The following is a 71884-nucleotide window of genomic DNA, read 5'->3' on the forward strand; positions in this document are numbered from 1 at the left end:
TAACTTCATCAGCAGATCTCAGATCAACTTGTTTTCTTTGCACTTTGAAAGGTATCATATGAGAAGCCAGTAATTTATTGGTGTTTTGAAAGCCGAGTTAATTACAGTTAATTCATTAATTAATTACATGATTGCTTAATTGTAGACTCACCGATCAGGTTTAAGCACTATTAAAATGCAGCAGGTGAGTTTACCTGTCTTCAACCTAAATGAAAGGAGTCAGAAGAAGAGTGAGGATGAAAGGGGAATCCACGGAGGTGGAGAAGGGTGCGGCTGCAGCATGAGCATGTGGAGGTATGTATTGTTCACTTTAACACTGTGATGTTGCGTACTGCACACGTAACCTTTATCATGTAATTGTACTGTATGCCAGATCCATGCTGAACAACACAATCTTGTCTTTCACTGTATTTCAGAGACTTGTACAGATGGATACTGAGGAAATCAGGGGGGAGGGGTGGCATTTGACAGTCAGTGCTTTGGAATTGCAAGGAAGTGACCATGATATACTTCTGTGTCTAATGTATACAAGTGTGTTAAGCGATTTGCAAATCACTGTGTGTATTGTTTTGCAAAAAGTGAGAAGCGGACATTGTGCTTATGGTGGTGCAGATCCGGGCAGATGTTTTGCTCCATGAGTGTTGAGTGTGAAGGTTTTGATAATTGTGTAATACTTTGGATTTTAGTGTTTATGCAATCGAAAAAAACTGTAGGTATAAGTTGAGCTTGTGATCAGTATCAAGGTTTATCAAATGTTAACAATATGTTTTTAGTTGTATAATATGCACATATACATATGAACAAATAGTTTAGGTTTCAACATGCCTGTATTAATCACTTGTCATCGGGGCAACTGTGGCTCAGGAGTAGGGTTGGGTACCGAGAACCGGTTCCAATATGGAACCGGTTCCATTACAACCGGTACCTACCCGGACCGAAATGCAACGGAGATTTCGGTGCTTCATTTCGGTGCCTGAGCCAATTGCAGACTGAGGTCTCCGCTCGTCCCGCCTCCTCACACTTCCGCTCCTTCCTTCACGGGAAGCGGCGGCTCCCGCCGGGCCCCCGGGTCCCAGTGGACAGACTCTTGTCCCTGCGCTGCCCGCGCCCCGCGTTCGTCAGGGCTCACGTTCAGGTGTGGGGGGGGGGGAGACCTCTCCCCGGCGCTGCCCCCCGCCGGGCGCATTTCCTCCGTGGCGGTGCGCCGCGGGCTCCGGGTCGGCTTGGAAAGGCTCGGGGCGGGAGGAACGAAGACCACGGCGAGACATGTTTCATAAAAGCGTCCGCATTTTAGGGGGACGAAGCCCCCCTGCAACAGCCCCAGCCGCGGAGACACGGGGGGGGTAAACTTTTGTTAACAGTTCGTATGTTATTCATAGTTTTAAGTTAAAAAGGGTTTTGTATTTATTTATATTTATAATCTACTTTAAACAGTTAATATATTTGGCAATAAAAAAAGCCTTTCTTAGTCAAGCATCGTTTTGTGCACTTTTTTGAAAAAAGTATCGGTTCCGGCACCGTTTAGGAACCGGTATCGTTTTAAAAGTATCGGTTAGGAACCGGTATCGGATAAAAACCAAACGATACCCATCCCTACTCAGGAGGGGGAACAGGAACAGAACAGAACACTAACCAAAGAGGCTGGTTTTGATCCCTGTCTCCTCCGCATGCCCAAGTGTCCTTTGATTTGATCCTGATGGCTGTGCCGGCAGTGTGTGAGTCATGTCTGATAAAAAAAAGTGCTGCACATAGATGCTGTGTGTGTGTGTGTGTGTTTGTCAAAACTGCATTGTAAAGTGCTTTGGCTGGTCATCAAAGCTCTATATAAACACAGACCATTTAGTTACAGTAGCAAAACAGAAAACAAGCAGAGGTTGTACTGATGAGCAGAGCCAAAGCTGCAGTTGAGCAGCAGATGGAAAAAGCCAGAAGTAATCTGCATATTCATTCTTGAATTCTAAAATAACTAACGGTATATATTAACATCAAAGACATCAAGCCATTAATGGGTTTTTTTTAACGGGAAAAAACTTCTACATATATATTTCTTTGGAGAGGAAGTTTTTCTGGAGTTAAATCGATGCCAGAAGTGAAACATTAGAATTGCAATTCCAACTTAATACTTTAGAGTATCCAAATATCATTCGCTGGGATTGGATCTTGGTTTGGTCTCTAACCCTAACCCTAAAAACACAGGATAATGTCCGAATGAGCTGATGTGAGAACCCAGTAGCAGATACTCCAAAGGATTCACCGCACCAGCACAGATGAGAAGAGAGCAAACCTGTCTCCCAAGACAATGCAACAGAAAATGAATTACAAGTGAATTACATTAAAATACAAGGGAATTATCTTTTTCTTGTTTAATTAGTCTATTGTTTTATGTAACCAATTTATGGTTCTCTTTAGATTGTCACCACAATTGCATGATGTTATGGAAAGATCCTGATCTGGTGTAATCCATAAAAAGTTTACTGATGTCAAAAAGCAACTATTCATTCACCTTAAACGAAACTACCATCATTCAATATCTTAAAAGTACTTTTTTGTTGCCTAAACCACAGACAGTAGCCTGATGTGACAATCACTGATTTTGCAGTTTAGTTGTTAATAAAGAGTTTTGTTTTAGTTTTTTACAATTTTACTATGTTGTCCTACAGGAGGGGTGTATTCTTATGTGATGGTGTTAAATGTGTCTGGCCTGCAGTTATTAATATCATCAGATATCTATGTAAATAATATTCAGACCTGGTCAAGAAATACCCTCTTGTCAGGACATTCATTTAACAAGTTCAACTTTTTACTTATTCTGCTTCATTACAGTTGAAATATACATAGGTTTGTATTGTCAGACACTTTTTGGGTAAAAGTTAAATTCTAAATTTCAAGAAGTACATTGGTAAGCTTACTGTGCAACAATTTGTCTGTCGGCTTGCTTGAGGCAATCTGCCGGGGAAAGCAGCAGAATAGCCTTGAGGGCAGATGGAGCTTGACAGAAAAAGTGTATATATAAAACCCCACTTCTTTCATTGAAAACTAGTTTCTTTCTCTTGGACTTCACAGATGTCTCTAGGTGTGTCGGCGCTTAGCTTCAACGCATCTTGCCATACAGCTCACCTCTGGGACTGACCCCAGGGGTGATGGGAGCTGAGTTTGGAGCTGGTCCTCTGTGACGAGAGCCTAAGGGCTGAATGCTTTCGCAGCTGGGCAACAATTTTTTTTCCCATGGCCAAATGCATCCCATTTCTATTGTCACTGTGATGATGTCACCACCAATTTATGCTTTACAATTAGGGAGAGTGAATCAGCTGGCCCCAAAAGCATATGATTGGGTCTATTTGGTTGTGTATCCATCCATCCATCCATTGTGTACACCACTTATCAGTCATGGGGGAAGCTGGAGCAAGCCCAGCTGACGTTGAGAAAGGCATGCCAGCTTAACATTACATTACATTACATTACATTTCATTTAGCTGATGCTTTTATCCAAAGCGACTTACAATAAGTGCATCAACCCCGAGGGAACAAACCCAGAACAACAAGAATCAAGACAGTACAATTTCTTCGAAATAAAGCAAAACTACAAAGTGCTATTGGTAAGTGCCAATAGCACTTACCAATTAACGTTTCATAGGGCAAAAATATAGCATATTCCATAATAAATAATTAAATTTATTTGCATAGTGCCAAATCATAACTATCATAACAAATCTTCCTAAGGCAGTTCACATAGCCAGGTCGACACCTTTCAAATTATAGAGTAACCCAACAGTAAGGACGCTATTGTCAACTGTGGGGAAGAAATTCCTGCATGAAATTCCTGCATTAAAATAATGTATCATGACAGTTTGGATTATTTGAAATGGTAATTTATTATCACACTAGCATTTAATTATCACGGCGAACAATTACGCTGCACTGAACTGTAAATAAAGTACAAAAAAGTTAAAATAACATAAAATTACGCTGCACTGAACTGTAAGTAAAGTACAAAAAAGTTAAAATAACGAAACCTGTAATTATTACTGTTAAAACGTGTTCTTTACTTCTTTAAGAGAAGACGAGCCAAACTCGGTTTGCTCAATCAAAGTATTTATTTAGAGAGCAATGAACAGGTTGAGCAAAGCAATGGGCTTCCAGTACATTAGATGTATCAGAGCGCCCTGAACATCCGGCGTCTGTCTATTTTATAACAGTAGTTGTTCGTTCCTCCTCCTCGGAAGTGCGCAGGCGTAATCCATCCTCCTGGCATTTGGTATACGGATAAACGCTGCTGCGACATAGGCATCAGTATCAGCAGAATCAATGACAACAGGTCAGAATGGTCAAAGCAATAGTTCTACATCGGTTGCTGGGTTGACAAGTTTGTACAGTGGGAGCCAACAGAGTAAACGATCTCTGCATCTACAGTTTGTGCAATGTCGGTCAGGTAGCTGCATATCAATTTTTGTAGACGCCCCTTGTTACTAACATTACAAAGCAGCGTGTTAAATGCTCTGGCAAAGGGAAATGGATCATCCAATTTCATGTAGGTGTTGGGGATACGTGCCTTACCCTGTGCCCGCAGGTCTCTCTCATCATCTCTGTGTGTGTGGGGGGTGTGTGTGTATGTCTCTGTTCCTCTTCACTTAAACTGATAATCACATGTATTTTTTAGTTATTATCCGATGATGACCGATCATGACTTCGGATCGCTCTGTCACTTTAACGCTGATGGTCCTGTACTGTGCGCGTCACGGAACGTCTCGTGTTGTTTGGAGCGGGGGACTACGTGCACACGGTGTTTAAACATGTGTTTCATGAGCTCAAACAAACACAAAGTAAACATCAGTCCTGTACTTGTCCTAATAACTTGTGATCAGTGCTGGTGTTTATTGTTAAAGTGTAAAGTGAGCGCGGGACAGAGGGAAGTGAGGCGGAAGCAGACACACACAGGGCGACTGGACTTTTAATGAGCGTCTGTTCTGATCCTGGAGCAGCGCTGGTTATAAATATTCAGCGGCAGCACATCGCTAAGACAATGAACGGAGCAGAAAACATGGATCGATCCTGTTATGTCTCTGTATCGATGCACAGTCGCCCACTTCCGCGAGTAAGGCGGCTGTCCCCGCAGCCGCTCAGCCTCGGCTTCCCTGCTCTGTAGCGCTACGCCGGATGTACATTGTCCTAAACTTTCTCGAGAAAGTTTCTCGAGATCTCGAGATAGTATCTCGAGATCTTTGTGTATAAAACTTTACATTTTTGCTCTCCCGGATGGTGGCCATCTTGGATTTTGGGGTCAACAGGATGTCTTAATGTCAAAATAATGTCAGAATCACAATCTTTATGGTCAATTTACCACAAAAAGTGTCCTCATACATCATTCTAGGTGCTCTGGTTAAAAAGTTAATTTCTGTATCAAAAATTACGTTTTCGCTCTACCAGATGGTGGCCATCTTTGATTTCGGGGTCAAGATGATGTCTCAATGGCAAAACAATGTCAGAATCACAATCCTTATAGTCAATTTGCCACAAAAAGTGTATTCATACATTATTCTAGGTGCTCTGGTAGAAAAGTAACTTTTACAAGATGGTGCCGGCTGCCATTTTAGCGAGGGACCTGGGGGCTAAATTTGTATAAATGGTGTATAGATGTCAAATCAGTCGTCAAAACACATTAGCCAGAGACATTAGCCTGGTCACGGAATTGAGGTTCCTGACTCTACTATATCTTAAATCCATGATGCTCCAGATCATTTCAAATCAAAACAATGCAACTTCATTGAGTTTGATTTGGAATGGGGAGAATGTTTCCTCTTTCCTTCCCACACTCTGTTCTTGGCTCTGCATCAGTTTTAATACCCGTCCAACACGCCTGCAGAGATCATGTGACCACTCACATGCACTGGATATGCACGTCCCCCTGGACACAGGTTGTTGGAATAACATCTGTAAAATAGTTGGTTCTGTAGATTGGAAGTTTATTAAAATTCAATTGTCCATTTTCTTCTTCATGATTCAAGGACCCTGGTGTTTCCTTCACTTCTGTTTGAGTTACAATGCAGAAGATGTTTTTTCCCATCACCGCAGAGAGGGGGCGCTGCAGCAGTCAACTGGAGTCTAGGCGAAGAAGAAGCAGCCGAAATGAGGCAGTTGTGTTTTGAAAGAGAGAAATTTAAAACTCGACGGTGTGAAACAGAAATGAATAAAAGAAACGAGAGCCAGAGGAACATGAGCTGAACGGAGCCGAACTTCAAGTAGGTCCATGGACATTTTCTCACTTACACGTCGTTTGAATCTGATAAAACCAAGTGAAGCTTAAGTTTTGAATCGATGCTCTAGATAAAGCTCTTCTTTAAATTCACCTCATACACTTTATTTTTTTTGTTTTACATCGTCACATTTAGCTTCAGTAAAGAAAAGCTCCAGTCACTGGGCTACATTGATGATGATGAATAAGAATATGACAGTATTTTGTTGATTCTAATGTACTGTGTGTGTACTTGTCTTGTTATACATGTATTTGTATGTTTTTCTACCATCAACCTGCAGATGAAAACTAGCTTGCTTCATTAAATCTGACCCATTATAGATCTCCAGCTCCAGACCAGAGTTTGTGACAGCGGCATTTCTAATAATCGTCTGGTTTTCAGCCTGCATCTCTTCAGGGAGGAACAGATGTTTCCTGGTTTCTGCAAAGGAGGGAGTCTGTGACGTAACTACAGAGCTAAAGTCACATTAATGAGAAAGGAGCAAAGTGCGAACAAATGGACACAATGTCAGAAAATGAAAATAGGGTTTAATAAATTCAAGTCAGCACAAGTTTGCTCAATAATTTGTGTGTGAGTATGACATCATCAAATAATTGCACATTTTGTTGTGATTATTATACCTTAAGTGTGACAGCATTATATGGTGTGACTTTGGTCATTCAATAAATGTGAAACATATTTAATATCAAAAAATAACTTTAGTTTACATTAAAGCTACCTCAGGGCACCAGCCTTCAAAGGAAGGAAAATAGAAAATTTATTGTTTAAGTCTCATGAAAGTATTAACTACAAATTTGGAACTTTGATGAATAATTAAATTATTAACTTTAAACAAAATGACGTCAGTAGTTAGCAAATATCAAGGATATGAAGTTCAGAGGTTGGAAAACTTCACACTTATGCAATATTAATGACGACAACATTTGTGATTAAGAAAAACATTTATTATGAAAATATTAAAAGTATAAACACACAAACTAAATAAGTTTACTTAGGGAGAGAGAAAGGAGCTGTAGCAAGACTGACAGAGGACAATCCTGAGCTCATAGCTTACCATTGCATCATTCATCAATCTGCGCCTCCCTGTCAGATGAGCATGCTGAGGTGATGAATACAATGATAAAAATTATAAATTTTCTCAGGGTTTCCTCTTCCTACCAGCATCACATGCTTAGGGAAATCAGAGAAGTTGATGCCAATGCTGATGATCTTTTGCTGCACAACAATGTGAGAGTGCTCAACAAAGGCAGGGAGTTAGAGGGCTTTTGGTTCATCAGGAGGGAAGTAGCAGCTTTCTTGGCAGAGCTAAGAAGTCAGACGGCGACACAGTTTTCTCTCTTTTTAGAAAATGAGAACCAGATGGATAATGTGGCCTTTGTGGTTGATATCACTTCACATGTGAATGAACTGAATTTGAGACTACAGGACAAGGACAATTCAATTTGTGAACTGATGACAGCTGTCCGCTCCTTTCAGAGGAAACTTGAGGTGTTCAAGCAGGGGTGGACTGGGACAAAAATTCAGCCCTGGCATTGTCTGTCCAGACCAGCCCACTACATTATCAGCGGACACCACATAGAAGTCCATAAATCTCGATTCCTCTTCTCTCATGCATACTACTGTTACCACCTAGCTCAAAGATGGCAACAAGAAGGGAGGCCACACACAAACCTCTCAAGCCAAAAGTGAATTTATTTAACTCCAAATCAAGATAGCTCTAACTACGTAGTGGGATGTGTAAAATATGTTACGCGTCAGTGGTGTTAACAGTGTTTGGATGTGTGAAAATAAGGTGTGATGTATGTTGTAAGGTGCAGAAGCAAAGAAAAACAAAGGCTGAGGGCCCCGTGCCCCTGGAAGCAGCCTTTAGATCTGCAGCTGAAGCCCAGCCCAAAAGGGCAGGCCCAGGGTGACGCCCCTGCAAGCTCTACCTTTGTCTGGAAAACAACTCCTCAGGCTCTCACATGTCAAGTGGTCAACCTGAGAAGGACATGGATACATTATAATGTCTCTAATCATCACAAATTAAGTATGATTTCATAAAACATAAAAAATGATAAACTCACCAGACTAGAGGAGACTCAACAGACAAACTTTGGTACAGTGAAGGCAGAGAGTGGAGCAGTGGTGTACAAAGTACTTGAAGGCCTTGAGTAAAAGTACAGATATCTTACCTGAAAGTGACTCCGGTTAAAGTAAAAGTCACCCGTCAGAAAATGACTTGAGTAAAAGTCTTAAAGTAGCTCATATTAAAAGTACTTAAGTATCAAAAGTATCTGGTGTTGAAATGTACTTAAGTATCAAAAGTAAAAGTACAAGTACCAAGTGCTTTTTATAGTAGGCCTATACAGACACAACACAACCTAAAATGTTTCTCCTCAAGATTTATCTCAACTGACTGAAAAATTATAACAACAATATGCATATAATGTATAATTTTACCAATTTTGAACCCTAGATGCTGAGGTTCAAATAGTAATGGACCAGTGCATCTGAACTTCTAGAGACAACAAATAATCAACTATAAACAAGTGCCTCTTGTGCCCAAGAACATTAATAAACCACAGTATAACCACTAAAACATTCTGTAAATATCACTAGACATGGACCTCTCATCAGTAGCAAGAGTGATACACAATGCCCCTTATGATAACTCAGCAAAGGGAAACAAGGCACACAAAATAAGATAGTTTCTCTTTTGTAAACAGCCTGCACATGCAGGGCTACTACAGAGAAGAAAAAATCACTGGACACAGTCTCGTTTTGCTGCCAAATTTCAGACAGAATACTAAAGACTGAACTGAACCGAGCTCCTGCATGAGCACCTGGATCATTCTAAAGGGAATAGATGGATGGGGAGTGTGCATGCGTTGATTAAGTCCCTGCCCACACACATCGCTACTCCCCATTGGATGGTTTAGTGAGGTCCTCCGACCGGCCCCTCCAGAGTCGGTCACGGCCCTGGCGGAGCCGAGAAGACTATCAAACTGGACTATTCTAGAGGAAGTAAAAGTTAACAAGATTTCTGAAGGTGAACCTGCTGAGGGATAGACCAACCTCTCGCGCTGCCCCCCCCCGACGGCAAACACGCCCCCGGACCTGCACATCTCCCGAGGGAGGGGGCAGTGAGTGAGAGAGAGAGAGACAGAGAGAGAGAGAGAGAGGTGCGCCGTGCGTGGAGGCGTGCAGCGCCAAACTGCTGCTCAAGTTACGAGCCAGTTTTGAGAATGTAAGAAGTAGAAAGTACAGATATTTAGAGAGGAAGGACCAGACCGGCCCACATTGGGTCAACGGCCCACCGGGACGATGCCCGGTATGCCAGATGGCCAGTCCACCCCTGTGTTCAAGGAAGACAGGGGCAGCTCCTTGCATAGGCGAAATAGGCGGTTGCCTAGGGCGCAAAATGCGAGAGGGCTCCACAAGAGGCTGATTTATCATGACGTGATACATGCAATATTGACCAAAGCAGTACCGTCAGTGATGGTACTGCATCACGGTCCATCACACCGTCGCCCTCACCCTGGAGGCAGCAGAAGCGCTGCGAAGCGCCACGGCTGTCCGCCTCCTTTCTGCGCCCATGTTAATCAATTGGGCTGCTTGCACCAGCAGCGAAGCACCACGAATCGACGGGGAGTGGCTGGATGCGCTGGAAAGCGCCGGCCGGCTCGCGATCTGAATCGATGGTTCGGGATCTGTTCTATAATATCAAATAGAGTTGTAACAATTTTCCTTGTTTAGGAAAACAGGGGGAAATTACTACGCTATTTTAAGGAGCACGGCTTGACCCGTCACGCTGCGTACGGGCGCTCGCCGCCTGACCAATTTACAATAAACGAATACTATTTGTTAAGACCAATAACCTTGTCATCGGTCTCACCACATATGAAATAATATATATATATATAAACGAAATAAACCCACATATGTTGCATACAATATTCTGTATTGACACAAAACACCATCAACCCCATGATTTACCCCCGAACCGATGCGAGCCTCCTGGCTGTTGGAACAAAACTCTCTGGTGCACAATTCAGAAAGCGCCGCAAAGAAGAGGAGGAGAAGAAAGAACTGTATAGAGGTAAGAGTCACCACGATTGTGCACATCATCAGTGTTTATTTTTGTCGACATAAATAGATAGCTAGCTAGCTGTCAGTGCAGCAGTGGCTACTTCTGAATCTACCCCTGCTGTTGGTGAGCCTGTCAAACCACCACCAACGGATCCTGCCGACTGGCCTGATCTCTCTGCTAATGTTAGGACAGAATTAATTATCAAAGGACCTTATAAGGTTGAGAGGGATTATATTTTCCTTAAAAGAGAGGATGGACTGATTTGCCGTCACCATTACTTTCACTCAACATTAGTCTGTGGTGAGAAAGTCAATAGAAGCTGGCTAATCTAATCCAAGAAAAAGAGCAGTCTGTTTTGCTTTTGCTGCAAGTTGTTCTCACAGAGGGATTTTAAAGTGGTAAATGAAGGACTAAATGATTGGAAGAATGCCACCAAGATTTTAAAAACCCATGAAAATAGCCCTGAGCATCACCAATGTATGAAGATGTGGAAAGATTTGGAGATTCGCCTTGAAACTGGACAAGCAATAGACAACCAGGCAATGGCACTCATTGAATCAGAGAGGAAGAGGTGGCGTGAAGTGCTGAAAAGGATAGTGGCGATAATCCAGTCCCTTGCTGAGAGAAATATGGCCCTGAGAGGATCCACGGACACAATTTACAAACACAACAATGGCAACTTCTTGAAAGAAGTGGAGCTAATGGCCAAATTTGATCCAGTTTGAGAGTGGAGTAGGGGGCATGGCAATTTACCTTGGAAAAAACATACAAAATGTATTGATAAGTGCCATTAGTGGGAAGATCATGGAGGCAATTGTTTTTTTTATTGGGGAGATCAAACTCAGCAAGTATTTCTCAATAATACTGGATTGCACCCCAGACGTAAGCCATACCGAGCAACTCTCAGTTATCCTCAGGATTGTGTCCGTGGAGAACAAGACACGTGAAGGAGCACTTCATGGGCTTCGTTGAAGCTGAAGCTTCCACAAGAGAAGGGCTATCGGCTCTCATCTTGAAGAGGCTGGAAGAACTGAACATACCTTTTGATGACTGCAGAGGGCAGTAATATGATAATGGTGCAAATATGAAGGGTAAAAGGAAAGGTGTACAGCCAAAATAACCATTCGCCTCTTGTATTTGGCTATTTACATAAGATATTCACTCTGTTTTCAGCATTCACCCAGAGATGGTCCATCTTAAAAAATCATGTAGAAATGACACTGAAGTCATGGTCAGAGACTAGGTGGGAGAGCCGTGTTAATAGTGTGGAGGCAGTAAGGTACCAGGCCCCACAAGTGAGAGAAGCTCTGCTGGAGGTCAAAGAGAAGGCAACAGATCCTGCAGTAAGAATTGAGGCCCAGGCGTTAGCTGAGGAAATTGGATCCTTTTGCTTTACCATCTGCTCAGTTTTCTGGTAGAGTGAGTAAGCTGCTGCAGTCTATCTTTATGCAACTGGATGTCGTTTTGGATTTGGTTGGAAAGGCAAAAACTTTTTTACAAAAATTACAGACTCACCGGCTTTGCTTCAGCCCAGGTTTCAGCGAGAGAGATGTGTGAGGACATGAATGTGGATGCAGTCCTGAGAGAGAAGAGGCTACGGTCCACATGCAGACAATTCACATATGAATGTCAGGATGTGCCCATCAGTGATGCACTGAGGAGGATGGAGGCTACATTTTTTAATGTTGTGGTTGATGTTGCCATAGGGTCTCTGCAGGAGAGGTTCAAGACCTTGGGCGAGGTTAAGGAGGTGTTTGGTGTGCTTGTGAACTTCTCCAATATGACAAAGGCAGAGATGGAGCAGAAATGTGAAGTACTGAGCAGCAATTTAAGTTATGGTGGACAGTCAGACATAGACGGAAAACAACTCGCCCTGGAAATGAAAAGTTTCCCAAACCTACCATCAACCAACATGACAGCCATGGAGATCCTGGATTTTTTGCACAAGAAGCGACTGCAAGAGATCTACCCAACTACATAAAGATAAGGCTCTGTCTTTACAGGAAGTTCTGTACACAACCAGAGGATCGAGCGTTTTAACCGAGACTTGAACAAAAACTGCAGCCATATTTATGCACCCATTTTTTATGAACTGGAATCCCTGGGTATCCTAGACATAGACAATGCAACAGACCTATTTTGTCTCCATTATGTCTTTCTACCCAGAATCAAATCGCACTTTGGAGGAATTCAAAGCTGGATTTAACAATCACTCCTTGTCATCTGAAGGAAATAGAACACCAGTTCAGCCCTGTGGCGGTTGCTGTGGAAAAATTTTGGATTGCTGCCAGAACGGCTCTGCCGATATTCTCCGCTAACGCCGATTCATTCATCGACATGTTCGCAGAGCGACCATGGCCGACAGGAGAGTGTACCGGGTGGAGGCAAAGTGCGCGCCCTTGTGGCTGGCTATAGTGGCTACAGGTCATAAGTCCCGCATCCTTCATAAAAGTGACACTAAAAACTCAAAAGTACTCTTCAAATAAAGTTTCTCCAAACGTGTTTGTTAATTTTATGTAGTTAATATCACGATAATCCATGACCAAGAGTCCATTTCCCCGGATAAGATTTATTCGTTATTTGCCACTATAAACACACTCTGACCTCCTCAAGCTTTTATTTTGTTACTTCCTGTTAGCGGCATTTGAATTTGCATATTAGTTAAATATTTAGTTTCACCCGAAACATTTAGATTTAACATTTAGATTTAGATTTAACATTTAGATTTAAAATTTAGATTTAGATTAAACATTTAGATTTCACATTTAGACTTAACATTTAAGTGTAACATTTAACATTTGGATTTAAATATTTAAAATATCTCTAAGTTGACAAATATTGTTGTAAATGTGCAAAAAAAGTGACTCAAAAATTCACACCAGTTTTTTAAACATGGTTTGAAGCTTAATGTGACAAAATGTTGCTGTTATTTTCAGCATGAGTTGCTTTACAAACGGCACCCCATATTTTGGGCCTTGTTTTTTGAAAATTACCAATTCACATCATACAAACTACATCTCATAGACCTCCTGAGAGTTTTTTTTCCTAGCTAAACCGCTCTTCTACATCTACCTTAAACAGGGGAAAACTACTGGCAGTTTCTAGCCCCAAGCCGGTTTCAAGGTTCCCCTCAACACCTTTATATTATTTTAGACATCGAGTAATCTGGAAATGTGTTGAAATATCAAAGCGAATTTCGCAAACCCCCTGCAATGCCGTCGCGGACCACCAGGGTGCCGCCGACCCCCGGTTGAAAACCCCTGATCTAATCTATGAATTATGTACTTTATTAGTGGTACATGAGCTTTTAGATTGCTTTTATTTGATTGTGAGTTACTGCTGTTTCCCCATTTCAGTGAATAGAAATGCTATTTGATTTGTGGTACTTAAACCTTGAATTAATAAATCAAATGAATTTCAAAAGGTAATATTTATTAGGGATGAGCGAGTACAGCATTATCTGTATCTGTTAACCATATGAATTATCCGTATCCGTACTCGGAGTGGGCGGGGCCTAACCCGGAAGTGGGTGTGATTTAACCCGGAAGTGGGCTGGTTCAACATAACTTTCTTTTTATATTAGAAATTTTTTCATTTATTTTTTTTAAATTGATTTCCACACCAGGTGTGTGTGTGTGTGTGTGTGTGAGTGAGATGCGAGGGACGTTCACTGTCTCCTGGAGAAACGAACACTCTGTGTCCCCAGCACAGAAAGACGCGATCCACATTCGTTCACAAGTCACACAGACTGGCCTTGCTATTTTCACCTTACATTAACACTTAAAGTTTAGTGCAGTGTAATTGTTTGCCGTGATAATTAAATGCCAGTGTGATAATAAATGACAATTTCAAACCATACAAACTGTCATGTTGTACTGTATTTAATAGAGGTTTACTTTACTGTAAAGTAAGTGTAAATGTAAAGTGAAAACAACAAAACCAGTCACCATGACCCGTGAACAAATACAATTCACGTCTTTCCATACTAAAAACACAGAGCGTTCACTTCTCCGGGAGACAGTGAACGTCCCTCGCATCTGCAGCGCTCCTCTACTGAGCCAATGCAGGTCTCGTGAAAAATTTTCCAAAAACTCGTACCCGAAGACCCAGTCGGGAAATGAACGAATCATTTCTGCTTCCTTGACTGAGCCTATGGAACAGTCCCGATGAGCAGTGAACCTGAGTGACTGAGAGACAGAGAGCTGTTCTGTGAGTGAGTGAGCAGAGCCGTGTGTGAATGGGAGGAGCGCTGTGACGCTGTGTGAGGATTTTCATTCAGTCCGAGCACAGATAATGACTCCGATTACTCGTATAATAATCGTACTCGGCAAAAGTGCTTTATCCGTACCGGAAACTCGTTTCAGCCGAGTATCCGGCTCATCTCTAATATTTATATCAAAAACAAGATCCCAATTACTAGTTAACAGACCGTGCTGATATCTCTGACAACTGTTATATTTCTTAACGAAATACAAAACTATTATACAAAACTATATATAAAATATATACATAAAGGATTGATAACAGTTTTATAATTCATCATCAGACTCGTCATCCCAGCTGCACTTTTCTCGGGTGGACTTGCTGAAATCCACTTCCAGGTCATAGACAAAGTCAGCATCATCTTTGCGCTTTTGGTTCTTCTCAAACAGTTCGTCCATTTGGCCCTTCTTGCGAGCCAGCTCCTCGTCGTCCAGTTTGTTCAGGTCTTGGTCGGGGTCCAGATGGAATGAGGCGAGGCTGTGCTGCAGGCTGTAGCCCTGCATGTGATCTTGCAGGATGATGTGAAGCTTCTCGAGCTGGCTCTGAGACACAGCCTCCAGGTAGCCCCTGTGCTGAGGGTTGTTCTTCAGCCTCTCAGCAGCCAGGCTGTAGTCTGGAGGTTCAGGTGAGGAGACATCAAGGGTTAAACACTGGCGGGAACAGTTTAAAGGATTGGATAAACCTTCTGTAGGGTAATAACTGACTCCCGTTCCTCCCACTTTGTGAATATTTAGTTTCCTATTGAAGGTGATAGAAACAGGATGCCTCAATGATGGAAGTCTTACTGTCAGTTAATCTGTCGTAATTCGATCAAGCACCATCTTAATACTAGCTCAAATGATTTTTTAATGCAGGTTCTCCTGACGGTATAAAACCTCCAAAATGTTTTGATCCTTGTACTTAACGTGTGGTCTTATTGGTTCATATTCCCACTAATCTGCAGTCAACTAAATTACAAAATACTAAATATGGAGCCTGCAGGGTCCCTGGGATTTCTGAGTCCAATGCTGGTAATAATATGTAATAACAATATGTTTTGCTAGATAGCACTGTGTGATTGCTGTAGTTTAAGTGTAAGTCGCAAAATTAACATCTTCTTTTACCTGAATACTTTGAGAAGTTCCGTAACGGTATTATTCTTCGTATTTTTTTGTTTTGATAAATTAAAACTATGGAAGCAGGAGAGAACTTCACTCCACATAGCTTTGCCTCATAAAGCATCCTCTGTTTATGTTTCCTTAAAACTTGGTTTAACTGTATTTTAACCAAATCAAAAGCACATTTAACCATAAATAGAAAATTCCTCCCTAGAAATTTTGAATGTGTGCATCGAGTTTGCTCTTGGGTCCAGAGAATGTTTCAGTTTGAGAGAGAGAGACACAGAATGGCTGTTTTTTTTTGAGTGACATTTTGTTGAGGATTTATTTTCATGAATTTTAAATTTCAAATAAAAGAGGAAACACATGGAATGGATGGTAAATCCAAACATTGGTGACACGCATTCAAAAACAATATCAACTGACATTCTGGTGTTGAGAGTGGAAATCAAGGGCAGGAGTCGTCGATCTCAAGTTAAAATTAAGCAAGTTTATTCAGAGGTCACAGGTCAGGAAAATGCGGTGTCCAGCAATTGAATCATGCATGGGCCATCAGTTCTATGCAGTTAAGCTGCAGAGGAAAAATAATGGAGGCGAGACAAACTGCGCAGATAGCTCGATACTGGGCGTGACAGAAGTTCGTCGTTGGGTCCTCCTCCTGGCGTCCACTGGGTCTTCTCCCTGGCGTTGCGTGTTGATGACGTGCACGCCATGTCGCGGTTACTAGAGTTCATGAGCATATTGCCTCGGTGTGTGTGCTTATTTTATGTGTGTGTACTGATGTGTGGGACGTACCATGCACAGGAGAGAGAATGTCTCAGAACTAATATAATGAAGTGATTCATGAAGCCAGAGGTTTGAAAACCTGTTATCTGTCCGCTATGGCAGACTCCCTTTTTAAGGAGTATGAAACATTCTGAGGTTGAGAAGCAGGAGAAGAACTATGTGTTATGTTTACGCTATGTGTATCTGACTACACCTTAAAGTGTGTGTATGTGTGTGAACAGTGGTGTATTGTCAATACTGGTCAACACAGCTTCTTTCTTTTTTTAGGGACGCAGTTTTGATTCCATGTAGTTGATCCAAATATCTTCCGTCTCTGCTGCCAACACGTTCCATACTTTTACTGTCAATATAACAGAGCCATACACAATATGGCCACAGGTGACGTTGGTTCATCACTGCTCAGATATGAGGTTGAGTTGTAAACAGGAAAGTGAAAAATAACATCCATAATAAGTCCAACACTGAGGTGGGTCACGTGGTCTTGAAGAGGAGAAGGGATTGGCTGTGGGGAGATGTTTCTCAGCCCCATAGCAAACTGAAGACCGTGGGCTCAGGCATTCCTGGATCTGCTCCACGTTTGAAACCGAGGTAGAGCACTGTGGGGATGACGCCCCATCGGATGACGAACTGGCCGCACTGGAAGAGCTGCTGCAGCCGCTGTTTGGTCTCTTTGCTCATTTTCGCCATGTGTGTTTATCTCTGACAGCGAGGACGGCAAGGACCAGAATGGCTGGTTTAAGAGAGAGAATGAGATACTTAGCGCCAGTTAGCAGGTCTACTGACCCGCTTGAAAAAGGTAAAATTGTTCAGGTTTGAAACTGTCAAAGACATCAAAGATTTCTTTGAACTATGACCACTGACACTGTCACTCGTTCCTTTGATGAAGGCTGCCATTGACTCCCATTAAATTAATTCCGCTGTTTTTCTGGCAGGTAACTTACCCCGACCACAGGCTCTGTTTCCTCCGCCTCTCACCCAGCTCCCCGGCTGGTTAGCGTCCCCCCTCGGCTAGCTCCCCAGCTAACACTCCCCCCCCCCCCCGCCTTGAGTTGAGGACTTTGTGTTTTTTTTTTATTAATAAATCAAATGAATTTCAAAAGGTAATATTTATATCAAAAACAATATCCCAATTACTAGTTAACAGACCGTGCTGATATCTCTGACAACTGTTATATTTCTTAACAAAATACAAAACTACAATACAAAACTATATATAAAATATATATATAAAGGATTGATAACAGTTTTATAATTCATCATCAGACTCGTCATCCCAGCTGCACATTTATCGAGTGGACTTGCTGAAATCCACTTCCAGGTCATAGACAAAGTCAGCATCATCTTTGCGCTTTTGGTTCTTCTCAAACAGTTCGTCCATTTGGCCCTTCTTGCAAGCCAGCTCCTCGTCGTCCAGTTTGTTCAGGTCTTGGTCGGGGTCCAGATGGAATGAGGCGAGGCTGTGCTGCAGTCTGTAGCCCTGCATGTGATCTTGCAGGATGATGTGAAGCTTCTCGAGCTGGCTCTGGGACACAGCCTCCAGGTAGCCCCTGTGCTGAGGGTTGTTCTTCAGCCTCTCAGCAGCCAGGCTGTAGTCTGGAGGTTCAGGTGAGGAGACATCAAGGGTTAAACACTGGCGGGAACAGTTTAAAGCAGGGGTATGCAACTAAAATTTAAAGAGGTCCAGTTTGAGAAAATTTCTTGAAGCAAAGGTCCGGAAAATCATAATTTCTAACTATTTAGTGTGATATATATTTAAGTAGCCTAGTAGTTGTATCAGCAACTGCATGTACTCAATACCTGACTGTCAAATCAAATGAATTCAGTACGATTCAAAAACTTTTTGACAATATTTATTATCACGTAATATAGAACTGAACATATATGTATGATTGCAGGAATATTTCATTAACTAAATAAAAGAACTGCATTTCAAAATAAATAATAAATAAAAATGTGAAAATAAAGTGCTTAACTTCAGAAAAATAAAATAAAGGAATGGAGTCAGGGCCATTGTCATACACATGTGGAGGTGCTCATTAGTGAGCCTTGAACGATATTTAGTTTTGATAATGTTCATTGTGGAGAAAGCTGCCTCGCAGTTGTATGTTGAGCCAAACATGGTCAAGATGTGCAGGGCTACTTTCCTCAGAGCTGAGAAAGCTGTCACTGAGACCATTTGGAGCCAGAAAGTGGAAGGGTCAGTTTTTGCAAACTGCTCTTTCAGGGCCACATCTGCTTGGAGATCAACCAATTGCATCTGGAGAGGCCCAGCATTTACCCATTTAAAGTGCTGTGTGACTTTGAAAACCCCCTGACATCTGTGATGAGAAATGGGTTCTGAATGAACATGGTGAGCGGCTGTCCAAAGCTGAAGCTGTCAAAACGGTTGCTGAAGTTTACAATCAGCTTATCAATAAAGCCAACAAACGCAGACACATCTCTCTGTCCCTGAACCTGTTCCTGCACTGCTGGGAAGTGTGCACAGTCTCCCTGCAGGTCTTCCTTGAACACCTCAAGTTTCCTCTGAAAGGAGCGGACAGCTGTCATCAGTTCACATATTGAATTGTCCTTGCCCTGTAGCCTCAAATTCAGTTCCTTCAGATGCGAAGTGATATCAACCAAAAAGGCCACATTATCCATCTGTTTCTCATTTTCTAAAAAGAGAGAAAACTGTGTTGCCTTCTGACTTCTTAGCTCTGCCAAGAAAGCTGCTACTTCCGTCCTGATGGACCAAAAGCGCTCTAACACCCTGCCTTTACTGAGCCATCTCACATTGTTGGACAGCAAAAGATCATCAGCATCGGCATCAACTTCTCTGAGGAATTCCCTTAGCATGCGATGCTGGTAGGAAGAGGATGCCCTGAGAAAATTGATCATTTTCATCATTGTGTTCATCACCTCAGCATGCTCATCTGACAGGGAGGCGCAGACGACAGATTGGTGAATAATACAATGGTAAGCTATGAGCTCAGGATTGTCCTCTTTCAGTCTTGCTACAGCTCCTTTCTCTCTCCCTATCATTGCAGGGGCTCCATCTGTGGTAATTGAAACCACTTGTTTTGGATGTATCCCTCTCTTTGTTAACATTTCCTTAACAGCCAGGTAGATGTCTTCTCCTCTTGTACTGGTCTGAAGGGGAGTGACACCTAACAGGTCCTCACAGAACGCTTTCTAGTCGGTGCTGAAAAACCTGACATATACTAACAGCTGAGCACTGTCACACACGTCAATGGACTCATCCACGGCTAAGCCTACACACGGTGCCTTCTTCATGGCTTCATCTAGCTGGGTTAGCACATCCTCAGTTAATAGTTCACTTCTCTTTGTGGCAGACGATGCTGACGTGGGTATTTGCTTTATTTTATCACCAACCTCTTGTCTTTGTTTTCCATCAAAAAGTGTTTCAGCAACTGCACTCATGCATTCTTTGATAACCCCTCCATCAGTAAATGGCTTTTTGTGTTGACCCAAAACCCAAGCAACTCTGAGGGAACACTCATGGGCACGTTGTTGGGCAGTGAATGAGTGGCTCAGGATCCTGGTGGACTGATCCTATTGGGCTCTGAGACCACTTATTTTCTGTGATCTCACTTCAGATTTAGGTGGGTATGTTTGTTCAAAATCTTTATGTTTTGTCTCATAATGGCGTTTCACATTGGCACTTTTAATAAGTGCCACAGTTTCTGAACATATGAGACACACTGGTTTAGTGCTCCCTGGGAAGTATGAACAGAAATGAGTCTGTCCATTCCGGATTGAATGCTCTATTTTCGCTGTCCACTTTTCTTTTTTTGGAGAGCGACATGTGTATCTTACGTTTTCTCCGTCTCACTCCTGCTTCTCTCCTGTTTCTCCGTCTCACTCCTGCTTCTCTCCTGTTTCTCTGTCTCACTTCTGCTTCTCTCCTGTTTCTCCGTCTCACTCATGCTTCTCTCCTGTTTCTCCGTCTCACTCCTGCTTCTCTCCTGTTTCTCCGTCTCGCTGCTGCTTCTCTCCTGTTTCTCCGTCTCACACCTCTGTTTCTCTCTACCTGTATCGCTATCTTTCCTTTTCTTTCTACCGTCTTTTCGTGTCTGCCTTGCTCTAACTCTGTCATCTGTCTGCAGCGTCGCAATGTTTACCGGCGTGAATGCACAGACTTGATTGGCTGAGTAGTATCACGTGGGATGGCTTTACTCGCATGCAATTGGTCAATGCGCTTCCTCATCCGCTAAACCACTACCGTAATAACTACAAAAGCTGCGCCTGTTAAAAAACAGAAGCTCCGCTAAACCACTACCGTAATGACTACAAAAGCTGAACCGGTTAAAAAACAGAAGCGCCTTCTGTTTTGGCTTTAGGTCCGGGTCCGTATGGGACTGCTTCTGGGTCCGGACCCGGACCGCGGTCCGCCTGTTAGTGACCCCTGGTTTAAAGGATTGGATAAACCCTCTGTAGGGTAATAACTGACTCCCGTTCCTCCCACTTTGTGAATATTTAGTTTCCTATTGAAGGTGATAGAAACAGGATGCCTCAATGATGGAAGTCTTCCTGTCAGTTAATTTGTTGTAATTTGATCAGGCATATTGACATACACACACTTTAACGTGTGGTCAGCTACACAAGGGAGTCTGCCACAGCGGACAGATTAGACTTAGAGGAGGCTTTCATACCTTTTTCTCACAATATTTCATGAATAACTTCATTGTGGGACGTCCTCTCTCCTGTGCATGGTACGTTCCACACATCAGTACACACACAATGAGATCATCACTCTTAGAATGCTTTGAGGCCGGAACGCTATGACCTCTGGTAACCGCGACATGGCATGCACGCCCAGATCATCATCATCAACACGCAACGGCAGGAGGAGGACCCAACGACCCAGGAGGGCAGGACTGCCTTGTGAACCAGCCAACGAGGCACTGCCCCGCGTACAAGAACCTCTGTCACGCACAGTATATCGATATATGAGCTATGTGCGCACTTTGCCTAAGCGCCATTTTTTCCTCTGCAGCTTACTGCGTAGGATTAGTGGTCCATGCATGATCATTTGCTAGACACCGCAGTTTCCTGACCTGTGACCTCTGAATAAACCTGCTTAATTTTAACTTGAGAACGACGACTCCTGCCTTTTGATTTCCACCCGCAACAGGCACCATCTTTATACTAGCTCAAATTATTTTTTTATGCAGGTGCTGCTGACGGTATAAAACCTCCAAAATGTTCTGATCCTTGTACTTAACGTGTGGTCTTATTGGTTCATATTCCCACTAATCTGCAGTCAATTAAATTACAAAATACTAAATATGGAGCCTGCAGGGTCCCTGGGATTTCTGAGGCTAGTGCTGGTAATAATATGTAATAACAATATGTTTTGCTAGATAGCGCTGTGTGATTGCTGTAGTTTAAGTGTAAGTTGCAAAATTAACATCTTCTTTTACCTGAATACTTTGAGAAGTTCCGTAAAGGTATTATTCTCTTTCGTATCTTTTTGTTTTCCATGTGTTGATAAATTAAAACTATGGAAGCAGGAGAGAACTTTACTCCACATAGCTTTGCCTCATAAAGCATGCTCTGTTTATGTTTCCTAAAACTTGGTTTAACTGTATTTTAACCAAATCAAAAGCACATTTTAACCATAAATAGAAAATTCCTCCATAGAAATTTTGAATGTGTGCATCGAGCTTCCTCTTGGGTCCAGAGAATGTTTCAGTTTGAAAGAGAGAGAGACACAGAATGGCTGTTATATTTTGTGAGTGACATTTTGTTGAGGATTTATTTTCATGAATTTTAAATTAAAAATAAAAGAGGAAACACATGGAATGGATGGTAAATCCAAACATTGGTGACACGCATTCAAAAACAATATCAACTGACATTCTGGTCAACACAGCTTCTTTCTTTTTTTAGGGACGCAGTTTTGATTCCATGTAGTTGATCCAAATATCTTCCGTCTCTGCTGCCAACACGTTCCATACTTTTAATGTCAATATAACAGGGCCATACACAATATGGCCACAGGTGACGTTGGTTCATCACTGCTCAGATATGATATATTAGATATTTCGATAGTGGAATCATATCGGCTTATTTCTGCACAGCTGCTGCTGATGCCGCTTTCCTCGCTGCCTTCATGCCCTTCTTGTTATGTTTCTTGGCAAAGCGCATGTTCTTTAGGAACTTAGGGTCCACCCCCTTCAGTGACTCATAGCGCTGGGATGTGGCCTTCTTGATGCCATTCCTGTGGGCTTTACGAGACTGGTTGTGAATCGTGTGGTTCTTCGACTTGGCCATTTCGACTGGAGTTTAATCTGCCACACGGACAGACGACAACCGGAAGAGCCAGAATTGCTGGTTTAAGAGAGAGAGAATGAGATACTTAGCGCCAGTTAGCAGGTCTACTGGCCCGCTTGAAAAAGATAAAATCGTTCAGCTTTGAAACTGTCAAAGACATCAAATATTTCTTTGAACTATGACCACTGACACTGTCACTCGTTCCTTTGATGAAGGCTGCCATTGACTCCCATTAAATCAATTCCGCTGTTTTTCTGGCAGGTAACTTACCCCGACCGCAGGTTCTCTTTCAACATTCATGAGGTATCTCACTATGGGACACGCCCTCGCGCTGTTCCCCAGAAGCAATTTTACACTCGCCAGCCCTGACTGGCAGGCAGACCTGACGTCAGTCCAGACAGGAGGGACCTCCTACTCTATATAAGACCGGATGTCACGTCACCGCCTTTAGTCTAAAACCTCTTCTCGCTCCTAGAAGCATTATCTCAGACGGCAGGTGTAGCTAAAGGCTAACAAAACTGTTCACAGAGCGAGCTAACCACTCGGTCGCCGAGCGTTACCTTGAAACTACATAGCTGGCTGGGGTTAGTAGGTAGCCACCATACTATCTACTCAGCCGCTTCCAATTAATGAGGAAGAGATGGCAACCATGGACCCGGCTCCTGTCCTCACCATGGGCAAGAGCAAGGTGCCACCGAGGTTGTGCACGTGTGGGAACAAAATATCGGGGGCAGATACCCACTCTGTATGTTCAGCGTGCCTCGGGCTGCAACATGCCCGAGAATCACATGTCCCCGGACACCTGTGAGCACTGTGCACGCCTCTCCACAAAAACACGCCGACGCAGGCTAGCGCGCCAAGCTAGTCTGGCTGAGGTGGATCCTGTGACTGGGGTAGCCGTCCCCAGTACACAGGACAGTGCGGAAGACACCCAGGGAAACACCTTTCCCACAGCGTGATGCCGTAGCACCGCTAAATGACTCCGACGAGCCCGATACCGACCTAATGTCTGGCCAGGCCAGGACCGTCGGAGGTGACACCGACTCTCAGAAGTCTATCAGCCTCGGCTCCGAGGATGACGAGGTGGACGTGGAATCCGCGTTCACCCCAACAGCCGCGGGGCTGGCATCCGAGGATGGTTCATGCGGCCCACCGGCTTCCAGCATGGACCTGCACGAGGTCTGTAAGAAGGCGGCCGTGAAATTGGGAATTGCGTGGCCGGAAGCCCTCACCGAGACCACCATGTCCCGCTATGAGGGTAAAAGGTTGCCCAGAGCAAAAGCTTCCACCAAACAGCTGCTGCCTGTGTTTCCCGAGTGCCTTGAGGAGGCAACACGGTCCTGGAGTAGTCCACTCTCCGCCAAAAAACCCGTCCAGGGAGCGGCGATGTTGGATTGGGCTGGGATGGAAGGAAAAGGCTTCTCCCACCTGCCCCCGGTCGAACCTTTACTGGCGACTCACCTCCACCCGACACGGAGGTCCACCATGACCTCAGCCGGACCCACCCTGCCCTCCAAAGCGGACTGTTTCCAGTCGTCGCTGACGGAGAAGAGCTACAAAGCTGTGGCCACTTCAGTGAAAGCTCTGAATGCCTCTTCACTGTTGCTCGCTTACCAGGCTGAGTTGCAGGATGACATGGTGGCGTCACCTTCCACGGCTGTGTGGGACGAGCTGTGCGTGGTTACGGACCTCTGCCTGCGTCTGCACAGATGCGCTGTCCAGGCATCTGGGAGAGCCATGGCCGTGATGATCACCCAGGACAGAGCTCGGTGGTTGAATTTATCGAGCCTCTCCCAAAGGGAAAAAGCCCAGCTCCTCGATGTTCCCGTGGACCTGAAAGGCTTATTCGGCCCGGCGTTAGCGACGATGCAAAAACGCTGTGAGGAGAAAAAGAGAGAGGGGGAAGCGCTCCAGCTTTGCCTCCCCAGGAAGGCGCCGGCCGCTTCCCCAGCCGCACGCCGGCAAACATTCTCCCACGCAGTGGCACGGCCAGGTTCCCAGTTCCCGAAACATCAGACGCACCCTCAGGCGGGCGGTCGGGTCCATCCAGACACTTGCTTCCCTCCCGGCGGAAGGGGTTCAGCTCCGAGGAGCTTGTTCCAGAACCCACAAAAGGCGTGCAGAGGCCATGTTGGCATTCATAGCTCACGCAAAATCAAAAAAAGGAAAGATCTGCGCTGCACAGAGTTCTGTGGAGCCGCAGCCGAGTGTTGCCAAAAGCACACGGTGCACAAGCAAACACAAAAGTATTTTTCCCTCTGTGAAATGTTCAATAAATGTCATATGCGGTGCGCACCCAGGCCAAATGCCGAGGGCGCAGCCTCATTTGTTCATAAAAAACAAACAAAAAATGACAAAAGCTATCAGTGGGATAGACGAAGAGAACAGAGGGGTGCGGGCTCACTTAACGCCACAAGGGGGCAGTATGACTCCACCTATGGCACAGCGACTCAGCCTGCCTGTTGCAAACGGCAATATGAGCGCTGCTCAGGCTCTGGGGCCACTGGCGGCTCGAACCCGAGAGTGGCGAACCTGTGGGGTATCGGAGTGGGTATTGAAGACTGTGACCAGGGGCTACAGGCTTCAATTTGCGTCCATTCCACCCCGTTTCAACGGGATATTGCAGTCACAGGCGCAAGGAGAAAATGCGCACATCTTGCAGACAGAAATTTCTGCTCTGCAGGAAAAAGGGGCTGTTCAGGTGGTTCCTCCAGAACAGAGCCAGAGTGGCTTCTATTCAAGGTACTTTCTGGTCCCGAAGAAGGACGGGGGTGTACGCCCGATAGTGGACCTGCGGTCACTAAACACACACTTGAGGCGGTACACATTCAGAATGCTGACACATTCAGCGCTGATCCGTTTTGTGCGCCCAGGCGACTGGTTTACAGCCATAGACCTAAAAGACGCATATTTCCACATCCCTATCTACCCCCCTCACAGGAAATATCTCAGGTTTGCCTTCCAGGGCATAACATACGAATACCTGGTGCTCCTGTTCGGTCTTTCGTTAAGCCCACGGGTGTTTGTGAAATGCACCGAGGCAGCGGTGGCACCCCTGAGGGAGGGGGGTATGCGTATAGCGATGTATATAGACGACTGGCTCATAGTGACAGAGTCGCCCCAGCAAACTCAGGCCCACACAAGTCAGCTCACATCGCATCTGGCAGCCCTGGGTTTTGCGGTAAACTGGGAAAAGAGTGTTCTGATTCCAACTCAGAAAATCACATTCATAGGGCTGTCCCTCGATTCAGTCACGTTCAGAGCGCGTCTGTCCGCGGAAAGGATAACAGCTTTCCAAGCTTGTCTGGCACTTTTTCGCAGGGGGGCGTGGCTAAAATTCAGGTCGTGCCTCAGACTGTTAGGGCTGATGGCCTCAGTTCTGGTGGTCACTTCACTGGGTCGTTTACACATGAGACCAGTTCAGCGCTGGGTGGCGTCGCTCAAACTGAGCCCGACGCACCACAGTCATCACCAGGTCTTAGTCTCTATGGCCTGCGTCCATGCGCTGCGCCCATGGAGATGCACGGGTTTTTCTGACCAAGGGCGTTGCCATGGGAACGGTCATGACACGGAGGGTAATTACAACAGATGCCTCGCTGGCGGGCTGGGGGGCCACGCACGAGGGCAGGAAAGTGAGCGGAACCTGGACTTTACTAATACAGTCTGCTCACATAAATTGTCTGGAACTGTTGGCTGTATCGTTGGCACTGAAACAATTTTTGCCTCTTCTCAGAGGGCAACATGTTCTGGTCAGAACGGACAATACCACCGTGGTGGCATATATCAACAGACAGGGGGGGCTGCGCTCACGTCATCTTCACACATTGGCACAGGCACCCGCATCCAGAGCGCATGGCTCTGTGGGCTTGGCCCGTGAGAGGCTGAATCTGACCACAGCTGGACTTCCACAGAATGTCATCAAAACCATTCAGAGCGCCAGGGCCCCGTCTACACGCCTTGCATATGATGGCAAATGGCGTGCGTTTGAGGATTGGTGCGCAAAAGCAGGTGTGGAGGCTTTTCAGAGCCCTCCATCTGGCATTTTGACATTCCTACAGGAACGTTTGGACAAGGGGCTGGCGTTCTCCACGGTCAAAGTGTACTTAGCTGCTATTTCAGCATGTCACATAGGCTTTGAAGGCAAAACGGCAGGACAACATCCTCTAGTTTGCCAGTTCATGAAGGGCGCACGACGGACGCGGCCGGTGTCAAGAAGCTTAACCCCACCGTGGGATTTAACTCTGGTGCTCGACGCGCTATCTGGCGCACCTTTCGAGCCACTGCAGCAGGTAGAGCTTAAGATGCTCTCGTTTAAAATGGCTCTCTTACTGGCGCTGACATCTGCAAAGCGCGTAAGCGACATTCATGCACTGTCAGTGAATCCATCATGCATGCGGTTTTTTAGGGAGGATTTAAAGGTTTTTCTCAAACCAAATCCCGCGTTTGTGCCTAAAGTTTTTAACTCTGCATTAGCATATCGCCCTATTGAACTTTCGGCGTTCCATCCTCCACCGTTCTCCATGCTGGAGCAGGGACGGCTGAATGCGCTCTGCCCGGTGCGCGCATTGCGCACTTATGTGGACCGGACATCTGGCTTCAGGAAATCAGAGCAGCTGTTCGTGTCTTGGGCTACGCCGCACTTGGGGAAGCCTCTCACGAAGCAGCGTTTGTCATGCTGGATCGTGGAGGCAATTGCCACAGCCTATCGTTGCAGGGGACTACAACCCCCCATAGGCCTGCGTGCTCATTCCACTCGGGGGATCGCTGCGTCATGGGCACTGTTCCAGGGCGTGCCTGTGGAAGAGATATGTGAGGCAGCCAGCTGGGCAACGCCTCATACCTTCACCAGATTTTATAATCTGGATGTCACTGTACCCCCATGGTCTCATACAGTTCTGAGCGTGGGGGCAGTCACAGATATCCCTGTCTGACTGACGGACTTAATCGTTCCTCAGGGGTCTTTCGATAAGCTAATCTGGCAATACGGGAGTCGCTATATTCCATAGTGAGATACCTCATGAATGTTGAAAGAGAACTTAAGGTTAAGGAGTTAACCCCAGTTCTTTGAAACATGAGTGAGGTATCTCACCAGATCACCCTCCTTGCCTGGAGCGAGGAAGAGGTGTGCTTATTTTTTAGACTAAAGGCGGTGACGTGACATCCGGTCTTATATAGAGTAGGAGGTCCCTCCTCTCTGGACTGACGTCACGTCTGCCTGCCAGTCAGGGCTGGCGAGTGTAAAATTGCTTCTGGGGAACAGCGCGAGGGCGTGTCCCATAGTGAGATACCTCACTCATGTTTCAAAGATCTGGGGTTAACTCCTTAACCTTAAGATCTGTTTCCTCCGCCTCTCACCCAGCTCCCCGGCTGGTTAGCGTCCCCCCTCGGCTAGCTCCCCAGCTAACACCCCCCCGCCTCGAGTTGAGGACTTTGTGTTTTTTTTTTTATCAATAAATCAAATGAATTTCAAAAGGTAATATTTATATCAAAAACAAGATCCCAATTACTAGTTAACAGACCGTGCTGATATCTATGGGGTGCCGTTTGTAAAGCAGCTCACGCTGAAAATAACAGCAACATTTTGTCACATTTAGCTTCAAACCATGTTTAAAAACTGGTGTGAATTTTTGAGTCACTTTTTTGCCTATTTACAACAATATTTGTCAACTTAGAGATATTTTAAATATTTAAATCCAAATGTTAAATGTTATATCTAAATCTAAATGTTAAATTTAAATCTCAATGTCAAATCTAAATTTTAAATCTATATCTAAATGTTAAATGTTAAATCTAAATGTTAAATTTAAATCTAAATGTTAAATCTGAATCTAAATCTAAATGTTAAATCTAAATGTTAAATTTAAATCTAAATGTTAAATCTGAATCTAAATCTAAATGTTAAATCTAAATGTTTCGGGTGAAACTAAATATTTAACTAATATGCAAATTCAAATGCCGGTTACCGGAAGTAGTAACAAAATAAAAGCTCGAGGAGGTCAGAGTGTGTTTATAGTGGCAAATAACAAATAAATCTTATTTACGGGGAAATGGACTAGTCTTGGAAATGGATTATCGTGATATTAACTACATAAAATAACAAACACGTTTGGAGAAACTTTATTTGAAGAGTACTTTGAGTTTTTAGTGTCACTTTTATGAAGGATGCGGGCGGTGTTGGGAAGGATACTTTCAAATCGTATTCCGTTATAGAATACAGAATACATGCCCAAAAATGTAATCTGTAACTTATTCCATTACATTAACTAATCTGAGTAACGTATTCTGAATACTTGGATTACTTCCACATTGTATTGCATTTTTTTAAGTGTAGGATTGCGGCGTTATAGTCAGTGGAGCAGCAGCAGTTTAAACTCTCTCTCCGCCGATGCGCGGCTCCCACCGGAGGCTGAAGCGCCGCGCTGCGATCGTTTCGGCGTCGAGTCTATTTTTTTTTGTGCTTGACGCGAGCGTATCGCTCCAGGAAACACACTGAAAAATTATTTTAAACGATATTGATGACATCACATTATTAAATGCCCCCCTCTGCCCATCCACTACAGACACACAAGCAGTCACAAAGATAAAAAGAGAGAGGGGGGGGGGGTTCCCCATGGGCTTGAGTGGAGAATACGGAATTTACCCTCGACACCCGACATTGAACAGAGCAAACAGCGGAGAAGTTATTGAAGATGGATGACATTAAATTAATAATTGAAGTGGAGAAGTACAGTGAGCTGTATGATCCTCGGCACATGTTGTATAAAGACAACACCAAAAAGGACAAATGCTGGGACGCTGTTGCAGTTAATGTTGGAGCAACAAGTGCTTTTATACTACTGGGTCAACGGATGATATTATTAGCGCTGCCTGGCGCCTCAGCTTCGCTTCAGCGTCCGGTGGCCTCGCTGTCCTCCTGCAGAGTCATGACAGCGGAGCTCTGGAAGCGCAGGTCGGTCTTCTCTCACCAGGCGCTGGAAGGGCAGCTTGCGGATCAGCAGCTCCGTAGATGTCTGGTAGTGACGGAACTCTCTCAGAGCCACGGTCCCGGGCCTGTAACGGTCCCGGGCCGGTAGCGGTGAGACTTCTTCACGCCGCCGGTGGCTGGGGCGCTCTTACGGCAGCCCTGGTCTCCAGCTGCTTCCTGGGGGCCTTGCCTCCAGTGGATTTACGAGAGAGTGAATAAACTTGTGAAACAGAGAAGTACCGTCATGTAATCCACTGATTTCAACAATGTAACTGTATTCCGAATACCATCTATTTAACTTGTAACTGTAACGGAATACAGTTACTCATAATTTGTATTCTAAATACGTAACGCCGGTACATGTATTCCGTTACTCCCCAACACTGGATGCGGGACTTATGACCTGTAGCCACTATAGCCAGCCACAAGGGGGCGCACTTTGCCTCCACCCGGTACACTCTCCTGACCTATCCTGACCATGGTCGCTCTGCAAACATGTCGATGAATGAATCGGCGTTAGCGGAGAATATAAATCGGCCTTCTCCTTCACCCACACACCCAGACCCACTAGTAGGGGTGGTGGCACAGGTTTACTAATTTCCCGCAAATGGTCCTCTTCTCTCTACTCGCTTCCACTTTTTACCCCAACGTCTTTTGAATTTCATGCTGTGACAGTTTCTCATCCGGTACAATTAACTATTGTTGTTCTCTACCGTCCACCAGGTTCTTTGGGAGATTTCTTGGAGGAATTAGACACTCTCCTTTCAAACTTCCCAGAAAACGGCCCTGCACTCATCCTCCTGGGTGACTTTAACATCCAGACAGACAAGTCATCTGATCTTTTACTTTTAATGTCTTCTTTTGCTCTCTCACTCAGTCCTTCCCCTCCTACTCACAAAGCCGGTAACCACCTTGACTATATTTTCACCAGGAAATGCTCAACATCTAACCTCACTGTAACTCCACTTCATGTCTCCGACCACTTCTTTATCTCTTACTCTCTCCCACTGTCTCAAAACAACAACCCTACCACATCAACAGAGTCTGTACCTGTCCGTCGCAACATTCGTTCCCTCTCTCCTGCCTCTCTAGCATCCTGTGTTTTGTCAGCTCTCCCTTCCACTGACTCCTTCTCACTCATGCATCCTAACTCTGCCACAGACATTCTCCTTTCTACTCTGTCCTCCTCTCTTGACTCTCTCTGCCCTCTTATGTCACGACAGGTCCGCCAGTCCTCCCCAGCTCCGTGGTTGATTGACTCGGTGCGTGCCGACAGAGCCACTATGCGAGCATCAGAAAGGAAATGGCGGAAATCTAAACACCTGGACGACCTGCTCGCCTATCAGTCTCTTCTCTCCTCTTTTTCTGCCTCTATCTCCACAGCCAAAAGCACTTTTTACCAAACTACTATTCAATCCTCATTTTCTAACCCCAAAAAACTCTTCTCCATCTTTTCAAACCTCCTCGACCCCCCCAGTCCCCCTCCTCCCTCCTCCCTTCTACCAAGCCACTTTGTCAACTACTTTACAAAAAAAATTGATGACATACGATCTTCTTTTTCTGATCCTCCTTCTAGAACCACACCTCCATCAACTTCATCTTCATCCCCTTCGCTCTCCTCTTTCACCCCTCTGTCTCCCAATCAAGTTCTGACCTTGGTAACCTCTGCCCGCCCGACCACCTGCCCCCTTGACCCCATCCCTTCTCACATTCTCCAGTCTATTGCTCCTGACCTTCTTCCTTTTCTTACTCATCTTATCAACACTTCCCTCTCAAATGGCTGTTTCCCTAATTCTCTGAAGGAGGCAAGAGTAAATCCTCTCCTGAAGAAACCCACCCTCGACCCGTCTGCAGTAAATAACTACAGACCTGTCTCTCTTCTTCCCTTTGTTTCCAAAACTCTCGAGCGTGCAATCTTTAATCAACTCTCCTCCTATCTGAACCACAATAATCTTCTTGACCCTCGCCAGTCTGGTTTCAAGGCAGGTCACTCAACTGAGACTGCCCTCCTTGCTGTCTCTGAGCAGCTTCACACTGCTAGAGCAGATTCTCTCTCCTCTGTCCTTATCCTTCTAGACCTCTCTGCTGCATTTGACACAGTGAACCACCAGATCCTGATCTCATCCCTTCAGGACCTTGGTATCTCAGGCTCTGCCCTCTCCCTGCTCTCTTCCTACCTCAACGAACGCACTTATCGGGTAACTTGGAGAGGATCTGTTTCTGAACCTTGTCCTCTCACTACTGGGGTCCCTCAAGGTTCGGTCCTGGGTCCTCTCCTCTTTTCTTTGTACACCAACACTCTCGGCTCTGTCATTCACTCACATGGCTTTTCCTACCATAGCTATGCTGATGACACCCAACTAATCCTGTCTTTTCCCCGATCAGAAACACAGGTAGCAGCTCGAATCTCTGCCTGTCTGACTGACATCTCTCAGTGGATGACCGCTCACCACCTGAAGATTAATCTTGACAAGACTGAAATACTTTTCCTTCCAGGGACAAACTCTCCCACCCATGACCTGACTATTAACTTTGACAACTCCGTGCTGACCCCCACTCAGACTGCTAGGAACCTGGGTGTGACACTCGACTGCCAACTCTCCCTTTCTGCCAACATTACTGCAACAACGCGGTCCTGTAGATTCATGCTTTACAACATCCGGAGAATACGCCCCCTTCTCACTCAGAAGGCGGTGCAGGTTCTGGTCCAGGCCCTGGTCATCTCACGCCTCGACTACTGTAACTCCCTCCTGGCAGGTCTACCTGCTACTGCCATCCGACCTTTGCAGCTCATCCAGAATGCAGCAGCTCGACTGGTTTTTAACCAACCTAAATTCACTCGCACTACTCCGCTCCTCCGCTCCCTACACTGGCTACCAGTGACTGCCCGCATCCGATTCAAAACACTAGTACTCGCATACCATGCTGTAAACAGATCAGGTCCAGTTTACATCCAGGACATGGTCAAACACTACACACCAGCACGTTCTCTCCGCTCTGCTTCAGCTAAACGACTCGTTCCTCCTTCACTGCGAGCTAAACACTCATCAAAATCACGACTGTTTGCTGTCCTAGCTCCTAAATGGTGGAATGAGCTCCCACTCGACATCCGGACATCTGAAAGTTTACACATCTTTCGCCGAAAACTAAAAACACACCTCTTCCGACTGTACCTTGAATAAAAAAAAACAAAAAAAAACAAAAAAAAAAAACTAACCACTTTTGAAAACTAACACTTTGGTAGCACTAAAATGGCACTTACTTATAGCACTCTGTAGTTTTGCTTTATTTCGAAGAAATTTTACTGTCTTGATTCTTGTTGTTCTTGGTTTGTACCCTCAGGGTTGAATGCACTTATTGTAAGTCGCTTTGGATAAAAGCGTCAGCTAAATGAAATGTAATGTAATGTAATATAGGCAGAGCCGTTCTGGCAGCAATCCAAAATTGTTCCACAGCGACAGCAACCGCCACAGGGCTATCACAGGCCACCTCGGTAAGTATGTTTTCTAAAAATCACGTAGCATTGGGTTCTTGTCAAGGCTTACTTAACTAAGCTAGCTTACGGTAGCCAGTAGAGATGTGCTACTAGCATCAATGCACTTTATGTGTAGCACATGTTTCTATAAACAGTAAAACTCACACCGGTAAGTATTGACAATACACCACTGTTCACACACATACACACACTTTAACGTGTAGTCAGATACACATAGCGTAAACACACAAACATAACACATAGTTCTTCTCCTGCTTCTCAACCTCAGAATGTTTCATACTCCTTAAAAAGGGAGTCTGCCATAGCGCACAGATAACAGGTTTTCAAACCTCTGGCTTCATGAATCACTTCATTATATAAGTTCTGAGACATCCTCTCCTGTGCAGGGTACATCCCACACATCAGTACACACACATACATAAAATAAGCACACACACCGAGGCAATATGCTCATGAACTCTAGTAACCGCGACTCAGCGAGCACGTCATCACGCAACGCCAGGAAGAAGACCCAGTAACGCCAGGAGGATGACCCAACGAGATCCGACCAATCCCTATCCAAGAAGAACCTCTGTCATGCCCAGTATCAATATATAAGCTTTGTGCGTACTCTGCCTCAGGGCCATTTTTCCTGAGCAGGACTGATGGCCCATGCATGGACCCATGCATGCTCATTTGCTAGACACCGCAGTTTCCTGACCTGTGACCTCTGAATAAACTTGCTTAATTTTAACTTGAGAATGACGACTCCTGCCTTTGATTTCCACCCACAACATAAGTGACGCAGTGGGACGAACTCATGACCTGAAAAGCAAGGTGTGTAAATGTGAGTTAAAGATTACGTGAAGATGTTCTGAGCAGCAAAGCATAAATGATATAATTTAGCGTTACAGCTAACGGAGGTCAAATGTAAATGTGCCTCTGTCCTCAGTCAGACATCTCACCTTGGCTTACCTTCTGGCCTTTACTCACAAGATAAAACCGTTCTCTGCTCGGCTAGAGAGAGAGTTATGCTGATGGACGACAGAGGCAGTCACAATGATAAAGACATTAATTTAATGTGAATAAGGTACCAGAGTGCATACTGTAAAAAAACATCAAATGTAGCGTATCTCTCTTTGTTTCTACATTTTCCTGCTTTTTGTCCTTTGCCAATCACATCTGTGGTTTTTGACTGCTGGGCATAAAAACATTAAAAACACTTGAAAGATAATGTTGCTAATATTTTGCTAATGTCTCTTCAGGCTCCCACCAGCTACAATAACACACCTGGGCCAGCCACACCCTCCACCTCAACTGGGACGTCATACCGCTCGGTATACTTTCATACTCATGTAACCTAGCTGGCTGTTTGTTTGTTTAAATCTTTTAATCACTAACATGTGACAAGATAACAACGTCTTTGGTATTTTGTTTATATTTTAAAACTCCTCAGGGCTCCAGCGCTACCATACCTTTACCAGCAACAGACTTTGCTCCGGTGACCTGTCTGTCAGTAAGTACTCATTAATATTCATGGTCAAATTTGTTTGATTTACTTCTCATTTACCTCTCAGTAACCTCATCTTTTGATTGTCCATTTTATTTAGTTAAACATTACTTAAATAAACGTACAGTACAATCTATAATTCTCTTCAGTCAGAAAGATAATGAGTGGATGTGAATGCTCATCTGTTATAATGCTCATCTGTTATAATGTCTAGAATTCTCTCTTGAATAACTCTTGTTTGTTATAGAAACATGCTAAATGTCATATTCTTTGCTGTGTTCTAGAATGACTACCAAGGAAGACATCAGATTTCCAAAGAGGAGCTTGAACATGTTCTTTCACTGAAAACCACCTTTACAGAAGCGGCATCTATTCTTTCAATCTCGAGGCCAACTTTCTACAAGTTACTGCAAGACTATAATATCCCAACGTCAAAATTTAAGAGCATCAGTTATCAACAATTGGATCTTGAAGTGTCACAAATAAAAACTGAACACCCAAATGTTGGAGAAGTGATGCTTATGGGGCGTCTCCGCTCCAAAAACATTGTGGTTCAAAGACAACGTGTAAGAGATTCACTGCGAAGGATGGACCCAATTGGTGTCCTAGCCAGGAGAAGAACAGCAATAGTTTGTCGAGTATACTCTGTCCCACATCCAAATTTCATATGGCATGTAGACGGAAATCAAAAGTTGATTAGGTGGAAATTGGTTGTTCATGGTGGCATAGACGGCTACAGTAGGATGTTGATGTTTCTTCACTGCTCCAACAATAATCGTGCTGAAACTGTGAGAGACCACTTTACTGCAGCTGTTGGACAGTTTGGCAGACCACTGCACATCAGGACTGATCACGGAGGAGAAAACACTCAGATTTGGGAGGACATGCATGCAAGCAGGGGTGAAGGCTCTGTCAACAGGAAGTTCTGTACACAACCAGAGGATTGAGCGTTTTAACCGAGACTTGAACAAAAACTGCAGCCATATTTATGCACCCATTTTTTATGAACTGGAATCCCTGGGTATCCTAGACATAGACAATGCAACAGACCCATTATGTCTTTCTACCCAGAATCAATCGCACTTTGGAGGAATTCAAAGCTGGATTTAACTATCACTCCTTGTGTCATCTGAAGGAAATAGAACACCAGTTCAGCTTTTTACTCTGGACAATGATTTGCCTCATCTTCACAACCCAGAACTCCCAACAGCAGGGGTAGTTTTTTGTTCCTCTCCAAACTCTAAAAGAGGATTTTCCCCATTGAATGACAGGGATTTGCAAGAACTGAATGATGCCATTAACCCTCTTCAAAATGACAGCAACGATGGCAAAACATTGTTTCAGAGAACACAACAGTTTATTTTTGAAAAACTTGTAAATGTGTGATCTTAGCATAACATGAGCCTCATTGTACTTGTACACTTTTGTAAAGAGCTTGAGGAGTAGGAGAAAGATTTTTTTCAACACATGAACAAATACATTCTTCAGTTTATCACAAAATATTCAATATCAATAAATCTGAATATACAGAAACCAGGAAGTGAAAGATTTGTTCACATAATGTTGCATTTTTATTGCAAAGGAGCTCTTAACACAGGGGTGTCAAACTCAAATACGCAGTGGGCCGAAATCAAAAAATTGCTTCAAGTCGAGGGCCACATGGGTTCAACGTTTATTGAAAACTTATTGAAAGAACCTTAGTGCATATATTGAACCTGGAACTAACAAGGCCTATAGAGTATGCCGATAAAACAACATTAATTATGAAAAAAATGAAATACAAATAATAAATAATACATATATAAAAGTAATAAAATCAGTTTCATTAATTGCTTTCTGGCTCTATCTGCAGTATTTCCAGAGTAATTTCCAGCGAAAACATTTTCTACAGGCAAACAACAGCCAAAAATAATTGACTTCAAAGAAAAATCAAATGTCCTGTAGTAGCAAGAGAAAAACAAGTTTCCCTGCAGCATCTGCGTCTCCCACAGGCGCAGCTTGGTTTTAAAAGCCCTCACTGTAGCGTACATGTCAGTGATGACACGCCCCCCCTCCCCTGAAGCTGCAGGTGGAGCGCATTCAGGTGGCTCGTGATGTCACACAGAAACGTTTTATTTCGGAGCTCTGTTGGGCCTTTCCCTTTGCTTTCAATAAACTCACAGATCTCCTCACGCAACTGGAACAATCTTTCCAGCAACTTTCCCTGGTTCAGCCATCGCACCTGTGTGTGATAGTGCAAGTCACCATATTCTGTACTTAACTCCTCCAGAAAAGACTTGAACTGGCGGTGATTTAAACCTTTGGCTCTGATAAAGTTAACCGCTAATGTTATGATGCTCATCACATGTTCATTTTCAAGGCTTTGCCACACAACGACTCCTGGTGTATGATGCCGTGATAAGCTGTCAACTCACTTTTTTCCTCCTTCATCTTTTCTCGGATCCACCCTTTACATCCGCGAACGTGTACTCTGCCTCCCACCTGTCTTGAAAGCTCCGGTTTTCAAATGCCACCTTTCTTTTAGCCATTTTTGGGAGCGGGATAGTTGAAAGTTGTCACAAGTGATATGTCATACAGACTGTGAGGCGCGCGTTCGCGGGACCGTGATTGACGTGCCGACACACGGGCAGTGCATTGTGGGATCTGTCATTCACCATTGACCCGCCCACTCGTCAGCCAATGAGAGCCTGCCATTGGTCTAGAACTGTCACGTGCCCCATCCCGACGTGTTCACTGACCCTCAGGAATTCTCAGTACTTATTTTGTATTGAGAACTTGCAAAACACTGCCGGCGGGCCAGCTCTAATAGTAAATAGATTTTATCATGCGGGCCACATATAATTCATCCGCGGGCCACATCCTTGAGTTTGACACATGTGTCTTAACAGAACATTTGACCACAAGATGAAAAGTATGTGGAGCAAGATGGGAAAACACAAGCTACCGTGTAGTCTTTCTTTTTCAACTTTCTTATGTACTGCAATTGAAACCACTGCTTTATAATATGAACAAACTATGTCCTCTTTGAAATACACTTACACATGGACACAATCAACCACTGGACTGTAGTGGAAAGTTTTAGGGTTGTTACCATGAGAGGGGCAGAGGGTACACAGAACACAACAGAAGCCTGGTTTGACAAACATGGAGAGCCCTGCACTAAACAGTGGTGTATTACACTGCAGGGGTTCTTTTACAAATTAACTGATTTCAGCAAATTAGTAGATTTACAGTAAAAACTAGGACAGCACATTTATGTTCCAGTTATGCATGCAAAAAAAAAGAAGCCTTTAATTTACTTTTAATGGTAGCTGTTAAATGTCTCAAAACACAACAATACTTTAGTCCAGTTGTAGACACCAAAAATAGTAATAGCACCACATATCCGAAACTAAAGAGTGAAATCCTTACAGTTGTTTAAATGGTGCTGAATACAGCTCCATTCATTAGTGCTACTAGGAAGCAGTGGTTAAATTCATCATCATCAGCCATTGTTGTTGCGTTCACAAAAAGGTGAAGCTCATTTGCACATGTGTGTGCCGTGGGAAGATGTCTGTCTTCATCATGAATAAATATTAATTTAGGAGTTGGATGAAAACCAATGGCTGGGACTTTGCTGCTCCCTGTAGCAAACACCAGGATGTGACCAGGGCTCAAAGTCTTCAGGAATGCCTCCTCATCCTCGGTTAGAGTCCTGTCCCCATGTGTTCATCGGCTCTTTATCTAAAAGCAAAGGGAAACCAGTGTTGACTTGGAGACTGGAAAATACTCAGGTTTAAGAAAGACTTAATCAATGACTAATTGAGTGACTAATGGTTTACTGTATAGGTATTTTGGTGAAAAAGCAATGTTATTCTTACAAGCAATCAGATAACAACTGTATTCTTGTTACATGGTACATAAGCATTAGATAGGCACAGCTTCATGAGTTGTAAAGAATAAAATGAATCTGTAAATTTCCTGGATTGCCTTATTGTATAATATACTGAATTACAAATACAAACTTACTTTCAACACATTGGAGAAACTCCCTAAATTTTACCACCATCAACTCCTCCCTAGCTCTTCTGTTGCTCCCCAGTACAGAATAGCTTGGTTTGAGAATACCAGCTACAAAATCAGCTGCTAGACGTTTGTCCTCTCCTGGTATGTCAAACAGCACACGCAAGCTGGGGTTCTCTCTCAGGAGTGATACAACCTGGAGGGAAATTCAACACCATAAATGAAAGGCCATAAAAATGAGTAGTTATAGTTAAATATGGCATTTTTTTTAGTAATTTTACCACAGCACGGAGCAAATATGATACAGAACTGTGAGGTAGATCTTACTCCATAGTGGGACAAGCCATCAATGAGTTGATCAAGACAGCTCTGCCGTTGCACAACAGTATGGTATAGAACTGCATTTTTCACAAACACATCTCTGTTGGCCATGGTGACTACGAGTGGAAGACCCTCAACTTGATATCGCCATGAGTCACAGCAGCTGACTGCTTTCTCCAAATCGTCCTGCAAGGTTGCCTGTTGAACCTAAATATTACAGATCAAATCTTAAAATCTTATTTTATCAAATGACTGCATTTAATCAACATTTACAGAACTACTATGTAGACTGTGCATTTCACTTACTTACACTTAGTTACTTACCTATGACAAGAAAAGTTTGAATTTTTAGTTATTAATTTCGTAATATGAAACCAAAATTATTTAGATAATGCATTCCACCAAAATAAAAGTAACTGTACTGCTATGGAATTAAAAAAAAAGTAAATGCTTACTACAATAGTCTTCAGATCAGAATATTGCGCATTACCTTTTTGAGGTTCTCCCTTAAATCAGGGTCACCTATATTATCAGGTGTCACATGAACTTGAAGGATGTCCCCAGACTCGGGGACAGGTATGCAGGTGGTTCACCCCCTTGTATTATTATTGTAGACATCATCATGCCAATGGTTCGATACAGTCTATTTTGCAAGTGGAGAATGTTCAGTCTTGGTGTGCATCCATTTGGTGTCTCAGCATCATCAGTATTTCCCCTAGGTTGACAGCTTTTTTGGGGGGGGGGGGGGCAAACACGGACACAAAAACTTAAAGGAATCATGATGTTAATGTGTTTCTTTAAATGATTTTGAACTGTACATTGGATTTCGGCGCTGACAGGCTATTCTGTGATGCTCAGACGTCATGTGTTTGTCCAGTTTGTCCCTTCTGTAGGACTGGCAGGGAGACTATAAATGGCCGGGTCTGGTTTCCTCTCACAACTGCCTGTTTATGCTGTCTACGTCTGCGACATAACATTCTTAAAAACAGTGGTGTATAAAGTACTTGAATGCCATACTTGAGTAAAAGTACAGATATCTTACTTGAAAGTGACTCCGGTTAAAGTAAAAGTCACCCGTCAGAAAATGACTTGAGTTAAAGTCTTAGAGTTGCTCATTTTAAATGTACTTAAGTATCAAAAGTATCAGGTGTTGAAATGTACTTAAGTATCAAAAGTAAAAGTACAAGTACCAAATTTTATTTCAACTGACTAAAAAATTATAACAACACTATATATATAATGTATAATTTTACAAATTTTGAACCCGAGATGCTGAGGTTAAAATAGTATTGGACAAGTGCATCTGAACTTCTAGCGACAACAAAGAATCAACACAACAGAATAAACAAGTGCCTCTTGATTCTACCTAAGAACACTAATAGACCAAATGAACCTTTTGTGTCTATTAGCTGTATTTTGCATTTTAACTGCCTGGATGTTTACCTGCCTGTATACCTGCCCGCCAGCTTGTCCACGCATCTACATGTAAGCCTGTTTATTTATCATTAGACTATCTTCACTGAATGGGCCTGGGGTTGTGTTTGCATTTGTTTCCAGCAGGGTGACAATACACCTGTAGGGTATCTTGCCTGTAGGGACGACAAAGTGAAGACACAACCCTGCCTGAAGTTGTACACATTAGCCAGTTTGTACAATACATATATAAGACTCAACAGCTTCTAAGTTGTGTTGAGTCAGCACAAAGGGCGTCTAAGGATTGGAATTGGCAATATATAGATATATAATATCTTTGCAAAAATTATATTGGCATTATAGTGAGTGGAAAACTGGGCCTGATTACCCAGGGTTCCATTTGGGAGGTCCATTAAAAAAATGTATTGTGTGCGTGAATATGCAGTCGTCCATGACACAGTGTTTGTTTTTGGTTGTGTTGGCTGAAAGTTGTTTTTGCGTTTGCTTATATAATTGGTTGTGTTGTTTGTTTTTCCATCTCGACTTGTTTTAAATCTGTTTGTTTTGTTTACGTGGACGTGTAAGACTAAGTAGACACGGCCAACCAATGATAGTCTATTTGCCAACAGTTTTTGTTTAAACCAACTACTTCCAATATTTTCTTTAAGAAAAGTTAACCACTTGCTGCTTCGAGCTATGTATTTATGTGCAGATGTTGACACTAAGCAGGAAAGGGAAAACGAATGTGAATCGAAAAAGGAATACCTTCAAAAAATTATGTAAAGTCACCTAATAAAAGCCCTCAAAAAGCCAATTCATTTGCCTGAATAATAATAATCCTTACAATTTCAATAGGACCTCACGTCTGTCAGTGCCTGTCAGTGCTCAGGCCCTAATAATAAAGACTGCAGGAGCGAGAGAGCGAGAGAGAGGTGCGCCTTGCATAAAGCTGCACGTTCCACCAACCTCTGTTGCTCAAATAACGAGCCAGTTTTGAGAATGTAAGAAGTAGAAAGTACAGATATCTGTGCTCAAATGTAGCGACTAAAAGTTAAAAGTCGTCAGGAAAATAAATACTCAAGTAAAGTACAGATATGTGAAAAATCTACTTAAGTACAGTAACAAAGTATTTCTACTTTGTTACTTCCCACCACTGCCTAAAACCAAAAAGAAAACTGAAATAATCCCCTATTCATTCTCTATGAACTGTAATTTATCTATCTATCTATCTATCTATTTATTTATGCATGCATGTATATATGTATGTATGTAATGTATGTATTTACTGACTTCCATAAGTAACCTGGATTGCCGGAATCCGGAAACATTTTTGGATCCGGTACTTATGTTTATCTCGTCTACACGAAGCCCTTTCAGGAAAACACGGAAACGCTGCAGCGGAGTGGTTGAAATTGCTGTAAAGACGTCATGGAGCATGCGCTTAAAGTGAAAGAAGACTAAAGTCGACATCCTACTAGCAATCTCCGCATAACGACTTCTCTACCACCTGAAATCACTGTTACCACAGCAAGCAAACAGGATTAGTTAGAATAGAGCACCTCGCCATAACCCTCGTTTGTGTTAAGTTACCGTTTTGAAACTTCCGTCTATAAATAAAATCTTTTCACGTCAGATTTGCCGGTTTTGAACAATGGTCCGATGAAAATAGATTAAACAGTGATAGAAGGAAGTGACGCAGCGGGGTTAATAATGGTTCAGGCTGAGGTTGCGAGGCGAGGTGCGTTCACGGTTAAATACAACAAGCGGAGAAAGCAGAATCGCGGGCTGACCGGCGCAGAGAAATGCGCGTCCCGTGAGAACAGCCAGGCGCCTGCGCGCTGGAGAATTGTGCGGCGCGACGCTTCGGCGTCCGGTGTTATACTTAAGTTATCAAGATCAGTCTTGTACAACCAGGGGGAGTATTGCCCCTCTGACAGCCAAGCTGGGTCAGAACCTGTCATCCGGTGGTGACTGAGCAGATGCTTGTCTGGGGCAGGGCGTGCAACACGTGGACTCTTCTCTGAACTCGGACCCGGAGCAGGAGAGCTCCTCCGGCTGCTTCTCGCAGGAGAGTGGCTGTTACCATCTCCACCTGGGAGCGTTTAAAAAAGCGAGAGAGACTTATATCAGAGGTTCATAATGTAAATAGACCAACATCTACACTGCTGTATTTCTATGAAGCCCAAACAATATCTTACACAAATTCTGCCACATTGTAAGGAAACAAGTGTCTCATGTCCGCTGCCTGGCCCTGATTTTCACTCTCTCGATTGCTGCTCTCTGTCTCCTGACATCTGGCCTCACTGTCCCTCGGTGGTGAAGGCACTGTACTCCGCGCTGCATAAAGAAAGGAGGTCAAAGGGAAATATTTTTGTAATGATGTTAATCTCATTTTATCTAAGTGCAATTTAACCCTAATTCCATCTTTTTAAGTGTGTTTCCTTTAAAAGGCAGCCTTTAAGGATTTAGGGTGAAGCAAAACTGAATGAGATGAGCTAGGTTTGAGAGTTGCCTCTCCCTTTCAGTACAAATGACTGAATTGTGCTACTAAGCTCAGTCTACACCTCTTATAATGACTTGTAGGTAGATGAATCAAGACATCCAATCCAAATACAGTTTACAGGTTGCTTACAGTGATCCAATTGAGGCTGACAAAACAAAAACAAAAACCAAACTGGTGCTTAAATTCTGTCAGGTTGGCATTTAACGTTAAGCTTTGATCACACTACATGACTTTCAGGGCCGGTTTTGGAGACAGGGCTTAAATCAAGGCTGGAGTAGGCCTAAGTCAGACTAGTTAATCCTGGCTATTTAAGTGGCTTGCATGAACATGGCATAAATTTGGCTTAGTTAGTCTGAGACTATGGAGTCCTGGAGTAAGTTTAATGAGAACACCTGGTTCAAGCCTCATTAGACTAAGTGGAAGCACAGGCTGTTGGTCCAATTGTGCTCATGAAAACCTGAAATGGAGTATGAAACACCATTGTTGCAGTGAATTTTGAGACAACACAATGGCAGAGGCAAAGAGAATCGCTCCAAAAATTATAGTGAGCATGAAAAAACACTACTAAAACTAATTGTATCGAACCATCCAGTCATTGAAAGCAAAATCCATACTGCTGCTATTGAACAGAAGAAAAGAAGTGCTTGGACTGAAATTGGCAATGAATTCAATGCAAATGAAGATGCCACCACAAGAACAGTACAACAACTGCAGGTGAGTTAATCTTCATTATTAGGCACAAAAATATGTGTTTGTTTCCTGTTGCCTATACCCTGCTTATTTATGGCCTACCCAAATACAATACTCCTGCTGCTTGTAGCATTCACATTGAATGAATATCCTGTTTAAAAGGATAGTAACCTATTTTAAAGGGGCATATGCATGTTAAACATGGTGGTAGAGTAAGATATGTTGCACAAAGGAAAATCCATACCTATATGTGAGGGGGAAAGAAATATAAAATAAAATCATTTCTCCACCATGACCTAAATTATCAGGAGACAAACCTATTTTTATTATGCCTTATCAGTACCAGTATTTCAGATTTCCCATATTACTATTTTTGTGACATCAAAAAAGAAAACTAATGAATGATATCTGCCTTCATAGGTTCTATGGAAGAACATTAAACTGGGATTAAAAAAAGAGAATGCAGCAAGCAGAAGAGAGCGATTTATTACAGGTGGTGGACCACCAATAAAGGACACATGTGATGAATTGGGTGACTTGCTGTCTGGTATAATAGAGCACCAGCAACCTCTGGATGGTATACCAGACAATGACCATTTGGACAGTGAACATGGAGAACTGAGCACAAATGGTAAATATACCTTAGGAAGTAAATTGGTTACAGGACCATATTAGTTGATTTGAGTTTGGAACAGTGGTCTTTTTTTCCAGAGGAAACCAATCAAGAGCCAGTTCACAACGAGCCTGAACCCTCCACATCTGCTATGGCACCCCTGGGAGATGAAGCTGCTACCATCCAACAGAGACCAAAAAAGATAACTATGCATGAAAAGTTAGCCAGAGAATTTCATGAGCGTAAAATTGAATATTTAAAAGAAGAACATGAAATGAAAATGAGAATTCTAGAGGTTGAACTGGATATGAAATTGGGAGAGAGGGCTATGCTCCAAAAACGAATTCTGCATACCAGTAGCCATGGTGAATATGAGGAATTGTGAAAAATAAAAATAAATGTATTGTCATTTGGCATGTGAGTGTGAGTGAGTATTAATCATCACAAACTACATTTTAACCAGCCTTGGTTCACTTGTTTAATTTTGCTACATTATTGTAATTTTGTACAGAAACAGTATGCAAGCAAAACTATACCATAATGAATACATTCCATATTTAAATGCTGAAGTGCTGCACTGTGAAAGCAGCTCTGTGTGCAAGTCCTCGCTGGTCATTGGCTGCCTCTGCCACCATGGGCACATCTGCATCATCCTGATCTTCCATTGGCAAATCAGGACAGCCATGCTGCTTCAGGTAGTTGTGCAGCACAGCTGTAGCAATGATCACTTTGCAGCATCTTCTTGGCTTGAAACGAGGCGTATTTCGTAGGCACTGGAATCGAGTTTTCCATACTCCAAACCTACGCTCGATCATCCCTCTAGTACGGATATGAGCTCTGTTGTACCTTTGCTGCTCAGCTGTTGTGGGATTTAGATGTGGTGTGAATAAATAGTTACTCTGACCATATCCACTATCACCAAGTAGTAGTCCACTATGTTGTCCTCTCTCAAATTGTGCACACAATGAAGAGTTGAGAAAAATCCTTGAATCATGGGTTGCACCTTTCCAACTGGCAACAATGTTTGAAAACTTCAAATTAGGAGTGCATACACCCTGAACATTGATTGAAAAACAGTTCTTACGATTCCTGTATTCCTCTGCATCAGGAGTTGATGGACACTTGATGGGAACATGACATCCGTCTATACAGCCAATCACTCCTGGGAAGTGCCCATATTCATAGAATTGCACTTTATAGTTGGCTTGCCCAGCAGCATCAGGGAACTTGATGTAAAGACTCCTCAGTTCACAAATGGCACTGCAGACTTTGTGAACTATTCTACATACAGTTGGTTCACTGACACCACACAAATCACCAGTTTCACGATGAAAGATTCCACATGCCAAGAACCTCAAAGTGATCAGAACTTGCAGTTGATTGGACACAGGCCTTCCTCTTTGAGACAGAGAGGAAAGTCTAGGCTCAAGCAAAGTAATTATCTCCAATGCATTTTCCTTGTGCATACGAAAGCGGTCTCGAAAAGTTATTTCATCAAACTGATTCAATGGATCACTCCTATCCAGCAGTATTCGTCTGGCTGGCCTTTGTCGTGCATGTTGGTCCTCATTTAGATATTCCAAATAGTCCATGCTCCCAAACAATCCAAGCTCAGTTTCACAAACAGTAGCCTAGCCTACTAAGCGGGAGTTAAACCTGCCTCCTTGGCAGATTAGTTTAAGCTTCAATTCAGTCCAATTTAGTCCTGGAGTAGCTCTAATGCTCAATTTTGCAATCGGCTTTGTTTAATCCAGAACAGGCTTAATCCACGACTATTTTAAGCTACGTCTGTGCAAGTGAATTTCAGTTAAGCCAGCTCAAACAGCATTTTAGTCTGGGACTAGGTTTAAGCCTTGTCTCTGAAACCGGCCCTAAGTGCGCTACACTAATCCCCAAGTTCCCGCTGTGGGCTTTCAAAATAAGACAAACACGGCAAAATAAAAGAAATCCATAAAAAAAATGTGACTGCAGTTCCACGTTGAACAGGATTTAACTAACAACACATTTACACCGTTACACTTCCATACACGTTTGGACCGTGATTTTTTTTTTACAGTTTTTAAGCGGCTCTGTGCCTCTGTCATTCGCGCTGTGCGCTGCGCCAACAGCGTCAAACCAAACGGAGCGACACCATCTCCTCCGGCTCTAGATACATTTATGTAGTTTTTAAAAATCTGTAGTTTGTACGCAGGCTGAGTTTATACATGTGCCTGATCACACTGTGTGTGTGTGTGGGAGAGAGAGGAAAATGAGCGAGCGAGCGGCTGATAAATGCGCTGCTCTGACGAAAGATTTAACTCATTCATAAAAGTCTCGATGATTATGTGATCAGTGTTGATATTGTGGCGTCGGTCGAATTTAGTCGGAGGAGGTGGAGCGAGATTTGATGTTAACAGATTAACATGGATTTATACATGTTGCTTAACATTCCTGGCAAATAAAATAATTAGTCTACAGTGACTAACTCCAACTATGACCAACATTTGGTAAGATTTAATAACTTTTACCTTGTAGAGAGCTCCTCCGATCCACCCGAACTCGTCTGACGCAGGTGAAAAGATGGCCGACCCTTGATTCTTCTGCTGCTCTCAGTGGGCGGAGTTTCAGTAAAACATAACTATTTTCTTGATTCATAACATGAGTAAGTCTTATATATTTGACATCCCTCAAGATTAAAAGAGTTCTACATGAATAATATATGTTCAGATGAGGAACATTAATTAATCATGTCTTATATACTAAATACATACATGTAAATTGGACAACCCCACTTTTCCCATTTTTTCAGTGTAGAACAGATACATTTTTTTTATAAATAAATGATAAAGTCATTGAAGTGAGAAATAACTGTTGACTGTGCCTACAACCTGTTGCGAAACAACATTTCAAATTCTCAGACCCACCTTTCCTTCTCCGGCACACAGGACTTTCAAAGTCACTATCGGGGAGTTCCTCAGGTTCCTCCTGGAGAAAAAAAAACATGTTATGTGTGATATATAATACAAGTCAGTGGCAATGCAGAAGTATTTAACACTAAGTTAACCTGAAAAATGTCATTTATTTAAAGAAGGAAAAGCAACATACATAGTTTTTGCTTCTAATACATTGAATGTTGCCCATAACATAACTATGTACTGTCATATAAACTGTTTACCTGTATTTTGTGTATTAATGCCATTATATAGAGACAAGTGGCTGAACTAATCGAGGCAACTTCTTTTCCACCCCACAGAAAACTGCTCGAGACGTTTGGTTTCATTAGTCTTTTGCATCCCTTGACTGTACTAAAATACTCAAATTGGAATGACTGGCCCATAGACAATGCAAACGTTCTTCTGAAAATGGCTGTCATTTCTTCTCGAAGTTGTGCTTCAGACCAGTCAGATGTAAAGGAGATCTTCCCAATGAGGCCATCTTGTGCCAAATTTGCTCTCGAGTCTCCCCTGGGAATGCAGATTGTTGATGCTGAAGAAAAAGGCAAACACACAACATCTCGTGTATAGTGTTTGCAGGCTTTGATTTTTCTCACAAAATGTGAGTGTGTAGCAGGCCTTTGAGGAACTGATGGAAGGGGAACCTTAAATCAATGAATATACCTGTGCATTACAAGGGAGCAATAAGTTGTTAGTGATTAAAAGATTAAAACACAAACAAACAGCCAGCTAGGTTACATGAGTATGAAAGTATACCGAGCGGTATGACGTCCCAGTGGAGGTGGAGGGTGTGGCTGGCCCAAGTGTGTTATTGTAGTTGGTGGGAGCCTGAAGAGACATTAGCAAAATATTAGCAACATTATCTTTCAAGTGTTTTTAATGTTTTTACGCCCAGCAGTCACAAACCACGGATGTGATTGGCAAAGGACAAAAAAGCAGGAAAATGTAGAAACAAAGAGAGATACGCTACATTTGATGTTTTTTTACAGTATGCACTCTGGTACCTTATTCACATTAAATTAATGTCTTTATCATTGTGACTGCCTCTGTCCTCCATCAGCATAACTCTCTCTCTAGCCGAGCAGAGAACGGTTTTATCTTGTGAGTAAAGGCCAGCAGGTAAGCCAAGGTGAGATGTCTGACTGAGGACAGAGGCACATTAACATTTGACCTCCGTTAGCTGTAACGCTAAATTATATCATTTATGCTTTGCTGCTCAGAACATCTTCACGTTATAGGAGTCGAGGGAATCATGTAAGCCTGAGATATTCTAGCTTTTGTCAAAACAAAAAACAAATCAAAACACAGCGACATCCGGGTGCCACACAAACATCCGCTTTTAACCACCCCCAGTGCACTCGTTACCTTGGTAACCCCACAGTAAGTGTACAAACCCCATTAGTGTAACGTCTTTGGTGAATTATGTGTTATCACCTGTCCCCTACATACGTCCCCCTAGAATTCACAAACAAAGTTAATACGTTGGGGCTCGAATCACCCGACCTGCACGGCTCCTTAAAACGTGAGGCGGGGATGTAGTCTGGGGCTTAACTGGAGGCACACTAAAGGCTGTGCGGTGGCCCGGGGGGTGAGCAGGAGGGCGCCCCCGCCGTGGAGGCTTAGCTACCTTCGTAGGTTGGGTTAAATCCAAGTGGGCAGGTTTCAGCCGGTCCACAGATACATGTTCTGGTTTACCACCAATGTCCACGATAAACGTTTTAGGGCCAGCCTCAATGACCCTAAATGGACCTTCATTGCGATGTGGGAACTGGTGCGAAAACCTTGGCATTGTCCAGGAGCGTAGCTCGTTGTTGTGCTGCTGACCAAGAAACTGTAGTATCAGGGATCAGGTGGAACCGCTCGCACAGCCCATTAGCCTGTGGATGGTATGCGGTGGTGCGGTGAAGTTTAGTCCCCAGGTTCTCTGACACCGAGTTCCAGAGTCCCGATGTAAACTGCAGGCCCCGGTCAGACGAAATGTCAGATGGGACGCCAAACCGAGCAACCCAGGTGATGATAAATGCCTGAGCCACATCAGCCGCTGCTGTTGACACTAACGGCACAGCTTCCGGCCAACGTGTGGTTCTGTCAACCATGGTGAGAAGGTGTGTGAACCCCTGAGAGGTGGGCAGGGGCCCAACCAGGTCCAGGTTAACATGGTCAAACCTTCTTTCGGGCACTAGGAAATGTGCCAGGGGGGCCTTAGTGTGGCGGGGGACTTTAGAGCGTTGGCACACCACACATGTTTCAGCCCACTTCCGCACATCCTTTTTAAGTCCATGCCAGACAAATTTTGCTGCTACCAACTTCTGTGAAGGTCTTTTTCCTGGGTGTGACAGGCCATGGACAGCGTCGAAAATCTGTCGTCTCCATCCTGTGGGAACGACTGGTCGTGTATGGCCTGTGGAAACATCACATAGGAGTGTAGTGCCAGCAGCACCAAAAGCAACATCCTCCAACCTCAGTCCTGTCTCAGCCATCCTCAGTGCCTGAACATCTGTTTAACCCTAACAGCTGGACGGCTCCAGTGATCGCTCGGGAGAGGCAGTCAGCCGCTGGGTTGTGCTTGCCTGCCACATGTTGTATATCTGTTGTAAACTCTGATATGAAGGAAAGCTGGCGCTGCTGGCGAGCAGACCACGGCTCTGCCAATTTAACCATGGCAAACGTCAAAGGCTTGTGGTCCACGTACGCTGTGAAACTTCGGCCCTCTAGCAGGAAACGAAAGTGTCGAACGGCAAGATAGAGGCCTAGCAGCTCCCTATCGAATGTACTGTAAATCCGCTCATTGGGGCGCAGTTGCCTGCTGAAAAAGGCGAGCGGCTGCCAGGCCCCCTTGACCCACTGCTCATGCACCGCTCCAACTGCATAGTCCGAAGCATCGCTCGTGATGGATATCGGTACATTGGGTGCGGGGTGTGCAAGCATCGTTGACTTAGCCAAAGCTGCCTTAGCATCCTCAAACGCTTTATGCCTTTCCTCCGTCCAAATCACTGCGTGCCTGGCCGCTTTACTCTTCAGGGCCTCATAAAGAGGTTGCATTAGCTGTGCTGTATGCGGAATAAAGCGGTGGTAAAAGTTCACCATGCCCAAAAACTCCTGCAGAGACTTCACTGAGAGTGGGCGTGGGAAATTCGCCACAGCTTCCACCTTTGAAGGGAGAGGAACTGCACCGTCCTTAGTAATGCGGTGTCCCAGGAAGTCGATAGTCCTCAACCCAAACTGACACTTGGCTGGGTTTATAATCAGGCCATGCTGACTGAGTCGCTCAAACAGTGTCAAAAGGTGAGAAATGTGCTCTGTCTTAGAAGCACTAGCCACCAGTATATCATCCAGATACACAAATAAAAAAGGAAGGTCCCTCAGTACTGTATCCATCAGTCGCTGGAAAGTCTGAGCTGCATTTTTAAGACCGAACGGCATCCGAAGGAATTCGAAGAGGCCAAATGGTGTGATAACCGCTGTCTTGGGTACATCCAGTGGGTGCACCGGCACCTGGTGATAGCCACGGACTAGGTCCACCTTGGAAAATATGACTTTATCCGCCAAACGGGCAGAAAAGTCCTGGAATGTGCGGGACAGGATAACGATGGGGTGTTGTTGAGTCATTCAGCCGGCGGTAATCGCCGCACGGGCTCCAACCACCGCCTTTTTTTCCACAATATGCAGCGGTGAAGACCAAGGGCTACTGGAACGACGAATAATCCCCAGGCGCTCCATGTTCTCAAACTCAGCTTTAGCAATAACCAGCTTTACCGGGTGTAGGCGCCGGCTACAGGCATGAACTGGCGGGCCTGCTGTAGTCATATGATGTTCCACGCCATGTTTGGTGCTGTTGGATGAGAACGTGGGCTTTGTTAAGCTTGGAAACTGTATCAGGAGGCGGTGGAACTCATCCGTGGTTGGCATAATGCTGGACAGCCCCACAAAGTCTGATACTCCGATTGAGCAGGTATAAGAACAAAAAGTCCCCGGGTGAGTCCCAGGCTGCCGCGCAGCTCTGCTGTCCCGCCAGGAAAAACTTGTCTTCCTCAGCCAGTGCCCGGCAATCCGTGATGCTCGTGTTGGCCAAAGCAGACCGCACCTGAGACGGCAGCTGCTGCAGGAAAAGCTCCTTGAACAGAAGCTCCGGCTTGTGGTTTCCCAGGAGAGACAGCATCTTGTCCATTAACTCCGAAGGCTTGGAGTCACCGAGGCCGGTAAGTGACAGCAGCCGGCGGGCGCGCTCGGAGTCGGAGAGCCCGAAAGCCTTCAACAGGTGATCCTTCAGTGCACCATATTTATCGTGCTCTGGAGGATGTTCAAATAAGCTCACCACTCTGCCCGCTGTTGCGCTATTGAGAGCCGCGACGATATAATAATACTTAGTGGTATCAGCTGTAATGTCTCTCAGGGCGAACTGTGCCTCCGTCTGAGCAAACCAGGCCGCCGGTTGCGATTCCCAAAACTCCGGGAGCTTAAGTGCGACTGCGTTTATCGCCATGTCCGTCTCTGGATACGTCCAGAGTAGTCAGGGTCACCAATATAGGAGTCGTGGGAATCATGTAAGCCTGAGATCTTCTAGCTTTTGCGTGCCTCGCGGCCAGCGTTTATTTGCACAAACAAATCAAAACACAGCGACATCCGGGTGCCACACAAACATCCGCTTTTAACCACCCCCAGTGCACCCGTTACCTTGGTAACCCCACAGTAAGTGTACAAACCCCGTTAGTGTAACGTCTTTGGTGAATTATGTGTTATCACCTGTCCCCTACAATGTCATCTTTAACTCACATTTACACACCTTGCTTTTCAGCTCATGAGTTCGTCCCACTGCGTCACTTACCGGTGTGAGTTTTACTGTTTATAGAAACATATGTGCTACACATAAAGTGCATTGATGCTAGTAGCACATCTCTACTGGCTACCGTAAGCTAGCTTAGTTAAGTTAGCGTTGACAAGAATCCAATGCTACGTGATTTTTAGAAAACATAATTACCGAGGTGGCCTGTGGTAGCCCTGTGGTGGTTGCTGTCGCTGTGGAACAATTTTGGATTGCTGCCAGAACGGCTCTGCCGATATTTTCCGCTAACGCCGATTCATTCATCGACATGTTTGCAGAGCGACCATGGCGGTCAGGAGAGTGTACCGGGTGGAGGCAAAGTGCGCCCCCTTGTGGCTGGCTATAGTGGCTACAGGTCATAAGTCCCGCATCCAGTGTTGGGGAGTAACGGAATACATGTACCGGCGTTACGTATTCTCCACTCAAGCCTATGGGAAGCCCCCCCCCCCCCCCCCCTCTCTCTTTTTATCTTTATGACTGCTTGTGTGTCTGTAGTGGATGGGCAGAGGGGGGCATTTAATAATGTGATGTCATCAATATCGTTAAAAATCATTTTTCAGTGTGTTTCCTGGAGCGATACGCTCGCGTCAAGCTAAAAAAAAAATAGACTCAACGCCGAAAAGATCGCAGTGTGGCGCTTCAGCCTCCAGTTGCATCGGCAGAGAGAGAGTTTAAACTGCTGCTGCTCCACTGACTATAACAACGGCGCAATCCTACACTTAAAAAAATGCAATACAATGTGGAAGTAATCCAAGCATTCAGAATACGTTACTGAGATTAGTTAATGTAATGGAATACGTTACAGATTACATTCTTGGGTATGTATTCTGTATTCTATAACGGAATACGATTTGAAAGTATCCTTCCCAACACCGCCCGCATCCTTCATAAAAGTGACACTAAAAACTCTTCAAATAAAGTTTCTCCAAACGTGTTTGTTATTTTATGTAGTCAATATCACGATTATCCATGTCCAAGACTAGTCCATTTCCCCCGGATAAGATTTATTCGTTATTTGCCACTATAAACACACTCTGACCTCCTTGAGCTTTTATTTTGTTACTACTTCCTGTAACCGGCATTTGAATTTGCATATTAGTTAAATATTTAGTTTCACCCGAAACATTTATATTTAAATTTAACATTAAGATTTATATTTAAATTTAACATATATATTTAAATTTAACATTTAGATTTAACATTTAGGTTTAAATTTAACATTTAGATTTATATTTAACATTTAGATTTAGCATTTAGATTTAACACTTAAGTGTAAAATTTAACATTTGGATTTAAATATTTAAAATATCTCTGAGTTGACAAATATTGTTTTAAATAGGCAAAAAAGTGACTCAAAAATTCACACCAGTTTTTTTCAGCGTGAGCTACTTTACAAACGGCACCCCATAGATATCTCTGACAATTGTGATATTTCTTAACAAAATACAAAACTACTATACAAAACTATATATAAAATATATACATAAAGGATTGATAACAGTTTTATAATTCATCATCAGACTCGTCATCCCAGCTGCACTTTTCTCGAGTGGACTTGCTGAAATCCACTTCCAGGTCATAGACAAAATCAGCATCATCTTTGCGCTTTTGGTTCTTCTCAAACAGTTCGTCCATTTGGCCCTTCTTGCGAGCCAGCTCCTCGTCGTCCAGTTTGTTCAGGTCTTGGTCGGGGTCCAGATGAAATGAGGGGAGACTGTGCTGCAGTCTGTAGCCCTGCATGTGATCTTGCAGGATGATGTGAAGCTTCTCGAGCTGGCTCTGAGACACAGCCTCCAGGTAGCCCCTGTGCTGAGGGTTGTTCTTCAGCCTCTCAGCAGCCAGGCTGTAGTCTGGAGGTTCAGGTGAGGAGACATCAAGGGTTAAACACTGGCAGGAACAGTTTAAAGGATTGGATAAACCTTCTGTAGGGTAATAACTGACTCCCGTTCCTCCCACTTTGTGAATATTTAGTTTCCTATTGAAGGTGATAGAAACAGGATGCCTCAATGATGGAAGTCTTCCTGTCAGTCAATTTGTTGTAATTCGATCAAGCACCATCTTAATACTAGCTCAAATTATTTTTTTATGCAGGTGCTGCTGACAGTATAAAACCTCCAAAATGTTCTGATCCTTGTACTTAACGTGTGGTCTTATTGGTTCATATTCCCACTAATGTGCAGTCAATTAAATGACAAAATACTAAATATGGAGCCTGCAGGGTCCCTGGGATTTCTGAGTCTAGTGCTGGTAATAATATGTAATAACAATATGTTTTGCTAGATAGCGCTGTGTGATTGCTGTAGTTTAAGTGTAAGTTGCAAAATTAACATCTTCTTTTACCTGAATACTTTGAGAAGTTCCGTAAAGGTATTATTCTCTTTCGTATCTTTTTGTTTTCCATGTGTTGATAAATTAAAACTATGGAAGCAGGAGAGAACTTCACTCCACGTAGCTTTGCCTCATAAAGTATCCTCTGTTTATGTCAAAACTTGGTTTAACTGTATTTTAACCAAATCCAACCAGCCCATTGTTGCATTCGGGTTGACACACCTGTAAAAACAAGATATTTTCAATACAAGAAGTATTTTACGGTCTGCATTTTAAGGGAGAACAGCAGTATTAAAGTGAGGGACTTACAGGCTCGAGATCCAGGTTCCTTTGGTGTTTAGTGGTCGAATGAAAATAATAGCATGAACAATCTGGTTTTTCAAATGTCTCACATGGTAGCCCTCATTGGGACACGGGATGAGGATCAGTTTGCGACTTCTTGTAGTTCCAGTAATTCGAAGCAACTCAAATCCACCCCCTTGTCTGAGTTTGGGATATGCCTCTGAAATAAATTCTCTAAATTTATTCGGATTGTGACAAGTCTTACAAATGAAAGCTCACTAACTAGTCTGCTGCGCTATCTTGGTTAACTTTAGCCTTGCACACTTAACAGGAATGTGATGGGCTTTGCATGACTGAATAAATCATTCATCACCAGCATCTTAACTTCGGCATTAAACATCGGGCCTAGAGGTCTATTGTTTGCCAGTTCCTGGTGATCAGCAGGGCAAGTAAGATGATGGACATTCTATGGTGACCCGCCGTGCACACTTAACAGGAATGTGATGGGCTTTGCATGACTGAATAAATCATTCATCACCAGCATCTTAACTTCGTCCACAGATGGGATTTAGCCTCACAAAATGTTCACTGCAGAAACTTACCGTCCACTGGGTGTCTTGGGACGGAGTGGATGAAATTTGCACACTACCGGTACCCGGCAATGCATAAAAAATACTAAAGCGATGATCCCCACATGGGTGGCTAATTCAGTGTAATTCAATACATTGGCAAAAGTTTGATATAACTGTTTGCAGAAATGAACAAAAGAAACTCACATTTCTCAAGCAGGTCTGCCAGCGGTCTCCCGGTTGAAGATTTATTGAATTCCCAAAGCCACACCATTTAATGGGGTCATGCTTAATGTATCATATGTGTTAAACGTAATAAACACAACGTTAATTACTTTTACTGTTTATAAGTTTCCACTCAACATGGACACTGCCATTACATGTTCCGCCCAGGAACCACTAACACATCCCAGCGCGACTCGCGGTCACTAGCAAGGGGTCAAAGGGTGCACTTCCTTTTACCTTATATATATATATATACAAATTTTGTTGCCAAACACAAACCTTTCAAATGCACCACAGACTCTATGGACAACCTGAAATGTGAAAATGTTGTCAACCAGCAGATCCCTGTCTTCCATGCATTTCAACGGCCTGAGACACAGCAATAGTCTTGCAGTGGTTCAGTGTCTTCTATCAGATTTTCCAAAGATGTACATTCAGATGTACCTTCAAAAACAGCAACCAAGAATAATAATAAACAAAAGCCTAGTACGGCAAACAAGAATATAAACCCTATATGTGATAAATCCACAGGTTACTTTTATCAAGTGTTTTGCTCTTAGAGAACACCCCACACTTTAACTCGAGTCTGAATTTTGGTCCAGTTGAACCAGATTGCATTATTTGGGAGAGAGTATACAGGTCTGTGTGAGACAAAGTATTAATTATCTCTCAAAGGGCCTCTCATAGCTCTATTTCAAGCTCAGTTACTCTTCTTCACTTCTGTCCCTTAGCATGCATGAAGCTCAGTGCCACACTATGAATACTTTCAAGAAAACATAATCAAAAATGTGTTTCCCTAAAACTGCAAACACACCTTCTTGGTTGACATTTTCTTTCAACCTGGCCACCCTTTTACATTTATAAACACATTTTCCTTAATCGATTGGTAACAAATTATCTCATTAGAATTATTGTGTCCAAAACAATGTGAAACAAATAAGCATTTGAAATTCAGTATTTACTTGATCGTTATTAAGCCCCACTAACTGCCCATTACTACTAATATTTTGAGGGTCAGTTGTCTGCTGTCATAGAGGAGTTGGATGAATGATTGATAGCAGTTTGCTCAGTTCGGTCTTAGGAGATACTGATCTGACTGATCTCAACATTGTGCAGGAGCCTCTATGCAAGAAGGACCTATTTTTACCAGTGGAGGCCCATTGAAAATATTACAGAAGGAAACGGTCAGTTGCAATTGAGATTAAATCTCCATATGATCATATGGAGACATAACAGTCACTACTTTCATAAACCAAAATGATTGAGGGCTGTAGGTGGGTTGACGCTTCTCATTCCAGCTTAGATCCCATTCATTAGGAACATTGTAAAGGCTGTAAACACAAACACAGAACAATGATAACATCACAAGGTATATTTTTCTCAGACTAAAAAATGAATTTCTTTAATATTCAGATGATAAAATCATAGATCATGGATGTGTTGTAAAAAAAATAAATCATATCCACTATGCATTTGGATATTGCAGTCATCAATTTTGGCTAATCAGATCATCTTTTACTTTTAAAAGTGTTGTGCTCCCTGCTGTGGTGCTCTGACAGTTTTGTAATGGATGAGCAGAGCAGGCACGCTGCAGTGGAAACACTTCTCCCAAGAGAGAACTGATGTCCTTGGATGCAGATGGCATGCCGCCAAGGGCAGATGATGTTCTTTTTTGAGTTCAATTCATATTTCCGCAGGCACTGAATTTCCTGACATGTTTTGCATTATTCTGTTATTTCCCTCCAGTTCGTTTTACATGACTGATTAAAAAGGTTACATTCATTTAATTTCTGGCAACATAAACCCATAAGCAATAATGCAGCAACAGACAATAATGCAAGATAAGCTCATTGTCAGTTAAAGATACTTGTACGATTTAGTTATTTAAAAATAATCCCACAACATATTTTTGAAATTATTCAGGGAGGGCGCACGCATCTGATTACATTTATCCCGACCTTTTGCATCGTCGGCCTGACGATGGACAGAAAAGTAAAATTAACACCCAGGTCTAAAAATGGCCAACTGGGCATTAAACATCGGGCCTAGAGGTCTATCGTTTGCCAGTTCCTGGTGATCAGCAGGGCAAGTAAGATGATGGACATTCCATGGTGACGCGCCGTGGAACGAGCAGATCTGCGCAGGGCCAGCTGACTGTAATTTAGCTGTTCGGTTGGGGACCATGAGGGAGCTGGTGGGGAGGAACCTAAACAAGCAAGAGGTGTTGCCAGAACAGCAGGTCCACGTCCAAGACACGGGGGCTGATGGTAGCCGACGAGGGGTCAGGGCCTCACCCACCGTATCAGGCCAAGGCAGCGTCTCAGTAACCTGGAGGAAGGGATCTTCTCAGCTTTAGCCGAGTCTCGTAGCTTAGCAAGCTGGCGCGCTACTGCACTCGACGGTCTCCGGCGGGGACGATTCTGTGCCGGCCGCCAATCTCAACTGCGAGGGATATTTCTTCCACGCTGTTATGCAACCCGACCACGCTACGTTGCTCTCTAACCAGAATCCAGTAGAGAGACAAGGAGCCAGAGGGAGGGTGATTGAAAGGCGGCTGTCTCCTTAAGTAGGGCGCGATAGAGCACCCCGTAGCGGCAGGGAGGGCGCACGCATCTGGCTACATAAGGCTTTGACTTTTGAGTTGCCATGTGTTTTTTTGTATTACAAAATTTTGCGTAGAAATCAGCCTTACAGTACAGGCAGTATGCCCGTGTATCATCTCCAATAAATGAGTTCAACCAGCCTTTGAATTCAGGGTTTGATTCCCACTCCTTTCTGTATTTTTGAGCGTACAATTTAGACTGAGACATGATGAGCTAGGTTTAGCTTATGTCACAGAGAGGCACACACACAGTCGAGTGAGTAAGTGACTGAGGCTGTGTGAATCAAATGCAGTGATTTATTTTAGTGTGACAGTGAAGAAACATTGACATTTACTGAATGCCAGGGTAGGATCAGCGACGGCTTTACACACGGTCCTGGAACTTTCTCTCCTTGATTGGCAAAGCACATGGAAACATTCTCATCCATGCCATCAGCTCATTTGGCACCTGTACCCTCTGTGGAAGTGGACACAGAGTCCTCTGAGAAGGACAGCTTGAAATGGACCTTGGCTTCACGCCTTAACTGAAGAGCCACCAAGTGATGCACAGTCAAATCTCCAGATTTTTTGCCTGGTATGATGCTAATGAATTAAGATCCATTCATTTTCAGAAACTCATCATGCTTGAGCACCTTCACATGGTAAGGTGATGGCCTGATTTTTGCAGTCTGGAGTATGATGACGTAGTCTCTCTGGGTGAAGTTATCCGTAACTATTTTGCGTTCAATAGTACTATGCATGCTGTCACACTCCATTTGTGTGCCCTGCAACAAGATGTTTCTGTGTTATTAGTACCCCATATTTCGTTGCAAGCTCAGAAAATACATTCGCCACACATGCAATGCAGTTCTGATAACCGCAACTGTCGCTCCACACTCAAAATGCTGACTAAAAAGACTGATTAAAAAGGCTAAATACCTATATATGCAATAATTATAGCCTAGCCCAGGGGTGGGCAAACATTTTGACTCGCGGGCCACAATGGCTTCTAAAATTTGACAGAGGGGCCGGGCCAGGAACAGATGGATGGTGTGTTTTTGTGAACTAATATAAATGACATGGAAAAATCATTACATGAAAGGATTTGGCATTTACCAAGTAGCAAATCACTTATTTGCAAGGCCATTTAACAAAAACCTTCCTTCAGAGAAAGGCTTGCTAGCCTTTGCTATTTCGAATGCCCCCCAAAAAACATGCCTTGGTAGATGACTCTTTAATCGCAGTTTGTCTGGGAATTTTTTTTTTGCTGAGTCTGTAAATTAGTCGCCAACCTCTGAGCTGCAGCCGCCCGTTCTTGCGTTGACTGCTTGCTAGCGTAGTTAGCATGCTTCGTAGCAAAGTGACGGCTGATGTTGTACTCCATGAAAACTGCGACAGTTTCTCTGCATTTTTTTTTTTTATTATTTGGACAAGTTCGGCGGGCCGGATTAAAAAGCCCAACGGGCCGTATACGGCCCGCGGGCCGTACTTTGCCCATGTCTGGCCTAGCCTATATTATAGTAAACCTAATCAACTACCAATAATGGACAAGCCCTAAATCATGGAAATAACTTCAGCTGCTAGCTAGCTAGGTCATTCTTCTTGATGCTGCCGCCATCTTGAAAAGCTTGTAAAATTCCCTAAATTACATCGTGTTTTGACTTACACAAAATAAACGGCCTAAGTCACACTCTTGACATAGGCCATTATACTACAAGGATAGAATCGCATGATCTATTCACCTGAGGATGTAGGCGATTTTACGAGAGGTGGCCAGAATCATGACATGATTTGGGCAATAGGTTAACGATTAACTTTGGTTAACCAGCTAAAGGACGTTTGGCTTCAAGGAAGCCCAAACCCAGTGACATTTTGTATGCCAAAATTCCATGGCTTCTATAAAAGTCGTCATAACTGTGTAAGATTGGAATCTTGATTGTATTGGAACATACATTTGCCACAGGAAAGTATGAGGTCTTCTGAAAAACTAGCTGTGGCTGTATTGTTGCAGGAGGAACTTTCCTCAGCCCAGTCCCAAACATAAGGACATCCTCCAAAGAAGGGCTCTCCTCTTTTTCTGGCGGTGGGGGGTGGTGGAAATATGTTTATATACATTTTTATTTTCTATAACTCACTGTTTAATGCATTGATGATTCTGCACGTCTTACAATGTTGACAGTTAATACCTTGAACGTAGAGCAGATAATCCCGCCAGTAGCCCAGTACTCTGGCCTCCTCCTGAAACTTGGTGCTACCAGGTGGACTGAACTCAACGTGAAAGATGTTATCCACAGCATCATGTTGTCTGAGTGTAGCACATGAAAGAAAAGAACAATGATGAATGCTGTTCCAGGGCGTTGACAAAATCGAGCGTCGCTAGTTCCTTCTTGAACCTACAACACATACAGAATTATTTATTTATTTTCCAAGTACAATGTACAAGGAATTTGTTCCACAGAATAGACCGAATAGGTTGTACCTGTCACTGCATGAAAAGAAGCGTTTGTGTCGCAGAGAAGTGTTGGCACATCCTTCGGTTAACGACTTTCACACGTATCTGCAGGCAGCAAAGGAAACGCTCAGGGTTCCTGCAGTTGTCAAGCCTGTGAGCTGTTGAGATTTGACCCCCCCTGCTCCAACTCCTAGAGGACGCTTTCACATGCAAATGACAATGCTCTGAGCTTCACAAATGCAAATCAGTTTCCCTGAGAGCAGATAACACCAATGTGTAAGAGGCACCAACAAACTATCTGGCTGAGTAAACCAGGCTTAAAATAAATATTAAACCTGAAATTTTAAATTGTTCTTAAGTAAGTAAGTGTGCTATAATGAATTATATTGTATACCACGAACAAAGGTCAATGCAGTCAAAAGAAATGAAACATTGCACTTTATTTCAAATTTTTATTGTCATCCAAAACAATCCTAAATCTCAACAACTGTACAGAGTGGCATGATTACAGTCACTTTTTCAATTGTGCTGGTTAAATGCACAGAGGAAGTGTTAACCACACCTCTACCAGCAAATAAATGATGCTGGGTATGATCATCTGTGTCCTGTAAGCTCCAAACTTCTACTGGCTTTCCATAAAAATATCTGTCCTCCCAAAATACTGGCATCAAATTCACATGTCAATGGCAAACTAAGCTGTTCCATGAATTATAAATGGTACCTTTTCACCACTACTTTCAAAATTGCTATGAAACATTCATTGATTTAATGATTTATTTTTTCAGTGTAATATTTAATCCCCCATGGACTGCACAGTGACAAAACACAGCAGCCGGCTGTTTGGATACAACATACATCTCCACTCAGTTTGATTATTATTTTAAATATAAAGAAGACACAATATAGAGCTTAAATTCCTTCATAATTTGAACTTCAATTGTCTAATTGTTGTTATTAAACTTTCTCAGTATTCCATTAAAACAGTCAACACTTTTATCCAAAGCGACTTACAATAAGTGCATTCAACTATAAGGTTACGAACACAGAACAGCGTGAATCATGTGTGTAAATGTACTAAACACCACAAAAAATAAACCTGGCCTCAGTCAAATACTCATCCCATATGAAGTAACCGCTGCTCACGTCACCCGCTCGCGTCATCAGCTGATGGACTCGTCCAATCACAGCCTCGTAAACACAGTGCAGCAGCGTCGAGTGTCCCGCAGACAGGAAGCGGGTCGTGTTTAGCTTGTCCTGTACGAGTGACTCAGTCTTCGGGGTCAATAACTTGCTGAAGTCGACACGACGCTGTTCCCTGGAGGAGAAGATGAGTGCGTGGGAAGCAGAGCCGCGGGCCCGGTGTGGACGAGTCGAGCCGGAGAAGACGGGCGCACAGTCCCTGAGTTACGGTGAGAGCTAAGCTAGAGACGCCATGCTAACCACTAAGCTAACCCTACATCTGAAAGCATGTCCGCCACTCTTTGGGATAGCGAGAAAGTTGCTAAAATACGAATACAGCATCGAGTGCTGGAGCAGATCTAGTGCATGTGTAAATATGTATGAATTACTTAGATGTAACAGTTTGTTCTCGTTAAGTTTTTTCATCAACGTGACTTTTCTGTATGTTTTCACAGCCTCAGCCCCCCCCCCCCCCACACACACACACACACAAACAAAAAGGCGTTAGGCTGAGACGCTGAAAGTCCGGATTTAAAGTGCAGAAAATTAAGCCATTGAATGTAAGTAACTGTTTATGAATTGTTTTGGTGTTTTTTTTGCTGTGGATCTTCCAACGGTGATGCAGCGCGGCTATTTCCGTTTATTAATAATAAAGTCATGTTACATGTGTTGTTTTCCAGCTGCCTGTCCATGACGTACAAAGACACACTATGAGCCAGTATGATCCGACCAGACCTCACATCAGCATTGAGGAGTTGTCGGAGAAGAAAGAGGGTAAGGTTATATTCATTAAATAATTTTCCAGTTACATGTAAAGGTGTATGTTGTCATTGAACTGTGCTAATTTTACTGAATGTGTTTACAGCTGATTGAAGCGGGACAGATGACATGGATCCATCCTTCCACAGCCAGGAGCGCACCGACCTGTGTGCCACACTTCATATAAGACTGGAAGCTACACTGATCTCACAGCTACACACCACAGACGTCTACACACTGGAGAAGATTCAGACAGAGTCCCACAAAGAAGTCATGACCCAGAGGCTGCAGAGAAACATTTCAAGCCTCATCTGAGTTTTTGTACAATATTTTTGCTGTATGTAAATAAAGCTTTCACTCCACATATACCTTGTTCACATTTGTTCCCTGTACAATATGTTCACCTATAACATCAAGCATCACATGAATGTTTAGTTTTAATTAACTGCAGTGCTTTTGGTAAAGGCTTACTTATAAATAATAATAAATATTAATATATACATTTTTATTATTAATATTGTGTGGGAGGGGCTTACCCCACGTGCGGAATGCTGTGACCCCACGTGTGCACTGCAATGACCCATAAGGTGACCAATAGCAACACTTCTACCAGCCAATCACGAGTGACATTAGTTTCAAGGGTCTGTGGTTTCCTCCAATGGTGAGTAGAGAGAGGTTCTAGCCAGCGGCTGGACTCCGATTCATATGCTAATTAGATCACACGTCGCGATCGGTCCGCGCGGCGGAGCGAGCCCTCCCGCGGCTCTCTCCTTTGTTCTCCAAATCCCCCTTAAGGTCCGCAAACGCTGATAGACCCACCTTGTCTTCACTGGCGAACGCCGAGGTAACATCATGGAAACAGTTGGTTACAGCAGGGGATTAGGCCTGTCCGAAGAGGTTCACTGTGACAATAATACTGCTTTTCGTCTAGTGTGTCGTGATAGTTTTTAATTATCTCCTGAACCAGACTATTGGGAATGTAGAACCTATAGTGGAACTAATTTTCTGCCATCCGTTTTTTATCCTGTTTCAGTTTTTGTTTGTCAGCTAGCTGATTCATGATTTTCTCCACATTACGTTCTTTATGTTGCTCTTTCCAAACTTTTTCCAGTGTCACAGCCCGGCTCACGCCTGTGGCAAGGAGGGAGACGACACGGGTGAACTGTTGCTCTTTTAGAATATTTATTAACAGGATAAATTATAATCCACAACCAAAGTCTACAAAAACAAAACGGAGAAGGATGGTAGCGTCCGGGAGAGCCAACCTCGTCCCATAGGTAGTGCGAAAAGAGAGAGCGCAAGATGAATCTTCCAGGCCTTTAAAAAGGGCAGAGCACACCTGGCCAAGGGTTTGCTCTGATTGACTATGACGCCCACTCCACCTAAAGCTCTAGGGAAGGAAGAACAGGGACACCTAGTGTCAAGGTGAGGATTGAAGGGGTTGTCACTCCAGGGAAATGGGATATTTCAATCTCTTTGTTTGGAGTACAGTTGCATTTTTTGAGAGGTCTGATACAAATTTATGATACCATCCGGCAAGCCCAAAGAAACTCTGAACTTCCTTGAGGTTAGTCGGTGCCGGATAGGACCTAATTGCCTCGTCTTTGTCAGGATCAGCACTGACTCCTTGCCCAGAGACAATATGTCCCAGGAATCTGATTTCTTACAGGTAGACTCTAGACTTCTTGAGATTTATGGTCAGAAAGATAGCTTTTTGGAATTGATCTTTTACAGTTGGCAGATGTTCAAAAAACTTAGTCACAGATGACGAATAAACAATAATGTCATCTAGATAAATTGAACAGATTTCTCCCCGCAGGACCTCCAGGACCTTCTTGAGACCGAAAGGCATGACATTGAAATGATACAAGGCAGTCTTTGCTTTACTGCAAGGATCTATAAGTACTTGCCAGTATCCACTATTTAAATCAATGTTGGAGAAAAGGAGTAAATGGAGAAAAGCTATCCGACATTACTCGAAAATGATAAGTCTGACATCACAATCTTTACTAAGTAATAGGTTGTTCCGCATGACCATGTTCTTCTGCAGAGGGACAACTGCGGAGAACAAACTTGACAGGTCCTTTAAGATTTGACTTGGTTTAATAAATCCTATGACTACTGAAAGCAACTCAAAATGTGTTCAGTTGACAATACATAGTTTGTCTGAGGGTTAGAAAATCAAGAAAGGCTTAAGGTAAACAACTGTGCTGATAGTACTTCTTATATCTGATAGTACCTGTGTTCCTCTTGAAACTTCTCTTCTTCCCCAGAATCTGAAGAACTGCTGTCAAAGACGACAGGTGCATAAATATCGGTGTATGTACTTTGGAAGGAAGGTACAATAATGATTGCCTTTTGAAGTAAACTCTGAAATACAGTTTATCTAGTCTGTGTCTGGTATTGTTCCACAGAAGTTTTGGCTCTGTAGTCCAGTACTTTAACCAAATAATCCATGTTTAATTTAAAATCCAATGTTGTTGAGTACAGAGACAAAACAATAACAAACTGTCACTGTCCTAATACTTGTTACTATACTGAAGATGTCTGAATAAAAAAAATGTACGTTATGACTGACTTGTAGAATTCACTTGAAGTACTAGGGTGATCTACTGAGGTGGTTGTCTGCTGGGGCATCGATGGACTCTTGGTCTGTAGCATTGATAACAATTACACTGCACTAAACTTTAAGTGTTAATGTAAAGTGAAAATAACAAAACCAGTCTGTATGACTTGTGAACGAATATAATTCACGTCTTTCTATACTAAAAACACAGTGTTCATTTCTCTGGGAGACAGTGAACGTCCCTCGCTACATCTCAGTCACACACACACACACACACCTGGTGTGGAAATAAATTTAAAAAAAATAAAAATAAAAAAATCATAAAAAAATTTCAAAGTTAAAAAAGAAAGTTATGTTGAACCAGCCCACTTCTGGGTTAAATCACACCCACTTCCGGGTTAGACCCCGCCCACTCCGAGTACGGATAAGGATACGGATAATTCATATGGTTAACAGATACAGATAATGCTGTACTCGCTCATCCCTAGTAAAGAATATTATATACCGTAATTTCCGGACTATAAACCGCTACTTTTTTTCACACGCTTTGAGCCTGCGGCTTTTACAACGATGCGGCTTATTGATTGATTTTCATGGTGTAGGTATGGCCTGCCCCTTTAAGAGAGTTGTTGTGTGTGTGACGTAGTGCACCTGAGAATTGTGGGTAGGGCGCTACATGTTGCATGCTAAGAGCAACTTTTTCTCAAGTCTGCCAGTGGATCTTAACAGCTTGGAGCAGTGTCAAATAATCCACCATCAACAACGGGTTCCGAAAGGCTGGACTGCTGCGTGGTGAGGAGGACAGCGCAAGCTCAAGGGCGGATTTGCCTCGGGAGGAAAGTGACATTGAGAGCTCAAACGAAAGAGAGACTGAGTGCAATGAAACAATTTTAATGCTGTTTAATTCCGACACTGAAGAAGAGGACTTGGATGGTTTTAGTGCACAGGAGGGCGATAGTGATCAATGACTTTTGCTGGCAGGTTCCTATATTTTCGCCGAGAAAATGTGTGACGAAGTAATTACATACCTTCAGGAGGTTCAATTCCGATACTGAAGAAGACAACTTTAGTACTGTTAAAAGCACTGTTCTGAAAAAAAGCTTTTGTATGTATGTAGTTGTGGATGTGACCGCCATTTATTTATTTAAAAGTTTAAAACAATCTTTCCTGTAACATCTTGCCGCGTTTATATCTCATGTTTCAATGGGACACCTGCGGCTTATAGACAAGTGCGGCTTATTAATGTACAATTTCTTTTTTCTTTAAAAAATTGGCAGGTGCGGCCTATATACAGGTGCGCTCTATAGTCCGGAAAGTACGGTACTTGTCCACTGGATGACTGGGATGTTGTGGGTGACCTAAAAGGTACAAATAATTCAAAATGATTTAATAGAAATAGTGATTGTTTTGTAAAGGACACAAAATGCTTTCTGAAACATTATTTATATGGCTGGCACAGGGACCAAAACAATGTGTCAGCAGATATTTTACTTAAAAATGTCTACACTCCGGTGTACTGCTTTCCAGGCTTGTCCATAGCTGTGAAGTGTAAACATCAAACCCTAAACTTATTCAAAGCCATAACACCTAATCAAACCAATGTATATGCCTCACCTGTTGCCTAGGATAGTTTGATTTATTACAACTGTAGTGTAAGCACAAAACATCTTGAACAAATAAATCCCTGAGATGTACCTACCACTGTGTCAGAAAGAGGCAACATATTGGGTGACACCCTCACCACAAGTTCATCATCCTCCTCGTCTTCTGAATCTGAGTCATCTCTGTGACCTTACAGAAGATTTTTATCATTCGATCATTCTCTATTTCAAATTACACGTTAAATATTTAGGCTACCAAGCTACTTAACTGTAGCTTGAATCCCACAAACTCAAAACAGTAATCACAAAAAGTATTTTGATTTGTTTTACATGTACATATACTGTATTTCAATACTTACTCATGACCTCAAGGGTGCAGATGTAAAGTGTGATCCTTTGATACGCTTTTCCAATAGCCTATTTTTACTTTTCAATGGGAAAGGGTGTGAGAGTCCCAGGGATGTTTTTAACATGAGAGCCATCAGGATAGAGCAAGACATATTCTCCATCTTCCATATCTTGGTTAAAATCTTTCAGTTTCTTCATGGCAGCTGCCAATAGTTGCTAAGCTGACCACTGAGGTTCAACATTTACAGGTAGGGTTTTCCCTCTTACCGGCTTGAGGCCATACTTTGTCTTGCTCATGACCCCCACCGAAATCTACATCAGAAAAGATGGAAGGCAAAAGATAAAGAATGGTGTCTGAAAATGCAACTTTACAATGTCAAACATTAATATTAACTTACCTTGACTGACTTGGTTGATTTCTTTTGGCCTTTTGAAAATGTCTTCCTCTCCATTCTTTTAGTGCTCTGTATTTCATGAGCTGGTTAAATCATGCCTTTGCTGGGATGATACCTGCATCAGTCACTGATACAGAGAGAGAGAGATTGGGTTTATTCTGATCTGTGATTGTTCATTCAGCTGCCTACCATTCATTATTCAACTTTTTCAAGGTACAAATTCGTATAGAAGTCTCTTTTCTGAAAGTCTCCGTAAATGTTTTCGCTTTTTAAATCCTGCACTGTAAAACATTTTATTGTGAGATTGGTTAAATGTGGAAAGTATGCAAAGATTTATTGAAGTACCTACAAAGACATATCATAAAATCACATTTTTATTATCATTATTATTTAACAAATAATTATTCCCATGTAAAAAGGTTATTGTAATTTCAGTGTTGTGAATTCTAGATTTAGCCTGCTGCCTGTGATAATAAAGCAATAAAGAAAAATGCAGTGGAGGCTGATGGGAATTTTGCATATTGGAAAATGATGTGCATATTACATATTTGTTCATTAGACAGTGGACATTTTGACCTGATGGACAAGTTAGGGGATCAAATATTACATTTCTTGAGGAGGGGCATGACAATCATATGTTTTTCGTAGTAACATATTTCAGTCTGAAGCAGATTGAAGCCGCACAGCAATTGACATTGCTATGCGGCTATACGGCTTTTTGTGCTTTGTCAGGATGTGCGCCACTTTGAATGATGCCTCCTTTGCCGCGTTGGCCTTCTGCGTCAAATTCATCCATTGTTATTTCAGCGGCTGCTTTCAACCTTTAAAGTATTTGCGTTGTGTATATTCAACCAGAACCAAAATAGAGCATAAAAGCAGGAAAAACACATTATTTAACAAAAAAAACAGTTCTCAACTGACAGGAGGAGAAGAAAAAATGTAAATCACTATGCCCCAAACAATAGTCTTTTATAATTCTGACCACACAGTAATTTTGAAACGTAGATCAGGACGGCAGCACATCATCTGCGGTGATGAGCATCAAGCTGATCTGTAGATTCAAAAAGGTCACGGCACCAGTCTAATGGATGCTGATTTGGCACAGGGACTAATGACTCAGGAGTTGGTTTCCATCTTTTTGTTTTATTGAATTGAAGTGGGAAGAGGTGCATTTATTTTCATCTGAATTTTTACATATTTAACATATTGGCCAGCTGCTGAAAACCGGTAGCTTGTGAGCGACATGTTGGAGACCCCTGATTTAGATGTATCGGTGGTGTCCTCTTCCTCTTTGTGTAAAGAGATTGTTTTGAATCCACCTTTTGTATGTTACCTGTTCCTGTTCTGACAATAAATGTCCACATAAAGATTCAGGTATAAAGATTGTCAATTATTTTCTCTTCTGCTCTAGAATTCCTTTCCTTCTGACAATGACAAGCATTGACAAGATGTCAGGTAACTAATTTCTGCTTGCTCATCCAAGGTCTGTCAGGTTGACTGTTCACAATGCAAGCCAAAATGATTGTCAGGGTACCAGGAAGTGTCTTGGTGCCCCTGATGGCCAGCCTCTGGCATTTTAACCTTTTCCAAACCTAAATGTATTCTAAAAAATCTGTCTTTTCCAAATTAGTCACAATGTCCAAGCCTTTGTTTGACTCTCTTCACTGTTTCCATCTCTGTTATATTCTTGTTATTTCTGACATTTGAATTTGTGTCTTTTTCCAGCAGTGTTGAGTCTTTTCATTGTGTCATACATCTTTGTCTCTGAACAGCGGCTTTTCAGTATGTGTGAGTGCTCTCCCACTTCACCACCAACGCAATCCCCCGCATCCCTTTGATCATGCAAGACTGGGTTCTTGTGAGAGAAATTAACATGTGTGACAGTCACATTTAGCTTCCCTTTGTTGCCTTTTCTCTCTTGCACTAAAGCAGGTGTATATGCAGTGGTGTATAAAGTACTTGAAAGCCATACTTGAGTATAAGTACAGATATCTTACCTGAAAATTACTTAAATAAAGTCTTAAAGTAGCTCATATTAAATGTACTAAAGTATCAAAAGTATCTGGTGTTGAAATGTACTTAAGTATCAAAAGTAAAATTACGAGTACCAAAAAAAGTACCAAAATCAAAAATGCTAAGTGCTTTTTATAGTAGGCCTATACAGACAAAAAACAACCCAAAATTGTTCTCTTCAGGATTTATTTCGACTGACTGCAAAGGGATCGTTACCAGAACAGCCTGCTCGACCCCGGTCGACAAACCTCAGGAAACTTATGGTCTCGCTCCTGCGAGTTAGCGGTGCGCTGTGTGTAGAGGTAACGCTCAAGTAACGAGCCAGTTTTTTGAAAATAGGAAGTAGAAAGTACAGAAATTTGTGTTCAAATGTAGTGTGTTATAGTAAAAAGTGGTCAGGAAAATAAATACTCAAGTAAAGTACAGATGTGAAAAATCTAGTTAAGTACAGTAACGAAGAATTTCTACTTCGCTATTTCCCACCATCACCAACAGCCAATTAAAGTTGTTTTGCTCATCACCTCTATGCCTAACAAGATCCATAGGGTCTCCTAAGGGTGATTCAGCCTAAGAGCTGTCAGGAGTTTTCAATTTGTCATGGCATGGAGGGGCCATTTGCTAAGACAGTGTTTTTGAAATAAAAAGATATACTTTTAAATCCTGAGTTCACCATCGGTTTGTTTTACTAAATGGTCCACTTTTGAGTCCCAAGAGTGATTGCTGCTTTTGAACACACGTTACTGCTCTTTCTTTTGTGCTAATTCCTGTAATTATTTAGCTTGACACTCAATGCTGGCATTGCATAGAGGCATGTTCACCGCTGTTTGCTGGCTAGGTTTAATGTCAAAGACCTACAGTATATACCGTTCTTTTGCGCTGACAGATATACCACAAACTTCTATGAGACGGGCCACCTGGATTTTATCAACTGAGCAATGAGCACGTTGTATCTCTGTTAATGGAACCACTTCAATTGTTTTTAGACCTGACTCTGGGAGTCCTTAGGGTTTAAAAGAGGTCCACTGGTAGTTGTACACATCTTGGACACTGCAGCAGTCACAGAGGAGCTGGATGAAAAACAAGCATTCTAGTCATTACGGCATTGATCCGATTGGGCCCCAGTAAGATCAAGGCCTACTGAGATGGGATTTGTGAGACAGGGACCCATACTGGCTTAAGTGACTCAAATGCCTTTGCCCTTTTTCCTCTTCAGCCCTGTTTTACATGTTTATTGATATGATGAAAGCTGTTCATTGTTACCTATACCAAGGAGGTTGTGTTTTCACCTCTCTGTTGTCTGTTTATTTTCAAAATATAAAACAATAATATCACACATTAAATATAAAAATCTGATAGTGCTCTTAAACAAATGGAATCTTCAGAAAATAGTGTTCTTGAGAGTTGTCACTTTGGCCCTGGTTTTAAGTCCATCAAGGTACAGGATCTGAAAAGCGTCAAGTATAGATTTAAGTTCCTTACGATAGCTGAGATTCAGGGCATATAATATGCCCATCAGCAAAGCACAGCACCTTGGGATATCCTTTCCCTGATGGATTTTGGTTCCCTCAACCACGATGGTTGCTGTCTTTTGATCAGATCCTGGCATCAAGTGCTGATCATTGATGTCAATTTTCATCACTTGCCTATCAAGGCTTCCTGGTGTCCTAGAAAGCAAATAGGTTAGCTTGTTCAAGATGAACTGGATGATTAGTGCAGACTTTTACACAGTCACCTTTAGTGAATTCAGCTGATCAATAGAGCCATTATTTATTATACTTTAACCCTGATACAAACCCACACTAACAGACAAATGGATCTAATAACTCAAATGGCCTAAATACATTGCATTAATTAGCATGAAAAAGATGTGTATATATATGAGTGTCGGACGAATGTCTGTATTTCTCACAAATAATCATGAGTGAACTGCATTGAGCAAAAAAAAAAAAAAATCTACTGTATGGCCAGGGGTCTCATTTATAAAACAATGCGTAGGATTCATACTCACAGTGTACGTCCGTACAAAATCCAGAAATGGCGTACGCAAAAGAAAATTCCGATCTATAAAACCGTGCACACGCACACCTGAATGCAATGTTCGCTTTATAAATCAGTCCACCTGGAAACGTTCGGACGTGGATCTGCCTCCAAATCCGCCCTCAACACGCCCACTTTAAACCATAAATGGTCAATGCAAAGCACGGCATGAATGCTGAAGCATATAAATTAACCTTCTGATCGATTAATTTGTACGGAGAATCATGGAGGGTGTATTACAGAGAAAAACTTAGAAACGCAATTATACTGACACTGAAATAGAGGTGCTTGTGAGTGAGGTGGTGATACGAAAGAACATTTTGTTTGGAAGCCACAGCACCGGGATCGCTTACAAACGAAAATGCACAGAGTGGCACTGTGTAACTGCTGCTGTAAATGCAGTAAGTTCCACGGAGAGGACGGTGGCTGAAATAAAAAAAAAAAAGTGGTCTGACTTCAAAGTTGAGACCACTTTGAAAATTAAAAATTAAATTCTCGGGGAAACCAGCCTCGTTGGCGTTGTGTCTGAAAAGGAGGGTGACACCGACATGGCAGAGA

At 43.0% G+C, this 71884-nt stretch overlaps 5 protein-coding genes, 1 long non-coding RNA gene and 1 pseudogene across 6 annotated transcripts; 2 read left to right on the forward strand and 5 right to left on the reverse strand.

The window, feature by feature from the left end:
* Positions 1-14852: 14852 nt before the first annotated feature.
* Positions 14853-15807, reverse strand: LOC133018223 (centrosomal protein of 19 kDa-like). The gene is made up of 2 exons (XM_061084543.1): positions 15690-15807; positions 14853-15199 (listed from the first exon to the last, which is right to left on the reverse strand). Exons 1-2 carry the CDS (start codon positions 15805-15807, stop codon positions 14853-14855), a joined length of 465 nt encoding a protein of 154 aa, XP_060940526.1.
* A 905-nt stretch (positions 15808-16712) lies between these two features.
* Positions 16713-17169, reverse strand: LOC133018228 (mitochondrial import receptor subunit TOM7 homolog). Its single transcript, XM_061084547.1, has one exon. The coding sequence runs from the start codon at positions 17154-17156 to the stop codon at positions 16989-16991; it is 168 nt and encodes a 55-aa protein (XP_060940530.1). The 5' UTR covers positions 17157-17169; the 3' UTR covers positions 16713-16988.
* A 585-nt stretch (positions 17170-17754) lies between these two features.
* LOC133018226 (centrosomal protein of 19 kDa-like) lies at positions 17755-22022 on the reverse strand. Its single transcript, XM_061084545.1, has 2 exons — positions 21893-22022; positions 17755-18062 (listed from the first exon to the last, which is right to left on the reverse strand). The coding sequence occupies exons 1-2, from the start codon at positions 22020-22022 to the stop codon at positions 17755-17757; spliced, it is 438 nt and encodes a 145-aa protein (XP_060940528.1).
* Positions 22023-22538: 516 nt separating this feature from the next.
* Positions 22539-22787, reverse strand: LOC133018227 (large ribosomal subunit protein eL29-like). Its single transcript, XM_061084546.1, has one exon. The coding sequence runs from the start codon at positions 22743-22745 to the stop codon at positions 22539-22541; it is 207 nt and encodes a 68-aa protein (XP_060940529.1). The 5' UTR covers positions 22746-22787.
* Positions 22788-23394: 607 nt separating this feature from the next.
* Positions 23395-27676, forward strand: LOC133017571 (uncharacterized; annotated as a pseudogene).
* A 25818-nt stretch (positions 27677-53494) lies between these two features.
* Positions 53495-54590, reverse strand: LOC133017572 (centrosomal protein of 19 kDa-like). The gene is made up of 3 exons (XM_061083681.1): positions 54582-54590; positions 54332-54464; positions 53495-53841 (listed from the first exon to the last, which is right to left on the reverse strand). The coding sequence occupies exons 1-3, from the start codon at positions 54588-54590 to the stop codon at positions 53495-53497; spliced, it is 489 nt and encodes a 162-aa protein (XP_060939664.1).
* Positions 54591-62089: 7499 nt separating this feature from the next.
* Positions 62090-62730, forward strand: LOC133018229 (uncharacterized). Its single transcript, XR_009682801.1, has 3 exons — positions 62090-62167; positions 62288-62381; positions 62473-62730. It is a non-coding gene; the product is annotated as an uncharacterized LOC133018229 (long non-coding RNA).
* Positions 62731-71884: the final 9154 nt, after the last annotated feature.

The sequence above is a fragment of the Limanda limanda genome, chromosome 13, assembly GCF_963576545.1.
Source record: "Limanda limanda chromosome 13, fLimLim1.1, whole genome shotgun sequence".
Lineage (NCBI taxonomy): Eukaryota > Metazoa > Chordata > Actinopteri > Pleuronectiformes > Pleuronectidae > Limanda > Limanda limanda.

Coding starts and splice junctions, on each gene's coding strand:
- LOC133018227 (XM_061084546.1), bottom strand. CDS start 22,745: ATGGCCAAGTCGAAGAACCACACGATTCACAACCAGTCTCGTAAAGCC.
- LOC133018223 (XM_061084543.1), bottom strand. CDS start 15,807: ATGCTTTATGAGGCAAAGCTATGTGGAGTGAAGTTCTCTCCTGCTTCC. Junction 15,200..15,689: donor GAACTTCTCAAAGTATTCAG/GTAAAAGAAGAT, acceptor CTGAACCTCCAG/ACTACAGCCTGGCTGCTGAG.
- LOC133018226 (XM_061084545.1), bottom strand. CDS start 22,022: ATGCTTTATGAGGCAAAGCTATGTGGAGTAAAGTTCTCTCCTGCTTCC. Junction 18,063..21,892: donor GAACTTCTCAAAGTATTCAG/GTAAAAGAAGAT, acceptor CTGAACCTCCAG/ACTACAGCCTGGCTGCTGAG.
- LOC133018228 (XM_061084547.1), bottom strand. CDS start 17,156: ATGGCGAAAATGAGCAAAGAGACCAAACAGCGGCTGCAGCAGCTCTTC.
- LOC133017572 (XM_061083681.1), bottom strand. Junction 53,842..54,331: donor GAACTTCTCAAAGTATTCAG/GTAAAAGAAGAT, acceptor CTGAACCTCCAG/ACTACAGCCTGGCTGCTGAG.